The 71,912-nt window shown below is 39.2% G+C and overlaps 3 protein-coding genes across 4 annotated transcripts; 2 read left to right on the top strand and 1 right to left on the bottom strand.

Moving 5' to 3' along the window:
• The first annotated feature begins 370 nt into the window (after positions 1–370).
• ndc1 (NDC1 transmembrane nucleoporin) lies at positions 371–8,885 on the top strand. The gene is made up of 18 exons (XM_022757925.1): positions 371–510; positions 1,734–1,854; positions 1,931–2,032; positions 2,425–2,599; positions 2,689–2,815; positions 3,111–3,219; positions 3,424–3,475; positions 3,596–3,728; positions 4,200–4,292; positions 4,388–4,469; positions 4,638–4,799; positions 5,114–5,374; positions 5,689–5,801; positions 6,314–6,364; positions 6,957–7,020; positions 7,122–7,222; positions 7,724–7,884; positions 7,976–8,885. Exons 1-18 carry the CDS (start codon positions 451–453, stop codon positions 8,037–8,039), a joined length of 2,031 nt encoding a protein of 676 aa, XP_022613646.1. The 5' UTR covers positions 371–450; the 3' UTR covers positions 8,040–8,885.
• A 3,011-nt stretch (positions 8,886–11,896) lies between these two features.
• Positions 11,897–21,041, bottom strand: dcaf8 (DDB1 and CUL4 associated factor 8). Its single transcript, XM_022758230.1, has 14 exons — positions 21,021–21,041; positions 18,853–18,875; positions 18,609–18,682; positions 18,401–18,496; positions 17,098–17,741; positions 16,541–16,681; positions 16,298–16,392; positions 15,849–15,959; positions 15,547–15,677; positions 14,951–15,058; positions 14,638–14,768; positions 14,200–14,319; positions 13,874–13,990; positions 11,897–12,624 (listed from the first exon to the last, which is right to left on the bottom strand). Exons 1-14 carry the CDS (start codon positions 21,039–21,041, stop codon positions 12,517–12,519), a joined length of 1,920 nt encoding a protein of 639 aa, XP_022613951.1. The 3' UTR covers positions 11,897–12,516.
• Positions 21,042–23,735: 2,694 nt separating this feature from the next.
• On the top strand, positions 23,736–68,833 carry LOC111231041 (guanine nucleotide exchange factor VAV3-like). 2 transcript variants are annotated; one of them, XM_022757999.1, is made up of 27 exons: positions 23,736–23,939; positions 27,416–27,532; positions 33,330–33,388; positions 34,131–34,196; positions 34,738–34,855; positions 36,081–36,170; positions 36,570–36,638; positions 36,727–36,830; positions 37,539–37,638; positions 38,182–38,277; positions 40,641–40,709; positions 41,702–41,788; positions 43,249–43,334; positions 43,556–43,688; positions 46,645–46,754; positions 48,450–48,551; positions 49,071–49,162; positions 49,834–49,856; positions 50,785–50,809; positions 52,955–53,085; positions 56,206–56,271; positions 56,521–56,555; positions 56,706–56,822; positions 61,297–61,384; positions 61,826–61,955; positions 67,425–67,573; positions 68,143–68,833. In XM_022757999.1, exons 1-27 carry the CDS (start codon positions 23,736–23,738, stop codon positions 68,182–68,184), a joined length of 2,508 nt encoding a protein of 835 aa, XP_022613720.1. In that variant the 3' UTR covers positions 68,185–68,833. The 2 variants fall into 2 exon arrangements, with proteins under 2 accessions (XP_022613720.1, XP_022613719.1); XM_022757998.1 differs by having other exon boundaries at positions 36,078–36,170.
• The last annotated feature ends 3,079 nt before the right edge of the window (positions 68,834–71,912 follow it).

The following is a 71,912-nucleotide window of genomic DNA, read 5'->3' as shown; positions in this document are numbered from 1 at the left end:
ATCATTGGACTAATGTTGTACTTGACAAATAAATGAGTAAAAGGAGATATAATATAAACAATGAGTATGGCTTATCCTGGTGCCTTGTGTAAATTAATCTTGTGACAATGTTGTTATACCAGCATTTGTATCATTTGAAGCGTTGCTTCACTTTTTAGTTATGTTTAAATCAACCTTTAACCAAAACATTTTAATTGTAATTATTGTTTATGACCTTATGCAATTTAATCATGGGTTAAAATTTACTGTACATGTATAATTTTTGTTCAACAAGCAGATTTAAAGTAAATCCATATGGATCATGTGAAACGCTGGCAGCAGGCAGGAAGATGGACAACTATTAACCTGGGTCCTTCAAAGGTCTTTTGAGTGCATGTGGCGCGATATGGGAAACTGAGTGGAGATTAGTTTGACAGCAGGACAGCCGGGGAGAGTTTAGTCACCGTGTGGATGTCTATTTATCCAAACAACATGTTTTCTACAAAGCAAACTTGTTGGTTTATCCGCAAGGTGAGTATTTTGTCTTTTGAAATCCGTTCTTCATTCATAACAGAAAGTGTTTCGCTTGTGCTAGCTTGCTAACTGCTAACTTTGTGTTTATGCTAGTTTATGTGAATGTAGCTAACAGGCGCTCTTTCAGCTTTCAAAAATACAGTTTGAATTATCGAAAACAAAATAGCAAAATGTCCGTTTGTACATACGTTATAAACACGAGACAATTAAAAACTGATATTTAGACATGTTGGTACACACCTTTCGTTTTAATCCGCATACCGTTTTCTTTGAACCTACTTTGGAAAAAAGTCAACCAAACCTCCCAGGATTAAATTAAACAAAGTTGATCATTGTACTGGATAAATCGCATTCACCTACTAGACTGAACACAAAAATAAAATTATGTAGTCCCATGTAAACTGTATCATATATTATAGGTACAATTCCTGTTATCCCTGTTAGCTGCTGTATATTAATGCTGTATATTAATGCTGAACCGATTGAACATTCATTTATGTCACCTTGCTTTGCTAAAATGAGAAAAAATAACCTGATGATAATAATAATCTTGTTGGATCAAATTATGAAGTCCTGTGTAAACTGTATTATAACTAAATTAAAAGAGGTACAATGATCAAATTAGCAAAATCCAGCAAGAGAGCTCAATCATATTAGAAAAAGACTTAGAATATGTAAATGCATTCTCAATTTTTAAGGACACCAGTTTGTTTATATTTTCGAAAATGTGTTTACCCTGGAAGAACAGATGCTTCATTGTTCTTATTGCAGATGAACAGAAAATTCAAGTGTCATTCAGTGCATACATCAAGTCAGTTGTTTGTAACCCAAAAATATACCTGAAATGGCCTTAAAATCTGTACAGCATGAGACACCCTATAGATAAGGAAAACTCTCCAAAAAGCGCTTTAACATGCTAAACAAGGAACAATGGAGGAGGGATCCCTCCTCCATGAATACTACATAAACCCACAAAATCATTCAGTGGGGGTCCTTAACATTTAGAGCAACAAGGGATATTTATATTATAATAGGTCTGTGGAAAGAAGTGAGAAAATGGTTCTGAATAAACCACTGTAAGACAATTTAGAATTAGCCTAATACTTTTGAATATACTCTCAATTAAATGTCACAGTTGTGACAGTTACTATAAAGGTGAGTTAATAGTTAATGCTTGTGTATTTGTGACATATATTATAATGATTGACTTCTCTGTTCAGGTGATTTGCTGGAGAGCAGTGGCCAGTATTGCTTGGGCTGTCCTGTTGTTGCCACCCATCACAGCAGTTTTTGTAATCCTCAGCAGGTTCAATCTTCTCCACCCCATCCACACAATAACAGGTCAATCACCATGTTCCTTTTGAGATTTGAGCTGTGTGAAGTTGTGTGTGAAGCTTACACTTGTCTTTACCCACAGAATGTTTCTCCCTGTTAACGAGTGCAAGTGCCATCTTCTCCTTCATCCTGCTGGGTGGAGTGATTCTCATGGTGGGGTTCTTAAACCTGGAGTATTATACAGGTGAGTTGCAGGCTTTGAAGAAGATATGATCTTGAGGATATTATATTTGTTGTTATTTACAGTTGACTTTGTTTTGAAAGCTGTCTTGTAATCAACAGGTTATTTGGATGACAATATTTATTTCACTTTAACAAAGTGACATAAATGAATGCTCATCAGTTCAGTATTATATACAGCAGACAAACAGAATAGCTAACAGGGATAGGATATGTCTCAACAGTACTCAGGACTACATAATTTGATCCAAAATGGTTATTATTATCAGTTTTTGTGTAAGGAATGATATATACATTGCAGTCTAATATATCCCAGTATATTCCTCTGATACAATGTTGGGAACAGTCTCTTAAAAATGGTTGATGTAACTTTATTGTTCTTGTGTTTCTCTTTAGTCATCCCAGCTATTGCATGCTCAAAAATCGCCCTGTTGGGTCAGCTGCTCCACCCTCGTCAGTTTGTCAACTCCCTTGTCCACTGCATCATGGGATTAATTGTGGCTTGGTGTTGTGCCGTCTTCATTGGGGGCAGCTATGAGACGCTCAGCTACCCATGCATGCAGAGTGATGGGTAGGCAGTTGCCACATAAAACTACAACATTGAGCTTTACGTGCTTCAGCCATTGTCTAACTGCCTCAATTTGTTTTCCACACTTACAGTTCCTCTCAGATGTGTCTGAATGAATATCACCTCGTCCTTATGCTGGCTGGAGCCTTTGTTGGATTTTCTCACAGTCTATTGGGTGTGATCCACAACATGAACTATGTCTCCTTCCACACTGTCCAGGTGTGTGATATGAGGTTACTCATTTATCTGACGGAGAATTTTCTTTTCCTGAATGGCTTGGTCTCATATGTAATGACTGTGACAGTGTGAATATACCTCTACTGCCAGTCTAGATGAATACATGCATATTTCCTGAACCCTGGTGTCTCTAACTACAGACTGTGCACCCAATACCACCTTAAATAACCTATTGAGCCCAAACAATTAACCCAAACTTTAGAAAACAAAAATACCAGCTATCTATGTTGAGTTCCATGTAGTTATTGTTATTCATGCTTACCTGTTATTTCCCCAGCAATACAAATACCTTCGCTTCAAGGGATCCCTGCCTTTGGTGGTGAAGTGCAGTGCCACTCAAGCACTTTACTCTATCAGGAACTTCATTGCTTTGTATTTCTTTTTGGGTAAGTGACCTCTGTTAATGATGATAACTCCACTAACTCAAAGCTCCTACATCTGAAAACAAACTGCGCGAGAAGTTTAAGCTTTCAGGGTCTTTTTAAAAGTCACTTTTATTTATTGTACAGTTATTGTTCTTGAACGCTGCTTTTATTCTACACAAAGTTACTAGAAGTAATAAATAAAATATTTTCATCGAATATTAACAGGATACATTCCAAGAGCATGGATCTGTAAGACTCTGAATCTTCACTTGAACAGGTCAGTATAGTTTCTTTGATTATTTACAATTAAACAAAAATACTTGTTAATGTTTTGGCCATGGCCAGACTCTGGACCAATGTAAAGCATTGCATGTTTGTGTGCAATCTCCACCTCCAGCTCCATCCACACTCTTGACAGCATAGCTGGACTGCTGGACCTGTCCTTGCTCTACCAGCTGTGGATGAGTGCCACCTTCCTCCTCTTCACATGGTACATCACTCTGCTGCTCTTCAGGATATTTGTCACAGAGGTATGTTTTTTCTTTCTTTTCTTTTTTTTTGTCTTTGTTTTATTTTTGTGTAACAATTTTTGCTTTGATTAACTTTTTTTTTTTTTTTTTACTTTTACTGATCTGCTGGTTAGCTGTTACTAATTAACCTTACACACTACATGATCAACATATCTCCTGACCATTGTGACCACCATAAAGTAGCACACTCTGCAGTTTCCGTTGGCCAGTTCATGAATGACTTAAAAGTAAGGTGTAGTGTCGCAAGGCAAAGACAACTCCTGTTTGCCTTTAATTATTTAGAGACACTAGGGGGCAGCGTTGTCATTGCTTTGATTGTTAAGGTTTTTGGAAAAACACCAGTCTTAACAGGGTTGTGTGAATATCATTGGTAAATGTCTCACTGTTATCTTACATGATCAGTCAAAAATAATAATTAAGAAGCCTGACTTAATGAGTTAATATGTTATCGAACATGTTTCTCACTTTCAGGTGTGCAGTTTTCCTGTGCAGTCATCATTTAATGAAGATGTCCACCAGTGTCTTCCCAAAGTTCTTACAGGCAAGCAGCCAATGATATTAAAGGTAAGTAAAACAGATGTAGCTTCTTTCACATTAACTCTTTCTTGTGTGCCTGCTGATTCCCAAATTTTGATTGTGATTCCCTCCCCAAATTTTAGTTCCTAGCTCTGCAGGACTTGGCTCTGCTGTCTCAACGTTCCCCATCACGGCGCTGTGAGGTCTTCAGTCTGAGTCAGCCAGGTCTGTTATGTAATCCATGCAAAAAACAGGTTCTTGCTTACGCTGTTTTTGATTATTTTTTTGTCCTGAGTAAAATAAATCTCAACACACTTCAGATTGTATTTTAAGCTTAGAACAAAAGCAAAATGTGTTTAGTGTACTGTATGTTTTCATTCTTCTCTTCCTCAGGTGGCCATCCTCATAACTGGAACGCCATCAGTAGGGAGTGTCTGTCTCTGCTGGCTGATCTGACCCAGAGACTTGTAGCCTATCATGACACTGTAGCAACCAATGGCAGGGCCAAATCACTGTCTACTGGAAGTGAAAGGAAGACTTCATCTGAGACATCAGGTATGTTGTTGTAAACCAATGGTTGATATTAGTGAAGACCTAGTCATTTATGGAAACGTTTATTTGATAAATTCTGTTTGGAAAAGTTATAAAAGCCCTGATATATTATATAATTACATATTTTATGTAGTTGTGGACACATGTTGTAATAGCTTTTATTGTGAATAGTAATTAGAAGGCTAATGCCTAGGAAATTGACACAGTCTATCAACTATCATAAAGATCTTTTTTTAATCTGAAAACTGGGTGAAAATGTTAAAGAAATTTAATTGTTTATGACCTTAACCCTCTGTCCTTTTTATTTTTCTTTCAAGTAATCTCAGGTACAGAAGATATGATGTCCCCGAGGCCCACTATGTTGATGAAAACTCCAGCTTCAGTCTTTTCCCGCTCTATTATTGGAGGTGCACAGAGCCCTCTGACAGTACCATTCACTCCTGACCTGGACAGCCCATTTGCTTCTCCAGCCCTGCGGCGCCTCACTGCTCCAGCAGAACAATGCTCTCCGTGGTACGGCACGGTGCAGAGCCCTCACATCATGAGGAGAGCACCAAAACTCTGGTCCACCTCCACAGGTGAGAGGAGGCTCATGAAAGATGACAGGTCACTCAGATCTGTTATATGTAGATCTGAAACTGATCATATGTTTAGTCATTTTTGAGGTGTAATTTTCATCTTTCTGTATATTTTTTCACCTGAAATGATTGAACTAATCAGCTAATTTCAGCTATTGCTACAGGTTTCGAACTTCTTGCGTGGCAGTATGCCAACTTGTCAGTGGCTCAGGGGATCATTACATAAGTTTACTAGTGGATAGATGATTGATTAGATATCTGAGAGTCCAGCTTTCTTGTTTCAATTTGTGACGTTGTCCTCTATCTGTCTGTAGATTCACAGGCCAACAGCAGTCTCCCACCATCCCCTGCCTCGGTTCCCAGTCCCAAGCAGGAAGCCTCCAAACCAAGTCTCCTGGCTCAGTTCCTCCAGAACAGAAAAGAGCAGGTACATCAGCCTTGTTACAGAACAGAATTATAATGTTAGTCAGTCTGTCTAGCATTGTGCTTCTGACAAGGCTTTTCACACTTAGCATTTAATACTTTTGGATAGTATCATAAGAGTCAAACGCAATGGTCAACTTTCCAAAACTGACAATCAGCTGTTCACAGGTGTGAAAATGGACAATTCTCCATTTGCTCAGTATAATTTATGAGGGAGCTTCAGAGATGAATTGTGACTGAAATAAGGATCAAGTTCTCAACAACTTCTGCAACATGTATCTAATGTGGAGCCTGGTTACTGATGTACTAATGATAACTTCTGCTTTATATAGTAAAGGTCACATCATCTGCCTTCTATTCTGGTGGGAGTGTATATCCACTTCAAATGAGGAGATATCTCAAATATTTTTTTTTTTTTGCAAGGGTCTCAGCGCAGGGTTAAGTGCTTTTATTTGTGCTCATTATCTTGCCTTGTTTCCTTACCAAAACAACTTTACACTTAATTGTCCCATTCAGGTTAAAAATTTCTTGGCAAAGCGGGTGCTGATAATGTATTTGTTTAACAAGGTAAGGATGTGTGGCATGTGCATGCTAATCTCCCTTTAGGCTTCTGACCACCGAGGGTCTTCCTGTATGCTCTTGTTTGACACAGTAGATTTTCCTTTGGTTTCAACAAATCTAACAACCTCACCCTGCAGGCATTACTAATTCATCTCCTGGTTGGGCCTAGTTGTTCAGCCATTACTAATGTAGCTCTTTTCCACCCATCTAGCTGTTACAATGAGCCTTACTAATTACCTTAAAAGCTTGAATTAAGGAGTTGTATGACATGTCGCTAATGTTAGTTGAGTACTATAAAACAGGTGTTAATCGGTGTTTAGAAATCTTGTTTTTGTGATTGTATCAAAAGTGTGATGTACTGAAGGGTTAATCAGAGCTAAATATCGTACTTGCATTACACCTCTTCCTTTATGTAGAAACTAGTTTGGTAAGCCTGCTTTGCTTTCTGAGGTTTATGCATCTTCCTTTAAGCACGCATGCATGCTGTAGTGTAGTCTCACTAAACCGTGTCCAAGTAACAAATTCCTTATTAATCGGCCTGAACCTGTTATTGTCATTTGAAGAGAGAACTCCTACTAGCTAACACTGTGTCTTGCAGCTTCCAGAAGCCTCGAGTCAGGCCCTCTTTGCTGACAGCCAGGCTCACATCTGGGCTTTAGAAGGTAGGAAGAGATGGTGGACCCAATAAATCATTTTTCATTTGATATGGATGCATCCTCTTAACCCCAACATGTTCATTATTTGCTCTAATATCTGTCCGCAGGACTGTCTTATCTTGTTCAAGCCTCCTTCTCAGAAGACCAGTTTGGGGTTGTACAGACTACATTACCCAGCATTCTCAGCTGCATGCTGGTCTTGCAAGAGGTAAGCTGGTTTACTGTACTTGTAAATTAAAATAAAATAAAAATGCGACCTTGCTAAAATAAGACTGTTCATCCAAATCACAAAAAAATGTTCACATTATCAACCTGGTAAATTTTTACATGATGCTTAAGCATGTAGTCTAGACACTTATGGTTTTATTTGACAAGGTTTTGAGTTGTCCACTGCTGAGATTTTATCAGTTTGATCAATTTGTCGGGCAAGAAGCAGTTCTGTGTCTTTGCAGCGTTCAGTCACTGTTCAGTTTAACTGCTATTACTGTCCTTGTGTTGTGCGAGGAAAAGAAGCTGAGACTGAGATTTCAGTCACTACATAGAGGATTACATCAACAATGTAGTGACACGATGACATGGTTACACAGACACGCCATGCACACACAACAGAGCCTCATTACACTGCAGGGTAGATGCAGGGAAAACAAATGGCTGCTGTTACTTTGAATTGTATGCACACTGACAACAGTCATGTCCTCCTCGTCTCCAGGCTGTAGATCGTCACTTCAAGCTGCCTCATGCCTCCAGTAAGCCCGTCAGGTCGACAAGCAGCATGGGAGACTCGACTTACAAAACACTGCGCTTTGCTCTCAGGGCCACACTCAAGACTGCCATCTACAGGATAACAACCACTTTTGGTGATCACTTAAAGTAAGGCCTGTCATTAAAAATTCACTTTTTTTATCCAATGGAAAAAAGATGATTATACTGAGTATATACATTTTTTTTTTTATATCCTCAGTGCTGTTCAGATGTCTGCAGAGCACCGGAAAAGACTGCAGCAGTTTCTGGAATACAAGGAATAACACACCTGACACTTGGCTCCTGTGCCTTTGGATTCCTGTCAGTTTGATGTGACTCTGTGTGTGTGTGTGTGTGTGTGTGAGAGAGAGAGAACACATCAGCTTAAGTGAGGCAACAAGTGAAAGCCCATGATAGTGCCTCTTTTAATATCTACGTCTGCACTATGTCGTGGAGGATTGTTTGATAGTCTAGACATCTCCTACATGTGTGAGGTGGGGGAAGGACTCCAGCTGATAGACTGCACCAAGTTTGCAGGGGCTGCGACAGACTATCACCTCCTGTGTTTGGGAAATTTAAACCAGCTGACTGCATGGATTAGCAACTCATTCCAAAAGAGGTTTGTTTCATAAAATAATATCACAATATTATATTTGATTTTTTGTCGATTGGGATGGGTTGTGAAGGGCTATTTTTACTGCATTATGTACAAGCTTGGTTTTGGTCTCATATTTCATCTCCTGTCCTCTTGAATTATATCCTTGTGATTTTCAAATCATTTTGTGTCAAGTGAGATGAGTGAAAGAAATGGCCCAAATTGTTAAAGTAGCCAACAGGAATGTGCTCTGTGTTATGAGAGCCTCAGTTCACAGTTGTTGAAATGTGTGTTCCTGGATCTGGTTTTGTTGTAGACACCACCCAGAGAACTGGTTTTCAGCTGTGCACATCAGTCTCGGTTCTCTAACTAGAAAACACAACATAATTAGATTTACAAATCAGACGTCACTGTTTCTAAATGTAACCATCTTGTTTTTGTCAGTTTTGTTCATGTGAAATAAGGCTGTCCATTATGTCACGAGTTTGAGTTTTCACTCAGAGAACTGTTGAATAAAACCATGATATAACGATCATTTTTCAGATCATTTCTCAGGCGAAATAACAGTTTTAGTTCTGTTCATCATAAATTATGGTTACTTGGGTGGCTTTTTACATAATGGAGAAAAAGTGTAAATACAAGAGGTCATGGGAATATGACAAGAGGCAGACATTGACTAAACAAAAGGTAGCTCTTGTACACCAATGTTATGCAAGTGTGAGGTGCTTCAGATGTGGACAGTTGAAGTATAATGCAAACTGATTTAAAAAACCACAGAGTAATGAATCCTCAAACTGGCAACTCTAAAACACCGAATTATCAGACAGCAAACCTTTTGGACAAAGACGTGCCTCTGCTCAAAACATCATTTACTACAATAGGCATTTTCACAGTAGACATTTTGACTTGTCATTGTAGGAACAGCATAGCTTTTATTGATGGATTTAACAATGACATTTGGGCTCCAGGAGTCCCACTGTGTTCAGGCTCAGTGTGACACTGAAGCAGCTAAACAGAATTCAGCCACCATTAATTTCATTATTTAAACGTGTGCTTTTCCTACTGCGACATGTCAAAATGTCCTCTCATTGAAAAAAATTCTGGCACCCATAGTTTTAAGTTTTTTGAAGTAAGACATAATATCCTTGAGAACAATTAATTGTTAAGTACCATTTTGGTCATTTATCATAACACCATTTCTTAATTAGTTAGCATCCACTCTTGATGATGGCATATGACAGTGGCGGGCCATACTATTTTTCAGTATTCACTGGTGATTAATGGAATTGATGCTGCCATCTTGGGCATCAAGAGCATGACTTTAATAGTATTTGGTCAAAACTTGTCTTTTGGCATTCAAACACATTGGGCACTTTTTTTGTGTGGAGCTTTCCAAAGTCTGAAAAAGTAACCCTGTTGTCATCAGTTATTTCAGTTTGGGCACTATAGTTTTTAACCGAAAGACTGTATTAAAAAAAAAAACTTGGAGTGAAGTTTAAAAGACATGAGCATTTACTATAAAGGGCTGGTCTAACAAAAATACACTACTGACTTGCATTATGGGAAATGTGGGATTTAGTGCTTTTGGGGCTTCACCTAAACTTGAGGTCAAGTCAGGACATCTCAGAATCCACTTTTTTTTTTTTTGAAGTTCACCCCAAACTTTATGGAAGTGCCTCTTTTTAAAAAATGAACAAATATTGGCACAGAATATATTTCACTTGCAACAGTCTAAATCAGTACTAGTGTGAACTTTATCAAACACATATTGATCAAACCCTGCAAGGGATATTTGAAAACTGTTGACAGAATTAAGTCTCTGCAGATAAAGAACAGGACCTCTTGTGGCCACTTATGTCAATCAATAAACAAATCAATACACAGTATGTTAGAGCAGTACAGCAATACAACAAAGGATCAAAACATAAAATAATGACAACATCAAGAGCACTGTCTTTTAGTTTATTGCACGAATCGTACATATTTCCAACTGAACTGGTAGAATGCAATATTAGGCAGTGGTGGAGAAAAATTGTCCATCAAAAGCCTTATGTATACAAGATGCCAAAAATAGCCAGTGGGAAAATTCTGAATATAACTGTCTGAAATGATGGAGTAAGATACAGAAAGGAAATACTGTTTTTTTGTTGTTTTTTTTAACAAGAAAGAGAATCAAAACTTTTAATACTTGAAATGACAGTGATTCTGTTCATAACAGAGGGATGTCATTCATAAAAGGAAAAATGGTGCTTCAAGACTTTTTTTTCTGGAATTTAAAAGTACTTTGTCCTCATATAGAATATAAACCTCTGCATCAATACCAATCAAATGTTTCAACATCTTTTTTTTCTGAAGTCAAACAGCATTTGCTAAAGTTTTTTCTTTTTTTTTTCTTTTTTTTTTTTACAGTTTTAATATATATTTATATATGTACATATAAATTCAACTAACTAGAGTTCTCATAGAAAATGAGAAAAGCTGGACTTTATCGCTCTCACACAACAAATGACTGGCAAGCATATTGACCCTGCCGACCCCCGTCCTCCTCTTTGAGCCAATGTTAATACAGCACAGACAGAAGTTTCCTCCCAAGTGGTGTGCTGGCTGCTAACACCCGACCTGGTTCAAATGTTTGTCTGAAAAACGTCACTCAGCAATTGATTGGAGACGTTTAGAATAACTGAAAGATTTTAAAAGAACCACATGAACAAGTGTAGTCCTTTATTACTCCAGTCTGAACTGGCTCATCGGCAGTGTTTCAATTGCGATTGATCCAGGTCGGTTCTCGTTCTTTAAACAACAACAGAGCCCAAAATCGGTCCTTATCTCCTAAGCACATGCTGAACACCATCTACTTCTCCACTGTAATGTTCAGTGAGAGAGGTGAACTGAAGATTTCCTGTCAAAGATGGGTGTGTCAGGATGGAGACTGAGGGGGGCGAGAAGAGGAAAGAGGAGGAGGAAAGGCTGGTGGAAGCAAAAGGAAACCTCCTCTTCCTCTGTCAAGAAATATCTAAGTGCAAAATATCCCCCTCCACTTGAAAAAAAAAAAAAAAACAAAGGAAAGAAACTTAACTTCACTGTGGATATTTTCCAATGAGATACACGACAAGACAACAGCTCTTCCCCCAAAAAATTCCACACTCAGTGCACATTTTGTCTGTGTCTCAAACTAAAGCATCCCTGATTCAAAGTGCACTCAGTAGTGAGGGGGAGGGTGATGGACAGAGGAGGGGAGGGAGCAGCTGAGGGCAGCATGTAGGGTGATGCAGCATGTAGAGATTTAGTAGTCCTCTGGGAGCAAACGTGTGATTAAACGCAACTAACTGCTCAAGCTCAGGGCCAGAAATCAGTATGAGGCTGGGGTGATGCAGTGACGGGAACTGGGGTTTCCCTCAAAGTTCAAATGTTAAAGGAAGTCACATTTAGGGGATGGTTTCAGGGTTTGAGTTCACGCCCTTCCTCCCTGCTGAACCCCTCTACATCAGCAAAGAAAGCTTGAGAGCAAGAGATGTGTTACTAAGAGAGGGGGGGGCGGCGGGGGGGGGGGGTTTGTCTGCTGGTGATGTATAGCTTACTACAGGGTGCCTAAAGTTGGAGGTGCTTGTTGCCATACACGCACAGTACATAGTTCTGGGGCTAGGCAGAGCATATAGATAATGTATGGACAAGCAGGGGCCTCCAAGTGGTTTATAGGGATGTAAGCACTCACTAAACCTCTTCGTACAGTTCTCAAAAATCAGGATTTTGGAAGTGTATATGCAGACTGTAGCCGCCATGTGCACATTTGTAACTGCTGGGAAACCAGGCGTTAACAAATCTGTCACTCTGCTTCAACAGCATATTTAAGTAAATGTATGATGTGTTTGTCTGTGTGAGATTGTATGTGTGAAAGAAAAACCCCAAGTCTGTGGCTCGTCAGTGTTTGAGTATGCCAGTGTGTCAATAGTGCTTGCCTATGTGCATCAATTCAAGGGCAATAAAGTGTGTATATATGTATGTAAAGTGGGGTCCAAAAGTATGAGACCACTTTCTTATTCAAGGGAGAGTGGTCTCAGATTTTGCACCCCACTGTGTGTGCGTGTACGTGCGTGCGTGTGTGTGTGTGTGTGTGTGTGTGTGTGTGTGCGTGCGTGCGTGTGTGTGTGTGTGTGTGTGTGTGTGGCTCAGGAGGACATGCACTGGACATGGTCTGGACCTCCTTCCTCTTCATCAGAGGAATCTGGAGAGCTCCAGGACTCATCTGTGTCGGGGTCTGTACCCTCACGGCGTGCCTGGATCAAGACAAAGAGCAAGAGAACAGAAAAAAGTGAAAGTAAGACCATTTGGGCTTTAACAGTATGCACTGGTAATGACACCCCTCCTATATAACTATCCTATCATTACAACTATCCTACTAACATCCATACAAAGTTCAAGTAGTCAACCCAAGTCCAATAATGTACATTTATTAATAGAAAATGGGCCTTTGTCAGGGATTAAGATAATGGTTATCTAACAGCTTTCCTGCAGCAATGGAATACAATGAAGCCTTGAAAGTTAATGCAAACATTTCCTACACGTGCCCCAACTTTTGTCTGTACAAAGGCAGAGTTGGAACAAACTGTGTTACTGCACCGTCTGATGCATCATTATGGCAATACTGCACTGCAGGAAGTATTACTGTACATTGTTATAAGAGTGGTGAGAAAAAGGCAAGTAAAAAAGGACAGGCTGGCAGGTCAGGGGTTCATCCTACAGAAAGACAATGACCCAAAACAATAGAAGAAAAAAACAGATGATGGCTTCACATGATGAAGACCAGCACAGTCTCGAGACTAAAACCCCATGGAGCTGGTTTGGGATGAACTGGAGAGAAGGTGAAAGCAAAGCAAACTGCAAACGCAACACATTTGTGGGAACCAACATGTCGGGACAAACTTTCTGAACAAAGTTTAATTTCCTCTGTAGAAAGAACATCACGAATGTGTTCAGCAGCTGAATGAGTCAAAATTTAGAGTAAATACATATTACAGATTAAACTGATCATTGATTAAAAGAATACTGATTAAAAAATAATTATTATTAATTTTCTGTTCTATGCTTTAATTTCAGAAACACTGAGACATTATATTATGTAAATTTCAGTAACAACTGGCAAAGTTGAGGTGTTCTAAAACTTTTTAAGTGCCTAATAAATGCATGAGTCATAAATATTTCACATGTACCCCCTTAATTTTAATGATGGCAGCTCTAACGAGTAACAGATTCCTTGTGAGTTTGTCTTTAATTGGAGAGTGGCTCAATACATAGTGAGGGACTGACAAGAAAAACATTAGAAAAAAAATGGTCATAAATAAAGCAATTAAGGGAGAAATATCCTGACCTTTAGTGTGTAAAACAGGCCAAGCTCATGACGCTAGATCCTACATTTCCCAATATGCAACCAATATGAACCTTTTGTTGTGACGTGCATCTTTTCATTCCCACACCTCAAAACATAATTGATGTTTCCTAGGTTTGTTGTAGTGTTTGAGCGCTCACCCTTGGGGGCCGTCTGTTCCTCATATGTCTCATCAGAAACCACAGCAGCTGGGTGTCATACTGGTCGCCGTGGCGCACGCTGTCTTCATCACGCTCCCGCTTGTTTTTTTTCATCACCTTCATCACACAAAGCATCCTTGATTAGAGTTGTGAATGTCGTAAAGAAGACTATGCACATGCAACAGACATCTCAACCAATGTCATGATATCATGTGTTGCGAGAAAGAAATGGGTAAAATGTTACTGTAACCAATAGAATGACGACCAAAACTATATATAAAAAAAAAAAAAAACAGAATAGAATAAAACAGAACAGAGTAGAATACCTCCTTTAGACCCTTGAGTCCTGTGGGGCTTTCAGCAGTGGGAGCCCATAGTTTGATATCATGGTCCAGCCCACTGGTGGCCATACCAGGCAGATGGGGATGAGGCTCCAGACAGTTCACCTGTGATGATTAAGAGAAGGGAGAAGAACTGAGATTTAAGTATAAAGGTGATGGGAAGTTTTACACATATTATTCTTGGGGGGGATTTATGCAGCAGCAAATAGCTATGTAAAACCAAATAGACCTAATGTATTTTATCACAGTAAAGATATCAAAAATATTATGTAGCTGCAGCAAGGCAAATCAAAAACTGTAGGAATCACTGAAACAAAAAGATTACTGTAGAAATGTGTTTGCATAGCTTTTCCCAAGTCATATTTGAGTCCACCAAATACATATTTCTATATTATATATGATATACTTCTCTCTCTGACTCACCACTCCTCCTCTGTCTCCCTCCATAAACTGGACGATACGAGCTGAATACTTGTCCCACAGGTAGATGTGTCCACAGTCACTGCCACTGACCACAAACTCACTGCTTGGCCCATAGAAGTTCACCCCCTTCACTGTGAGGAAGAGGCGATGATGGGAGAGGATTGTAATGTGCATCTGACTGCCAAATGCTTGAGAAGTTGGGCTACACCTGATAAGTCTGACTTTTAAAAGTATGGCTGGGTACAAAGGTCACCGATTTATTACTGTAATGCTCTAACAGGGGGTGGGGGGGTGGGGGGACTGAATTTAATACCTGTGGCATTATTGCGGTGTCCCTTGTATCTCCTGCGATAGTCAGCCCCATCACTGTGGTTGGAGTCAAATAGGTAGATGTCCTCGTCATTGTAACTGGCCAGGAGTTCTAGACAGACAAAGAGGATCAATCAGTTATTAACGTAAATTCTTTTAATGCCATCATGACAGACTGGCCTAAAGTAGTGCTCAACCCAACTTTACTAGTGTTCAAAGATGAGAGCAAAGAGAGGAAATCTGATCCTATTTCAGTGTCATTGATCGTTGCACTGATGTTGCATCAGGGTTAAGAGGAGCATTTTAAGATAATTATTCAAGCAAGCATCAAGTCCAGGCCTCATTATTTTCAATAAATATTTCTAAAATATATTCATAACAATGAGAAAGTACATAAGCATTATCAAATTGAATTCAAATATAAATTTGAAACAGTTTTTTCTGGAAATTGCAAGGAAATTAAATTGTGCCATCAGGAAGTTATTTTTGCAAACACTGAATGCAACCTGTTCCAGTTCTCTCTTTCTCTTTTCTCTCTTGACTTTGATACTTTAGATACACATTTTTTCTAAAAATGTTTTCATTGTGCAGGTGATTTACCTGTGCCATCATGACTGTACACAAGGCAGGTTATGTTGGTTTTGGACTCACTGGATACCAGATGTGAAGGACAAAACTTTTTCAGTACACCATTGTTATCATTCTCATTAATCTTCCTCTGGTCGTAGATCCTACAGAGTGTGAGTAGAAGAGAAAGTGAAAAAAAGAATCAAAAAAGTAACATCTAAGAGACAGTAAGTAATAACACATCAAATATTTAACCTTATTTAAGCTATTTCCGTTGCCTCCCATTTGCAATATTAGTAAAATAAGTAGCATTAAAACTAGAAGCTGGTTCCTACCTGACATACTGGTCTCTCCCGCCCACAGCAAAGTGGTGTGTCTTTGCTGGGTTGACAAAGATGGTGTACAGCCCAACTTTTTTATCACCCTCCTTTACAACCACCAGTTTACTGCCACACAAATGGAAGGAGACACAAAAAAACAGGTAAGAGTTAAATAAACAGAAAAGTCTCAAAAATGAAGACGACACACACATAGCAAATACAGGAAAACTGACAAAGAGGAACGTGTTTAGAAGTGGACGTTGACCAACACTGACTGACAGACAGGATATTGGCATAATAACACTACATAAATAATAACTTCTCTAAAGTGTTATTTACCTCAGGTCTACTGTATGATTGCAACTTAATTATGCTCAACAAGAAATACAGTTTTGACAGTAGTTTTCACTTCCCAGTGTTGACTAAATTTAAACTTGGATAACTGTAATGATGGTATTGCTCACTTGGCGGGACGGTCTAGACGCAGGTCAATACCAAACACCACGGCGTCCTCTCCAGCAGACAGAAAAGAGCAGGGTGAATCTGGCTCGAGGGCCAGCTGAAATTAAAACATGCAGATAAACACACATGGATGAGAGACTGCACTCAATTAATAGGCTATCAGAATCTTAAATATATCTACCACAGTTGCTATTTATGGCACAAACTCCTTGAAACTTTCATTCACACACAATACAAGCACTCACCTTGTGTGCTGCCCCTTTATGTTGTGCTACCCGCTTGGTGTTCTTGCAGCGCTGTGTGGCAGAGAGCTCAGCCACTCTGATCTGACCATCTCGAGCACACATGGCCAAGGTGGAGTCTCCGCTGTGAGGCAGGAACTTAGCCTATGTACATCAAGGACAGGGAGAATTTTCTGACAACAATACACTCTGATTAGTCACTCACTCAGTCACCCTGCCTTTATGCTCTCTAGTGCTGAAACCATTTGTCCATTAATGAATTACTCTATTGCCAGAACATTAAATTAGTTATTCAAGAATTATAATCCATAAATTGTTCATTCAATTTATCAAGGAAAAGTGCTACACATTAACTGATCACAGCTTCACAAATACAAGGATTTCCTGCTCTTCTCTCTTATATAATGTGTAAATTGATATATCTTTAGCATGCAACATAAAAACAACACTGGACTCTGGGATATTGTGATGACACATTTTTACTTTTCTGACATTTGATTGACTGACAACTGATGGAAGATTAATTGATAATGAAAATAATCATCAGTTGCAGCCCTTACCTGAAAGACATTGCTCTTGTGGCCGCTATCAAACTCCAGCTCAGCATGGCGGATGGCCCAGTCCCAGATGACAACTCGCAGGTCATCACTTCCTGATGCCAGGCGTGTGCCTGAGGGGTTGAAGTGCAATGTGTTGACACAGCCTGTGTGCTTCTCCAGGCGGCCTTGGAGCTCCAGCCTCTGCACAAGACCTCGGGCTCCACACACACGCCTCACAAACTGGTGCGAGTCCCTGCCAATCTCCCGGGAGCGCAGTGAGGGTATCGCCCGCCATATAGGCCCACGGAGGTCACGGAGCTCTGCTCCGAGCCATGCCTCCATAGCTTCATCATCGTCTTCGTCATCTTTCTGTTCTTCTTCTTCTTCATCATCATCATCATCCTCATCTGAGCTGGAGGAGTGGTTGGTGCCACCGCCAGGTCTATTTCTCTTTCTAGCTGCCCTTTTCCCACCGTCTTTATCCTTTGCTCTCTCTTGTCTGCCTCCCTCACTTTCTCTTTCACCATCCTCAGTCAGAGAGTACAGACCACTGCCATCCATGCTGTCTGTGTCTTCTTCCTCCTCTCCCTCTCTGTTTGTGCCCGTCTCTCCTTCCACATCTGGCATAGGCTTCTCTCCAGATACCTCTCCTGTTTCTTTGGGAGCTACAGAAATAGGAAATCCAGAGCCAAGGAGAGTAAGGTTAAGACAACACCGTCTCATTGGGAGATTCAACAAAAGGTGCACAACTGCTGTCCAAATTCTACTACAAAGTGCATCAATAATAAGTCATATCAGGATGCAAAAAACTAGAGAAAATTCAACTGCAGCAATGTTAGGAATACCAGGGTATCCTGAAGTAAATACAGACAGGTGACTAATTAAACACTGAGTGTCCTATTAAGATGTTGAGCAACCACGTGCCACCAGAACAGCTTCAGTGCTCCTTGGCATTGACTCTACAAATCTCTAAACTCTACTGAGGGGATGAACAACATTCTTCAAAAAGATATTCCCTCATTAGGTGTTTTGATGATGGTGATGGAGAGCGCTGTCTAACACATCGGTCCAATATCTCCCAATAGGTGTTCAACTAGGTTGAGATCTGGTGATTGTGAAGGCCATAGCATTTGATTCACATAATTTTCATAATCATCAAAACATTCAGTGATGAGGATTTTTGCTTTAATTTGCCACCCATCTGCAAATGCATTTAAAAATGTATGAAATTAAAAATATAATTAAGCAAAGTTTCTACCCCACCAAACCGTGTTAGCAGCATGAATCTTCGTAAGGAGTTGTTAAGTTAGAAGAGTGGCTTTACCATCTTGAGAGGAAGACTGTGTTTGTCCTTCTTTGCTTCCAGAGGCATCCCCCTCCTTGTGTTGATCTTCTCCAGGTTCCTTTTCTTCAGAGCCACCTAGTAAAACCAAATATGTCCCGTGATTACCTGTCTGTGGAAGGAGCATGACAACTCGCACAGTTATGGCCTATATAAATGAGCAAGTTATTTTCTAGCACTGATCCTTTACCGTTAAGCGCAGTGGATTTGCCGTCAGCCTCAGCCATTCTGTCTCCTTTGTCCTGCGTCGACCCGAGGGAGAACCTGAGTGTCACACAAAAACAAAATATTAAGGTTGGTTATTAACCAAATTGGCAAGTTCTGAAATTAAGACCAGACAACTTGTACGCATGAGTAAGCCGACATTACTGCTTGCACTCGCTGAACTGTTGTCAACAACGACGCCACACTGTGTGCTGTTGTGCACAAGTTACCTGTTAGCTCTGTAGCTTCCAAACTAACAGCCAGGCTAATGTTACTACCAATCTACCGCTGCACTTCACGACTTTAACAAACTAACTCGCTTGCTAGCTGGATCACAGGCCCGTCTAATGTCCTTTTTTGCTTTGTGATGTTTAATTGTGCATGGTCCTCTGCGGAACAACGAGTACTCGATTACCTGGCACTGTTATTGCGTGAGCTAATGCTAACTAGCATTTCCGTGGCTAACAAATATCGAAACTAAATACTGCTGTCAGTTCTGCTTGACAAGCAAACAGCTGGTTGTCCAAAAGCAGCTAGCAAACAGCCAGCACTGCTTGTACTGGCTAACTAGCACAGCTAGCGTTACCTCTACTCGAAGGCCCGACGAGGCGTACTTCTTAGTTTAGTCCTAATCTTTACTGCAGATTTATTTTCTCCACCTCACTACTTAGCAATTGAGCCAAGTGTCCCAACTAGGATTTCTTTGACGGAAAACACACGACATTAGGAATGCGTGCATAAAGGTTTTGGTAAAAGACAGTTCATAAAGCAAGCTGGCTGCGTTCACACTAGGTTGACTGCTCTGTTTATGTTTTGACGGTTCAGCTTCTTTTTTTTATGGTTCCATTTCCGGTGTCGTGCTTGCTTTGTTTTTTTTTTCTCCGGAAGTTTACAATAATAATAAAAAATATAATGATAACAATGATGATAATAATAATTAGAATAAGAAGTAGTAGAAGGCACCTATCTGTTAAAATGTAGCCATCTTGTGTGGAGGTTAAAGCGTGACTTATTTTGAAAAACCGACCAAATTCCACATAAATTCAGCTTTTAATGTCACTTTAAAACTTGTTTTCTTATTGATTTATTTTTCTTAATGGCTTGGCAGCCTAAAGGTGTAAAAATGTGCTGGACCCTTATGGGAAACTTAATGCACTTAATGTTTTAATGTTTTGCACTTAATATTTTAAAAATAGATTTTGACCAGTGCAGTTTCTGTACTTTCTACCCTTGAACAGACGTCCGCCGGTCCCCCGAAGAGGTCCGATTTTCCCTGGCAGCAGGCTAATTCCACTGCTTGGTGATGTTAGAAATTAGTTGAAAAAAGCTTGAAATTGTAATATAACGTGTATTTAGCTAAGAAACTAAGATTAATATTTTGTCCAGATACACGGAACAAGATGACATTATCCACTATGCAAAAACCAAACCATTACAATAAAAAAATGGTTCAATAGGTATCACCCAGAGATAGAAAACCTTTAAGTTAACATAATACATATATCTCAAATAAAACCACCCAATGTAATATTACAGACAGCAAAAAGTAGAAAAACTACAAAAAACTATTTTCAAAAAGGAGTAGTATAACATCTTTATGTATTTATGTATGCCATGAAAATTAGCACATTCCCACAAAAAAGTAAATAAAAATAAGTTATTGGGAAAATATACAGTCAAAATATCTTAAAGTGGGGGTTTCAGCTCCAAACCTAATAATTAGCAAGATCTGTGGCACTTCTATATGTGATATATTAATATACAGAATCAAGCTTTTTTTGCAAGAAATTGAAAAATAGTGGAGATATTAAAATTTGAAAATTAAAGATTGTTTGTTGAGGCAAAAACATTACACAACAACATTTACATAAATAGGCTACATGTTGCAAATTATCCTTACGGTTTAGGATTTCGGTACACACAAACACATGTAAACACATTGTCAATAATGCTGGTTCATAATTCTGGGTTGTTTGGGGTACTATGAACACACTATTGGACTCATGTTGGGTGTCAGGGTCTCCCTAAACAAACAACTGGCTCAAATGGAGATCGGAATGGACACCAAGACTTTGAGTTGTCAAGAAAGGAGAAACAGCTTTATTTTAAACATAATTAACTATACTAAAAGTACTAAACAAAAAGGGTGGAGATCATAGCCAACAAAAGTTGGTTAGGTCACTAAGCCAGCCATGCCATGGGCCATTGCACCCCGGTACTCCCCATAAGCTGCCCAAACTCTCCAAAACTTAACTACACTAAACCAAAAGAAAAACCAATAACTGGGCTATTCATGATCTCCAACCCAAAAGTAAAAGAATAAACTCAAAAACAAAAACCCAACACTATGGTTCAAAATGGGGGAAAAAGGGCAATCTGAAGAGAAGAGTATCCTTACCCCTAAAATGTCTGGCTCCATCTTAGGTTAAGGGATTCCCAAGACACATGGTGGTCAGGATTTTATGGTAGGTTAATATGTGACAGTTAAGTGTTAAATGACAGTAACATTAGCTGCTAGCCATCACAACTTTAGTATTGATCTGAAATGAAACAGTGATTCACTGTGGAACAGTTATGAATGACCAGTTATCGTCTAGTGTTGCCCACTGAAGAGTTAATATTAAGGTAAAATTAAAAGAAGTTACAGTATAATAAATCTAAAATGAATGCAATGTGAAAAATGTTATTAACCTTAGCTGCTAAATTGGCTATTAATCATCATATCTAGATAAAATATATTATTTTCAATAACATTAGCTGCTAACCTTGGCCACCGCAAACCTAATGTTTAGATAAAATAAAAGAAAGTCATTAACATTAGCAAACAATTTGGTCATCATGGTTCTAATGAGAAGATCAGATGAATAACTCCATGTTAGCTGCTACTCCATTAGCTGCTAAGTTTAGCCATTATAACTAATGATCTGCATCAAATATTTTAGCACTTCATAATTTCAACAATATGAAGTACAATTTTGAAAGTTCATTAAATATATTTTTAACATATTTAGTGTAAAATCAAATTAGGGTAAAATTAAATGAAAGTTATAAGGATGTGAATATTTTCTTGTTGTTGAGCCATTCATGTAAATCAAATAATGGCAAAATATTTTTTACAATTGTTCCTCATTGTGGTTATTTTTGACAGTCTTGATGTTATACTATTCTTTTAACTTTAAATGTGACTTTTTCCTCTGCTGTGTATTGTAGGGATTTCTCCACAGACAGCTGGACACTTCATGGAATGGAAGGTGTTCTGAAGTTTGGAAATGTCCTCGCACTGATTATTGCGACATACTACTCTCTCAACATTGGTTGTCCATCAGAACAGAAAGACTTGAAGTGTTATTATTCACAGTCCTTTGTTTGGGCACGTTTTCTGACACACGGTAAGAGCTGATTTTCTTCAAGCATCACTTATTTTCATGAGTGTAACTTTTCCGCCTTCATTTCTAAATTTTTCCCACCTTCTGATAGGCCAATAAAATCCAATCAACGAGTTCTTTAACTGCAGCTACAGGTCAATTCACAGCATGTCTAATTTCAGCAGTGCTATGCTGAAATTAGATCGGGTGCCAGTTTTGTATGATGTTTGTGTAAAGCGCACCATTGTGCATTTGACTGTTGAAGAGGACATCAACAATATGGGTTGTATATATATTTATAAATATATTTTATCTGATACTGTTGACAGCTTCATGGGTGCTATTGTTTGCATTATATGATATGATTTTCTGCATTTAAGTAAACAAGAGAGAGAATCTTCCTGCTTAATCCATTTACTCATATAAGTTGAAGCCTGATCGATGTCTAAGGAAACATCTGGCTCCCTCACTCAGGGTAAAACATGACGGGATCCCTCAGCTTCCTTCCTGTGTTTACATCATGGGCTTACTGACAGTGATCTACAGTAAATCCCATGGCAGGAGGATGTCCTTCTCTCTGCCTCTGTTAGATGCCTTGATTCTTTTCTATCTGGTTTTACTTATGGCTATACTGAAACATAGAGATCACAGCTCCCCAGCAAAGAACTCAGATTATAATCACCTGTCAAAGCTATTTATAATCCACATGGAATGTCAGCTGAGAGTGGCAGGCTGTGGGGGAGAAGGATTGTAGCCCATACAATTCCTCATTATAAGAAGTTTTAAAACAATAATAAAATAATAATAATAAAAAAACATTTTTAGTTGATTAATCCATTAGTTGACAGAGAGGACATTAATTGCTAACAACTTTAATAATCAATTGATCACCTAAATAATTTATCAAGCCAAAATATTAAATATTTCTACAACTTTTTTATATTATTATAAATAGAATACATTTAGAGTCTGGACTTGTTGGTCAGACAGACAAGTAGTTTGAAGATGATACATTGGCAAATTGAAAACATGTAATTTATACACAGTTTTCTGAGTTTTTAGACTAAACAATCAATAAAAATGTATTGAAATAATAATTCCACAGATGAGTTGATAACGTAATGTCTTGCATCATTTGTTGTAGCTCTATAGATAAAATAAAACCAACATTTCTATAAGTGAGACAGTTAAAGTAGGCTATGTGAAAACTATTTTAATCTTTAATCGGGTTAACATATGCATTTGTAGGGTAGCCTATAAATGGCGGTGGACATAAGAAACACCTGTTACCACAACTACAACCACAGTGTAGATTCAACACCTTTGTGTCACAGAAACATTAGAAGCTTCACATAGAGTGGGTTTTTGCAGGGATCGTTTCATCACATTCTGCAGGTATATTACACTGAGGACTCATTTCAGGCGTAGGCTGAGCGGAAACATAGATTTAAAACGATTCATGAGAGTTGCGACCACCTCTGAGGAAATCTCACAGAAGGAGGAAGGGGAAGTTTACGAAGACAGAGGGGGGTTTCAGTGTACAGCACTCATAAGCTGCAGCGGCTCTCTCTGTCCTCCAGAGGCGATGCTGGAGTTTCAAAAGACGAGCGCCCGGCGCTGAGCGCAGCTTTTACCATGCCGCTCACAGCTTTACAATAGGGACAAGAGTTTTTATTTTTTTTTATTTTATTTATTTATTTTTTTATACATCTGGAACTAACCAGCTGCTTTCACCACTCTCCGACATCATGGAGTACTGGAGGCAATGTGCGATGTGGCTGATCAGCTGCAACGTGCTGCCCGTGAACCACCGGGTAACTGCGGACACGGCGCAGGTGTTCGACTTGGCACAAACCCTGCGGGACGGGGTGCTGCTGTGCCAGCTGCTCAACAACCTGAGACCTCACACTATCAACCTGAAGGAGATTAATCTCCGGCCACAGATGTCACAGGTACATACGTCTTTTGTGCGCCGCTGTCAGCGCAAACTAACTTGTGGAACTGGAGAAATGCTGTGACTTAGCGGATGGCTGCCTGTAGCGAGCAACATGTACTGTCAGATGTCAACAGTGGGCGACGTCCGTTAGTCAAAGTGGATGTTTTCATAAACAGGCGCTCCAGAGTTAAATTACTTAGTCTGTGTCAACACCAAATCATTTTACTGTTGCTTATGACCGCTGCCTGTAAAATGTCTTACAGTATGCATGAATTAAGTCGACTTAAATCAACAAGTTTGCAACTGCTTTTCAAATTAAAAGACAGACAAAAAGGACGTCAGAGATGTCAGGTCCAAATAAGGTCTCCAAACACATGAAGCCATGTTAGCATATTGTTAAGTTTTCTGTTTTGTTACAGCACCTGCAGGGAACAACAATAAGCCCTATCCCAGAGTTCTTAAAAGTTTAATGCAGAGGTGTGGGAGTTTTTGTTACCCTCAGGTTATTCCATGATTTCAAACTAGAGCAGTAAATTGTCAGGATTTGCAGCTTGAGGCAGCTTTTCATCATGTTCCATCTGTCACACTCACCATTATATCCAACACCAGAATTTGGGAACGCAGAGCCATCTTCTTTTCTTTGGCACTCTTTCAAACTGATAAGTGTCACTGTAAACATTAAGGCCACAGAGTGACCTCTGTCAGACTCAGGCTGGGGATTATCTGATGTGAGGACCTGTCTTCACCAGGCTGTTTCTTCTAAAAATGATAATTAACCCAAACAGACTTGTTGTGCCCTGTTTTTGTGGCCTTACAGTTTCTACTCTTCAATAAGTGAGAGAGCGCTAAACATCCCTCAGCCTGTGAAAAGCAAATGAATGGTCCAAGACTGACTGAGCTCTCTTTACTCATCATTCCTCCTGCTGCCACTGGAGAGGCCTGATAAAATCCTGGCTTTGATCCACCCATTAGTCAGGGAACTGTTACTCTGTGCAGCAGCTTGTAGTCTGCTTACGACTGAATTTAAAGTCTTACAACATGTGTAGTTAACCATTAGGAGACTTTGTAATTTCTACACACACACACACATAGTACGCTTTTTTATTTAAGATATCTATTTTCTACTACAGATCACTGTCATGGACAAGATGCTCTTGAAGAAGTGGTTAAATTAAGGTTAAATGAATTAAAATAAAAATATAATAATGTTGTAAAAAGCATCTTTCTTGATATAACTGAGGCAGATGTCTCCTTGTTCTCGTCAACTCTACAAAAATAGTTGCGCTTATCAAAATACTCGCCTTAAATTTTCATGCCTTGTTCTACACGTCGCTACAAGATCAAGACTTCCTGTGCACTGACTTGTACTCACTTCATTCAGAAAGCAAAGTTGCAGATGATTAGATCTTTATCAGGCCTTGTTAAAAGTACGATGCATTTGACGAATGTATCATCGAGTCAGGAAATGTTTGATTCCAATACAGCACAACTTTGGCATTTTAATCTAAGGTTAAAGGATGCAGGAAGCGCCCACGCACAGAAGAGTTTTAACTGAAGTAGGTGTAATAACCTGTAACTGAATTTCACATGGTTTGATTTTGAGAGACGAGATTAAACGTTTTGTAGTTGTCAAAATTATTACCCTCCACACACTGCCATAAATAAATAAAGACATCAAGCCTTCAAAAATCTTTGCTGCAGTGATAAATAAACATCAATTTTCCAGCACTCTATCTTATAAATTTCAGTGGCCTGTATGTGCTCTGTCAGTGCACGTCCTCTTGCCTTTTATCTTCTTGACAGACAGTGAAAGAAAACACAGGGCATAAGAATGGATAGTCATAGCCTGGAGCTGTAGGCCATCTGAGAATAGCTGAGAAGAACATGTGTGCCAGATTTTAAATGGCCCTTTCATTGTGCCCTGCTGACCTACGATCTTGGAAGTGGAAACAAGGGCATGAAGGTAATGGACTGGAGGGTGAGGGTGCAGTGTACTGTGATGAAAATGTGCCCATAAGTACTATTTTTATCGTACTGTATGTTTGGCCTTGGCACAAATACAAAACATCCAAGGAAAATCTGTCAAGAGCGGCTTCCCCATCCTTAAATAAATGCTGCTCATCCATATATACCAGCAAAAAATAAGATAATAAATGATCCTTCACACAATCATTTAAAAAATACCAAGAAACATCCGTATGTTTTTTTTAACCGGTGAATCCAAACAAGCTCTGTTTCACTCTGAAGGTAGATGTGAACAAGAGAATGTGCACCAGAGCTGTGACTGCATTCAGGGGTATGAGGCTGGCGGTGGTGCAGAGCCATCATGTTTGTGCATTTCCTCCGCAGACAAACAGGGCCCCAGGGGGCGGTGGAGGGATTACAGGCGCCTCCATGATGAGCTGATAAAGTGGGGCCTATCTGTTCTCAAGAATCTTGTTAGCTCTTTTATGCTGTAAATGATCACATATTCAGTTTGGGGGTTAGTCATCACTTAATAATGTGCTACAAAGGGTAAATTATGGTCAGTGCATTTGTTTACTGGGTGTTTTAATACAACAGTATATGTGTAAGGTTGACTCAGACCTCAAACCTTTAACCATAACTCATAACCATAATCACATTGTCCGCACAGTATGAAAGTTGTTCGAGTGCACTCTTCCCACTGAGACACAGATCCTAATAGGAAGTGACACCAAAAGAGCACATGGTTAGTGGTTTCATTTCACACCGTGAAGCTTTCACTTTTCACTTTCAGTTTGCAGGGTGTAGGCTTCGCCTTCACTTTTTACCCTGATCTCTCCTTGTCATATAACTGTAGAGGGTTATTTACATTAAAACAGAATTAAGTGGTGGGTTCTCCTAAATGACGTGAAAAGATATTTTCTACTTATCTCTCATCTCTCTGATAAATGCTGATATTTTTGCAGGTTTTGAAATATTTGAGATTTCTGCTCAAATCCCAAATACAACAGAAGTGAATTGGATTTAATTTGTGTTGCTCAAAGCATTAAAAAAAAATTACATTTAAAAACATTAAGGAGCAGCATCAATGTCATTGTTGCTCTGCCAATAGTCTGCTGAATGGTTTAAAAGATCAGTTGGTAAAAAAAAGTATTTTCAGTAATGTCTAGTGACAGCGTATTCTGTGACGCTGTTTCTGTAGGAAGAAACTTTGATTTTTCATTTTTAAATTCAAATTTTTCAAAGATAAGAGCATTGAGAGATGGCACCTGGTCGACGGTGGTAGTCAAACATTACAGCAGAAAAGCAAAACGACATATTTATAGTGTGTGAAAACTAAAATTCTCTGCATGGCTAGAAACCACTAAAATGTGTTATTTTGTGTGAGTGTGTGTGATTTTTGGGTAAGTGTTTTTTTGTAGAACCAGCATGATTCTAGAAAATGAAAGAAAAGGCACAAATGACTGTAAGTGCTGTATGGAGGCAAGGGATGCTAAACTGATGAGTGCCATTTGTTGCTCTGTGCAGTTCCTGTGCTTGAAGAACATCCGCACCTTCCTGACGTCTTGCTGTGACGTGTTCGGGATGAAGAAAAGCGACTTATTTGAAGCCTTTGATCTCTTTGATGTTCGAGACTTTGGAAAGGTAACAAACCAGATCCACTGTTATGTTTTTTTGCCACTAAGCGAAGAAACTATCCCATGTTTTCATGTATGATGATATTTCACAACAGAGCTCAAATTTCTTCTGTTCTGCTGTGCCCTATTTTCTCCTTTTAGCTACCTTCTTCTTTAGTTGCAATGATTTATGAAATCTGTGAGCTCTTCTGGATCTATCACCTTAACAAGCAATTTTACAAGGAAATCAATTTAAGGGAACACTGCCTGTTGAATGCATCTGCTGCTCATGTACTACAGCTGAGAGATAATGAGGCTTGTGCTGGATGTCTCTAGTCAATAACTCAGTTTACAGATTTTTTGTATTAGTATTAGACACATTGTCAGGAACAACTGGACAACGTATTGAGAATGTGTGACCAAAACAGCTATAGTCAATCATCGGATGGAACAGCTGTAAAACTACGCAGTATTTCAAATTCTTGGTTTGTGATAGAAATTATGTAACAAAATACTTTTTTGCAGTGGTTTTAGAAAAAGGCTTGAGATTCATGTGAGCAGAAGACTCTCGGGTGAAATCTAAACTGAGTAGTACCTGTGCTTGTGTTAAAGGTTCTTGCAAACTGTGCAGCATGAAAAATGTAAAAAAGAAGTAAAGCTGTCCTCACTGCATGACCAAACTTGCCACAGTTGGCAGCAATGAATCTCAACATTGTAGAAAAATGAAGAAAAACTAAAATACTACACTATATAAACCATTTGATAGAGAGTGATTCCTCTGATGGAGGCATGGCATTCAGGTTTTGTTCACCCATTTCCTGTTCTTGCATTTTTCTGGTGTGTGTCTGAAGGGATCGGCCGACTTCTTTTTTTTTTTTTTTTATTGCTGTGTTGTTGTGGCAGCACCACAGAGTTACCAGGTCAGTGGGTTTGTAGTGCACTCCTCCTCAGGAGCCTGATTTAACTCAGCTGAAGAAAGCACACTCACTCTTTGCAGCCTTATTCCCACATTTCCTGAGTTCAGTGCATTTGGTGCTTAACTTTGCCTCGAAGCATTCAGAGTTGTCAGCGTATTTATGGGCCATCCATGGGGAAACACATTATTATTTATTTCTTAACTGCTGAGAGTATTTTCTTTGCATTAGTCTGTAATGAATATGTTTCATTTTATCTTTCAATATATCTAAAATAGAGAAGATTAAGCCTGTAAAAGCATTTTCCTCATGTGAAAAGGGCTTAATGTGAGTTAATTACTACCCTTTCTATAAAATATTTTATTTTTATAATATTTATAGTTTTTTTGTCAGAGCAGGTTTTCTGTTAGTTTTAAATCATTTATACAGTATCTCATGTGATTTGAGATTTTCAGGATACATTGTTAATGTGTAAGCAAATTTTAAAATAAAAGAAGTGATCTCCAGGCAGTGCACAGAGAGACGTATAACGGTCTTTTATTTAGGCATATTATACATGATTACAATGTTTAATTCACTTCCCTGCAGAGAATAGAGAGTGATCATACGTGTTAGAGAGCTATAAGTGAATGCATATTGAGCTTTGCGTGCAGCTTCCCACACAGACGCTCTTTTCTTTCAGTTCAGTGTGTTATGCTCTAAAGAAGCTTCCAGTTAATCTGGCCGCTGATAATCCCACAGGGGAGGTGCTGCCTGCAAATATGTACAGTACATCCAAGCCAGGCTGCATAATCTCAGTCATGTTCAAGAGTTGTCCATCAAACAAACAAGCTTCCGGAGGGGGAAGATTGCACTGCATCATTACTTTTTTTTTTTTCTTCATCATTAGGTAAAAATATGGGTGTCTGCAGGTTTAGCGACTGGGCTGGATTGTCTCCAGGAAGGGTTGTACAGCTGAAGAAGAAAAGCTCAATCTCTTCCTTATTTTCCAGAAAACATCCAAAAGAGAACATCTCAAATCTCAGCCAGTCTAATCCACTTGAGTTAAGTTGTGCCAGTTCAACCCGTAGAGCATTAGTCCACTGAATATCTAATGAGAGCTCTCTAACCTACATTCCTGTGCTGAGTTACTACAGGCTTCACCCCGGGCAGCCATGCTGACTGCATGCAGCAGCCTGGAGGTCTGAGGCAACGGGAAGAAACTAGAAATGTGTTTATTTCTTCCCTCAATTAAAATAATATCAACCTCTTGACTGTAAAAGTAAAACGTTTTCTTTCTAAATTCAAGTAAATAGAGAAGGGCATTTTATTTTGAAGGAATGTCTAAACACTCTCACTCTCTCTCTTGTTGAGAAGATTGATGCCAGTCTCAGATCTGTACATTAAATATGAAGCTACAGTCAGATTGTTTCATCTTAACATGAAGCTTGGAAACAGGTAGCCATGCTCTGTTCATAAGTAGAACAGAGTGATATATCAGGAACGACTTGATGGAATATCATTATATCTGGCACAAATGTCCACTTGGACTCAAAGAGGAACTGATTAGAATTTGGTGGTCAAAGGTCAAAGGTCAAGGTGACCTTACAAAACACGTTTTTTGGCCATAACACAGGAATTCATATGCTTATTTTGACAAAATACACTTAATACCTTCATAATCTTCTCCACATATACAGTGTTATATGAGTCTGGACAGTCAACTGCAACTTGACTGGTTGCAACCATGAGGCAGTAATTACCAGCCACAACAGTGGGGCTGTGTGTGTGTGTGTGTGTGTGTGTGTGTGTGTGTGTGTGTGTGTCATCATGGCAAAATATGGTTGTGGAGATGCCTTCTCTAGCCACAACTGCCACAGACACGGTTTTGAGGAATTTGGCAGAATGAATTTTACACTGATGATGACTTTATTTTTGTAAAAAAAATACCACAGAAATTGAATTATTCATGTAATTTTTTTTCTCTTAATATATAATGTTCTCAAAGCAAAACTAAATAGGGATTCTGACTGACAGAAATTTGAAGATTTTCTTGAAACGGCTGATACAGATTCACATGGTGAAAACAATACCAGCCGCACTGTCGCAGCTGGTAACGAGACAAACAGACAGACAGATAGACACAGACAGAGAGACACAGACAGAATGGTCATGCTCCCTCAAACTCTCACACTTTTGCATTAGACATTGTATAAATGCCTGTGCTGGTGTGTTGGTATGGTGGTGGGTGAGTGTGGGGTGTGTGTGAGATAAAAAAAAGGGAAACAGAAAAAAAAGTGAGAGAGGTCTGATGAACAGATCTGTGCATTAGTTGTACATTTATGTCTCTGAAGAAGACCGGAGAGCAAACCCGATGAAAATCAATTTCATCCACTCAGATAGAAGATCACAACTGAGTTAACAGATGTACCACAGGATGTTGTAAACAACTAGTTGACGTTGGGGCATACGATGTTGACAGCTCTCACAGTAAATAGATGCTATAGAAGAAACAGTGAGAAGAAATATAATGTGTGTTTTATAAGTATGACATGATGTTGGCTCAAGGTCCTTAGAAATCCTCCAAAGTAAAAGTCATAGTGTTTGTGTTAAATGGGTTTCATACATCATTATAAGCATAGGACATTGAATAATTTCATACTTTGATCTCCAAAAGAAATTCATTAAAAAAATTAAACTGCCAGTTAACTTGTTCACGTCACGATTTCTGGTATGAAGAAGTTTTTAGTTTCTAGTGGTTGATAAAGATAGTTAGATTGAACTGCCTTTCTATGTGCACTTTAGCTCCTCTTCCTGTGTGAATGAGTGTGGCGGCTTTGGCAGTAACCAGGTGTCTTGTGGCATGTAAGAACCCTGTTTGTAGTGTAAGAGGCCATCTGTAAAACTGCAAAAGGCCTCTGCATTCTCACAACTTATTTACGGCAGTCAAAATTCTGTCTTTCCTGAAACAAAAAGAAAATCTGCCTTTCAAGTGAGATGATTTCACATTTGCAATGTGGTTTTATGTAGCTGCGGCCGTAACATTTAGTTGTGTATCACTATTCCACTATTAGACATCTGAAACACGCTCTAATCTAAGGGTTGCACAGGAATGAGTTGATTCAAGAAAATCTTTGAATTGCTGTAAATTAGACTCCCTGTTACTTTTGCTTTGAGAACATTATGTATTATGATAAAAGATTACATGAATGATTTGATTTCTGTGGTATTCTTTTTGCAAAAACTTTGTCACCATCAGTGTACATTTCACTCTGCTGCACACATCACAACTGATTTAACACTAGTGATAGTTTAGGCCGGTCTGTGTGCAGGTCTGGTTTTTCTTTTCAAACAACTGTAGTGCAAAAGGAGAATAACTGAAGAAGAAAAAGTAGAATATCAGTTCTCTAAGGGAGAAGGAAAAAAATCAAACATTTGTTTACTCTGTGTAATGAAATACAAATCCTTTTAGGCTGTCTTGAAAAGAAGTTGTTCTCATACCTTGTCTGATGATCCGAGACTCAGTTTAAACCACATGTGAGCTGAGAAGCAAACCCACAAGATGAGCTGAAGTCCAACTGCCGTGGTTAGTGTGGCCTACTTACAAAGTGTATTTTGAATCCCCAGAGCACCATAAAAAAAGTATAACGAGAGTTCTTACACCATGTTATAAATTGAATGTTCATATCTGTCATTCTGCAGAGGCCAAAATAGTAATTCTGCTGTTTAAAAAGTTAAACCTTATAATCTAATTTTAACACCAAACACGCAAGAATTCTTCCAAATGTCTTTTTTAGGTCCCCAAAACATTGTAAAAAAAAAAAAATATATATAGCCGTGTTGTTTTTCAATGAGTATGTACACACCCTACAATAGCAAGCAGGTCCTTCTACCAAAGCACAGCCAATGAGGAAAAAATGTTATAAATGATGTGATTAACACAGAGTTGTGATCAAGAATACATTATTAGCTACATAGCAATTATGATGCAAAACTTGATGGATTTTTAATGCTTTTTGCAGCTGCGGGAGGTTAATGAATCTGTTGTTGCTAGCTTGTTTTTAACACACACTTTTCTTTAATTACTTTTTGGGCATTTTATATCATTATAAGATAGCAATAGAAATGAGAGAGAGAGAGAGAGAGCGAGAGAGAGATAGAAATCAAAAGTCCCAGGTCAGTTTAGACTTGAAGGTGTTGCAGTTCATGGTCAGTATCTTAACCACTTAGCTAGCAAGGCTTCCCAACTCAGTATTATCATGGTTGTAGCTAATGTGTTTCTACCTGCTGGGACACTGCTAAGCATATGTATGCTGAATAGCTGTTACGGTGTTATGAAGGTCTTGTATTAACTAGTTGGTTGCTAAGTCATTGCTAATAGGTTGTATCTAGTGTGTTTATTGGTGGTTGCTATGTTGCTTTCAAATAGTGGCTGCTAAATGGTTGCTTAAGGGTAGCTATTGGTTGCTTTGTGTTTATTAAGGTGTTACTTGGTGATATACGGTTTTAAGTGTATTTTCTAAAATAGTTGTTGCTGTGGCATTTTCAAGTGATTTCTATGGCTTCTGCAGATTCCCATGGTTATAATTTGTGAGCATCAAAAAACACAATAATACTGAGCAGTGAAAATACAATACAATGTCCATTAAAACCTTAAACAGTGGACTTTGGCTTACATGAGGCATTCATTTTTGTTTGGGTTTCTGGCAGTCTTGTATTACTGAGAGTTAGATACTATATATCTGAGCTTTGAGAAAAATCTGATATTCCCAGCTGTAATTATGATTTGAATGTTGATGTGAAGTCAGACCCTGGTAATTACAATAACTATTGCATTAGCACAGCAAATCTGTTTTTCTGTCTCTGTCTCTCTCACACTCCGTCTCTCTGTCGAGCCATTCGTGAACATGATTTGACACTTTGTTTCTCCAGGTTATGGACATGCTGTCCAAGCTCTCTTACACAACGACTGCACAGCAAGCAGGATTCAAGTAAGTCACACAATGTTAAAAACATTTAACATTTGATTTAAAGTTATCGAAGGCATGCAATTTTTTGTTTTTACCATACACCTACGCTTCACCTCCATCTCCTCCTCCCCTTACCGACATTATAGCCACACTTAGCCACACCTCACACAGTAATTTCCAGTTTTACTAGGTGTTGTGCCTTATTACAAGAAATGAAAATGCCCAATTCCCAAACACTATAAACAACGAACAATCAGTTTATTTAAGTTTTTAAAAACAGCAGTAAGCCATGGGAATAAGAAATATATAATATAATATAATATAATTCTATAATAATAATTTTATAATAACAAAATTTCTATTACTATTAATTTGAACTACTTTACATTTGCATTATGTAAAATTTTCCTCTGTTTTTGAACTTAGCAATGTGGGAATTGCAAATCCATCTTAATAAAATTAGGCATATGGCCCCACTTGCTGTTTTTTTAAAGCTGCACTAGTAAATCTGTAAATTATTCCACTCTAGTTGTAACCAGTCCATGTCCTTTTAATATAAGGGATAATATAGTCCCTTATTAGTCCTGCGGTGGGGAAATTTGCAACAGCTTTTCTGTTTTAACAAAGAATTTTTGGCTGCTGCACAAATTATAATAGATTTTTGATACATCAAAAGTTAGTTTCCTGCCCTAAGTCACTCATCAATAGTTTTTTCATAGTGATTTTTCTGTTGAACACTGAACCTCTTTGCTGTCATTTCTAGGCCATTTCCAACAGAGGAGAGCCTAAAAGACGAGGACATTTGCAATAATCTGGAGGATTTGATTGAGTATGTATGAAGCTCCTCTCTGTGGGCCCATTAATGGTGTTGATAGAACATGATTATTTTGCTCAGTAGCAGAACCAACTCTGCTCATCATCCATGCTCTCCAGGGGTCTGGACACCCACATGTTTTGGTAAAAGGCTTGGCTCCGTTTCTCTGTTACTGTCAGAGGAAATGAATGAGTAATTCTGCATGTTTTTGCTGAGTGCTTGCATACCACCCACATCAAGGTTCTGGATGGGTGCTGTTGACAGCTTGATTGATTGTTAAGAGGAATACTGGTAATAATATATGTATAGCACAAATGTAGTATTTGTATTATTTTCATGTCACATCAGAATTTCATATCATGATTTCTTTGAATTGTGCATTATGCCTCTCTGAAGTTTTTCATTCATTTCATTCAATTCCATTACTACTACTAGAGTATGAAAGAAAGAGCAGCCAAGTCTTGATTTTCGATGTATTACATTGTAATTTGTGACTGATAATCAACACATTTTAGAGATGTTAATATGCGTGTCTGTATACGCACGTGTGTTACAGTGAGAATGTCCTTGAGGACGAGGATGACTTGTACGCAGCGGTCTATGGGCTGGAGGAAGACTACGCAGGGGGAGAGATCTATGAAGATCTCATGAGAACCGAGCAGCCTCCCCCACTGGTACCACTATGAGCCAGCCGCACACACATGCACACACACACACACACACACACATGAACACGTTTAATATTCCAGCTTCAGGGGGGTGGGATGTTGTTGGATTATAACCCACAATATTTTAATTTGTGTATACAGTCCTCTTCTGTAACTCAGCATCAGGATGTATTTAAGTACTGAGAGTTTTTACATAAATATAAGTAGCAATACAACAATGTAAAAATACTCCATCACAAGTAAAAGTCCTGCATTAAAAGTATTACCAACAAAATGTACTTTAAGTGTCCAAAGTGAAATTACTCATAATGCAAAATGACCCTTCTCACAGTGCTATATCATTATATTGATGCATGTACATGTAAGCAGCATTTTAATATTGTAGCTAGTAAAGGTGTAGCTAATGTTGACCATTTTATTTATATGGTTGTGTTGCTTAATCTGTAACAATGTGTCATATTTATGATGTAATACATTTCGATATAATATGAGCAACTAATAACTATAGATGTCATATGAATGTGGTAGATATAAAACTTTCTTCACTGAAATGTAGAGGAGTACGTGTGTTAGGTAGGATTAAATGGAGATACTCAAATACCCAATTACAAGGACGTTAAAATAGTACTTCAGTAAATGTATTTAGCTACTTTTCTGTAGAGTACCACAGGGGTCTATTTTAGGGCAGTTATTACTTACAGTTACCTACCCTTCATGTTACCTGTCAAGTGTATGCCAATGATGCAATTGTACTTGTAAAAATATACAATAACATTTTTTGTTTGCGTTTAACTGTTAACATGAATGTTTTCAGGGGATGTAAATGAAACCAGCCATAAACCAACTGAGACAAAATCACTGAAGATTTGGTTATATATTCCTGATTGACCAAAATCATATCAGATAATAAAAGATACAAAATTAGTACAATACTCCTAAAATATACTATAAATGATAGTATTATCAAAAGTAAAGCAAATATTTACAGGTCATATGTAATAATACTACTTTTTTTGAAAACACTGTAGCTTGTAAATAGTTTATTTTAAAAAAGAAGTTCCAGAGGAAGAGTTCCATCATTTGTGATTTCGTCTGAATACACTGAATATACACCTTCTTTCCTCACTCTTCTTTCTTGTTTGCAGCTAAACATACAAAAGCAAATCACATGTTTCTCCATCAGATAGTAATATAAAAGGAACATTTGCTAACTTGTATGTCTTTCTAGAAGCAGGCAGAGGTAGATGTGAGGAGCTGCTGCCTTACGGAGATCAAACAGACGGAGGAGAAATACACAGAGACCCTGGAGTCCATCGAGAAGGTACTGAACCTCGTTTAATAGTCTCTGCATTGAAATTGCATATTGTTAAATGGCTAATGGTAGGTTTCTATCTTAATCTGATTTAAGCAATTCAATGATATTATTTTAACAGCATTTGTACAGCACAGTAGGCATGACAGGTGTTTTAGGGGCATTTGAGGGAAATTCACAGTTATCAATTCCCTATCAGCTTGCTATCTGACATCTGATATGAAGTCTGTTATTGCTTTCAATATGAGTACACCAAAGCTGTTGCAGTTATGTCACTGATTATTACGAATTACCTTTCACATTGTTTATAGCTTCCAGCTAAATAATCAGTAAGTGAAAGAATACGAGGAGTGATGTTAAGAGGTTTCATTTGGGGTTTTTTTTTTTTTAAATTGTTTCTTTCCCCAGTATTTCCTGAATCCTCTGAAGAAGTTCTTCTCTGCAGCTGAAATTGATAAAGTTTTTGTCAACATTCCAGTAAGTCCCACAAGTTTCCCTTCTTGTCACATGACATGAAAATAACATGTCCTTGCCTAGATGCTGATGGCTTCCCTCTCTCACCCAGGACCTGGTTAAAGTTCACAAGAGCCTGATGGTTGATGTGCAGGACTCCATCTTGAACAAAAATGCCTTAAATCTCTACCAGATTTTTATCAGCTACAAAGAGAGGTAATCATGAACAACACTCATTTATATTTATTGTTAGTTTGCAGGAGAAAGTATGAAAGTGCACTTTTGATGCTGCTTCTCCTCACAAGATTCTTGTACGTGAGGCCCATGAGGTGTGTTGATATGTAAGTCAAAAGGCAGTTATGCCTCAGTAATCGGCTTTACGTGCGCAGAAGGTTTCATTTTAGGTTCACCGGACCACTGTACTTTCCCTTACAATTTGCTATTGACACACTGGCAGAAAAGTTGTGATATATTGTCTATACTCCTTTTACATCTGACATTTTAACTGTGCAGCTGTTCTGCACGCAGGCTGTTAGCCATTCACCAGTTTTACATTTGAATTATGTGACAAGCTTGTTGCTATCTGTGTTAAAAAATTGTATGTGTATAAAATTCATGGTGAACATCATTCACACAATGTATTTGATAGTTTTTTATTGTTTGAGAAATTACCCTCTTATATTAGAGGGAAGATGTCCTTGTCAGTTATATAAGTATCATGATGTAGTGTAGATGACTGTCCTGTAACACATTCTGTATCAGAGAATCTCTGGAGTCTATCTTTACCATGAGCAACTTGATTGCAACATGACATATATAATATCATATCTAATATTTTCTGTAAGCACCATATCACTTTTGAACTCACTCACTTGGTGTAAATTAGTTGTCATGGCCTCACTAACCCTTTCCTCTGGATCGTAGACTGCTCATTTACGGAATATACTGCAGCCGAGTGGAGATCGCCATCGCTGTTTTAGACCTCATTTGCAAAGAGAAAGAGGATGTCCGCCTGAAGCTGGAGGTTAGACACCTGAAGAAGTTGGCCTGTCAATAACACACATTTACACACAACCCCTCATATGCATAGATTTAGTTTTCCAGTGGCCCCTAGTGTATATTTTGTGCGCTACACATACACTATGACTATTTTTATTGCATTGTGTCTTGTTCAATCCAGCCTTGACAAAATTGTAAAATGAAAAAAGATACTATGCTATTTTAGTAACAATTGATTTCATGTGATGGATTTTTAATAAAAATAAATGTTAGAAAAAAGAAATAGCTACATTATAGCTTATAACAAAAGCTCTGAGCTCTGTGTAGGCTCTTATAGTGTATATATAAAGTAGAATATACTCGATTGTAGAAAAGAATACAAAACTAGGCCACACTCAACTTTATAGATCGGCTTTCTGACAACTGTGGGCCCTAAAATAAAAACGTGAACAGACACAAGCTGTGAACAAATGCATTGTTTTGTCCCTTGGTTGACCCATCCTTGTGAAAAATCTCAGTAACACAAAATAAAATGACACAAATGTGTTGTGTGTTGTATTTATTCCAGGAGTGTTCCAAAAGGGCCAACAATGGGAAGTTTACACTGAGGGACCTGCTGGTTGTCCCGATGCAGAGAGTCCTCAAGTATCATCTCCTTCTTCAGGTATGATTCTGTTGATTGAGGCAGGAGCGTCAGACTGAGACTTTCTCAACAGTCTTTTTAAGAAACACCACCAGCTCATGTTAAAGTTAGCTCCTTCTGACTGGTTTGTTAATCACTAATATGATTCTGGAGATTTGACTTGACCTTTGGCAATATACTTTTATTTTGACAGAATTATTACTTTATACATCCAATGGAAAATTTAGGGCTCTCGTGCCTTTCTCACATCACACATCACAGTAGTTGCTGGGGCAGAAATGAGTATCCATATTGCCCAGATATTACCTGCTGTTGGAGGAGTTCAAACTTTGTCATTTTGTCAGCGTTTATTACAGCTGATTCAACATGCAGGATATTGCTCATGTAGTATAAAAGTGTCCACTTGGTGGCGACATTCTCCACATATTTGCCGCCCTTCACAACCTCTGAGCAGATCCACACTGCAAAAAAGCATGTCTTTTGACAAGTCTCATTGACATTGACGAGTCGAGCATTTTCTTCTTCTTTCTCTAATTTCACTTTGCCAGTTTGGCTCTAGACATTTCAGCTTGCAGAATTTCTACAATGTTCCTCAAACAAATATTTTTAAAGAGTGTCTGTCATCTGATGAAAAAATTATGTACAATTGAAATCATAACTAGATTTCATATTTATTTGATGTCTGATTATAGTTCTTAGACATGTTTTGTACCCTTTTGCTTCCTGTAAAAACAGAAATGCAGCTTTTCAAAGTTCCCCAATTTAATTTCCCGATAACTGTGTGACACTCCCCTGGTTAGTATGAATCAGAGGTCAGACTATAACTGAGAGGACAGATCAGGACAATGACTAGAGAGCTGTTTTAAATTGTTGCAGAGGGTAAAGGCCTGCATGGTAAATGGTGGTGTTGTCAACCACCCCCTTGAGGAGAGGGGAATGGAGCAAAAAGGGAAGAAAGTGAAGAGCAAGTGGTGAAGCGGAAATTAAGTGAGAGTAGATACAGCAGCGCTGTAGCTTTCAGCACACGAAGGAAGAGTTAAGCTCTTCATTTTGTAATGTTATTAGAAAGGTAATGAAGGGTAAACACACCTTAAGTAATTCCACACATCTTTGATATTAAGCACCTGTAATGTACATAGCACTGTAACTATGATTAAATCTTGATGATATAATTTTCTAGTACACATAACACACACGTTACATATAGCAAATACAGTGTCGGCAGCATCTGTTATTAACAAGCAGCATCTGTCTAGAAATAAGCAAAAGTCCAATGTAAGCTGCAACAAAAAATGAAGCTCAGTGCTGTAATATGCTGTCCTGCTAAAATGGTGAGACTGGTGTCACATGGGAAAATTGAGTTTTATGTCATGATATGTAATTATATTTACATTGACATGACTGTCTGTCTGGACTAGTATGAGGTTATTTGTCGCCTTTGCTGTTTGACTGGTGTTTTGATGGTAATAAAACCAAAGTCTTCCCACAGGCGCCTCTGGACAAATGTTATCAACAGATTGGTTCCTCAGCGTAAAATATACTTCCATGTGTTGATTAATCAAATAGACGTGTGTGTGGGTGTTGGCAGGTGGTCAGAAAATCTTTTTTCCACTACTGTATTTGTGTTAAGCTGCACAGCTTCATGACTGTATTCATACATGTTTTGTTGATTGTATTTGAGAGAAAGAGAAATCCTATTTATCTATCAGTTTAGCTTTATTTTGCAGTTCATTAAAGTGAATGAGTAGATGGAGCCAGTGTTAACTATTTACAGTTTTATTGGGTAATTTATTAAAAAACACTGCATTATATTTTATTAACTGATTCCAGGTTTTGCAAGTTAAATCTTACCCTGCGAAGTAACTCGTAACTGTAAATGATGGAGTGCACTAAAAACAACATGATATTCCTCTGAAATGTAGCGGACAAGTAGCATAAAATGAAAATACTCAAATAAAGTACAAGTACCTCAAAATTGTACTTATGTACAGTGCTTGAGTAAATGTTCTTTGTTACATTCCATCCCTGCTTTTTGCTGTACACCTGAATGACATTGGTGTAGTCTTACAAAGTAGAACAAGTCAAAAGAAAAAAAAAAAACTTTCTATCTGTCTCTTTCTATTTACCTTTATTCTTAGTGTATGAAAATATAATTTGTATGTTATCACCTGAACCATACTTGTCAATCTTTTCCTAAATATCAGTTTTTACTGCTGACAAATCAGAATAAACTAAGAGTACAAAAAATACTTTTTTCCTATGAAAACAACATAAGCGTAACAGTTTTTCACACAAGTTACTTTAAAGTCATCTTCATTATCAAATCAATAATCCAGCTACTCATGCCAAATGTGTCCATGCAATTCTCTCTCCCCCTCTAACAGGAGCTAGTCAAACACACTCACGATGCTGCTGACAAGAGCAACTTGAGGATCGCTCTTGATGCCATGAAAGTAAGTGCAGTGCTTATGGTAAATGGTCTGTAATCGCTGTGATTTCAGCTTGTTACTAGCAGCAGGATGATTTAGTGGATAATTCCAAACAGACCACAAACAACAAACTATCAACTTTTATCAGATGGAAAAAAGTCATAAATCATTCATGCTGCACTACTTCAGATTGATGTGTATTGATAAGAATTTTAAATTTCCATCACATTAGTGACTGCTGAATGCCCTCTTCATTCTGCCAGTGCTGAAAGGACTATAATATTTAAATGGTGTTCATGCTTTGGTCACAGAAGCACACAAAACACTGCACAACATAGACATGCATGTTTGAAATTAAATGAATGGTTTTGGGATTTGGTGTATTTATTTTTTTTTGCCAAGAGAAGATTCATACCACTTCCATATCTGTGTGTTAATTATGAAGCTACAGGAAACAACTGATTAGCTTAGCTTAGCATAATGACTGGCAGTGGGAAAACAGCCAACTTGGCTCTGTCCAACGGTAAGCACCTCTAAACCTCACTTACTAACATGCTATTTTTTTTCTTTTTATCTGTACCAAAATAAAAGTGTAAAAACAATAAGGTCAATTTTCAGGTGGTCATGTGTCGGACTTGAAATCACAACTTATCATTTTTACACTGACACTTATTAGTTTTAACAGATTGTCTGATTGACTCTGTTTCCAGTGTTTATGCTAAACTAAGCTAACCTAACCATCTCCTGGTTCCAGCTTCCAGGAGTGGCATGGGATCCTATCATCCTCTCAGCAAGAAAGGGAATACATTTAATCTGTTTTTCCCAAAGTTTTCAAACTATTCCTTTAAATGTACAGTACAGAATATCAATATTTTTCATCTAGGCTTTACAAAATAGATACGTGCTGAATTTTCCGACATATTTCACTACCTCCAGACTGAACAAACCCAATAATCTGTGTGCATTTGTGCGTCTGTGTGTGTCCGTGTGTGTCTGTGTGTGTCTGTGCTGCCCAGGACCTGGCTCAGTATGTCAACGAGGTGAAGAGAGATAATGAGACTCTGAGGGAGATCGAACAGTACCAGAGGTCTATCGAAAACTTGGTAAACCAAAAATCTTTTTTCTACAACTATCATCACCTGTTAGTGTACAGTTTGTAAGGGTGCAAAAAAATCGGGAAGACATGTTTCCTTTTAGCAAGTGGTCAGCTTTTGCAAGTGGATTTGCCCAGTGAGTCTTCCCCGCTAAATCTGGAATAGTCTGAGGGAATTAGCCAAAGAAGAAAACAAAGGAAGCAAAAACCAATTGAGACACTTGCATTAAATATACAAGACACCTGGTCCTTACTGTAAACTTGCAGGGTTGATACGGATAAAAGTTAACTTTCTTAACTTCCAGGTTACTGTGCATTCCTGCAATACGCTTACTTTTTACTTTATCGTATTTCTTTTTTTTCAGAATTATCTTCGAAGGATAATAAAGATAAAGTTTAACTTGAGGTCTAAGAACTCGGAGGTCATATATGATAGTAATTTGAAACCTGTTTAGGTTTTAGACAGTTGGTTGGACAAAAACAAATGATAATTTTCTCTGTTTAGATGATTAGTTAGGGTAATAATCAGCAAATTAATCAACAATGAAAATAACATTTGCTTGCAGACTCAAAGATGTTATGCAGAGCAACTGTATCCTAATAAATGTATTATAACTGTGATTAAAACATCAAATGAAACTTTCATATGACACATGAGGCAGAGAATGTAGGTTTAATCTTGCCCCAGGGCCATACAGAACAGAACAGAGCCCAGCACATGCAAGCTGTAATGGTTCGTATACACATCGTACACAATGCAAGAGATGCCATCACAAAGTTTGGCAACAACAAAGTAGAGCAGGCTGAGATGAGGTGGTGAAGGAAGAAATCATTTAATAGAACCAGTAACAGATTGGGGGGGGGGGGAGGGGGGGGGGGGGGCATAACAGCCAGCAGAAGGCACAATGAGTAAGAGAGCAAGAGAGCTTGTCAGATTATAAAGACATTCCTCTTGTCTTGATTGAACAAGATTGGTGACCTAAGTGAATGTCATTGCTGATAACAAGATACAACAAGAGATGGTGTCAGAACTTACATGACAGTCTGGAGGAGTAATATGGGGATCTGGTAGATATGTCTGCTGAAATAAATGTTTATTTGGGTTACATCTACTAGATAAAGCTGTGACAAATCTGATGGAACACTGTGTGACATAAAGAAACTATAGAGACAGATTGCATTTAAAATGTATTGGAGCTTGCTATTCTCAGTTAAAACCCAAGCTCAAAAGCTCTTATTTCATGTCAATAAAGAAATACACAGATCTTCTTTTAAACGGTTTAAATGGGATAATTCAGGAAGGTCTGATAGATCCCATCTGCATCAAAAAGATTGACATGACCAAATATTTTGCACATCAGGCTTGAGTCAAATGAGACACTGATATTACAAAAGAGGCCCAAGTCTGAAAAGTGTGTCCTTTGTGTTGTGCATGTGGTGTTCACGCAACCCCCTTTAATTTGCTTTCAGAATCAGCCTCTCATCACCTTTGGTCGGCCAAAAGGAGACGGAGAGGTGCGCATGATCTCCAGTGTTGACAAGAGGAAACAAGACAGGTTGTTCTAATTCAGTTTCAGTGTCATTAAAGAGAAATTAGGATTGCAGTTAGAAGAAAATACAAAAAATATTATAGTCCATAAAAACCAAATAAGGCGGATACATTCACAGTCATAAGATGCATCATTTCCTTTCTAATCTATTACTTTTAATTGGTCACAGTGATAGTATAATGATATAAAATTGTAGCTCTATAACTATCTGTCTTCTTATTGTACAGACACATCTTTTTATTTGATGTGGCTGTCATTGTTTGCAAGAGACGAGGAGACAACTATGAGATGAAGGACATACTCGACCTCAACTACTTCAAGATCACCAACAACCCCACCTCTGACAGAGAGGGCAAAAAGGTCAGTTGGGAAGAAAAACACAATACATGTTTGTATTTTTGAATTTAATATTTACTGTTCGTACTATGAAATAAGACTGGGTGTTTCTATGAAGCATCTGTTTGGCTGCAGATTTTATTGCTAAAATAAATGTAGGATACCTAATAAGAGTAATTCAGAATGACATCCTCTCATTAGCTGTTGCAGGGTAAGTTGCGTTTTATCTTTTCAGGTAAATCCTGATTTAGAAAGCTGCAAGGCTCTGTTTTGTCACCTCACACAGTTTATACAGAGTGCTATTTTTCGCCTTGTGGGAAGGTTTGCGGGCCGTATTGTAGTGAGGGGGACTTGTTGATGTCTTGTTGATGTATGCTCACAGATGGTGTCTTCTCACTCCGGTGCTGATTGCTAACGTGAAACTGACAGCTTGCCAGAGTGGGATGGTTCTGTGGTTTTTATCAAAGGGACTCCATTATCATCCTCATTTACTCTATTGTTCAGTCGTGATGTGTGTGTTTGTATGTGTGTGTCTGGGTTTTGAGTGTTTGTGTGGGACAATGTCATTGCAAAGACTGGTATTGTATATGCACGGTCATGGTCTGGATGTATTTTGTCTGTGTGTGTTTGTCATTATTCATGGTTGTGTCTGACACGGTTTCTAAATTAACAATCTTGTACTAAACATGGAATGACACAAACAGTGTCATATTGCTGACTGTGTCTGGATATGTCATTAACCCTTATTTTTATCCCATCCACCTCCCAACATAAAGCTCCATCGATCATGTGCTGCACAGAGAGACACAGACGCATGTATAAGAATTCATTTGTAGTGAGGGAGAGAGAAAGAAAAGAGCACGGAAAAGACAAATATTCTCAGACATAGGCAACTGCATCTGCCTCAATACACACCCGCAAACACACACACACGCACACCGCAGGACAGAGATGCTAATATCAGGTGATGAATGTGTGCAGTCCTCCAAGGCTGCTTATAGCTATATATCATTTTCTGCTAAATGAAACTTCAGAGTGTGAATGTGGTGCCACTGAGCACCCACACAGTCATCAATGATTTAACACTTCAGCAGAGCTCTAAAACACTCAGGACTTTGCAGGGCTGGCCAATCACTGACGGGTAAACCCTACCACTTTTCCTGTTATTAGATATGACACAACAAGCTGGAACGGATTAGGGTGGCAAAAGCCGAGAGGTTTGGGAATTGATTGAAAAATGCTCTTAAATATGTCCATGGGCAGGGCATTTAACCTGTAAGTGCTGCAGTGGAGCTACTTTGTGGCCAGTGGCTGAAAACTATGGCTTGTTTTTGGATAGCTGCCAAGCTGAATGTTTTGCTGAAGAGAAAACAAGTAAGCAGTCGTTCTGTTTTACACACGTTTTTTTTCATACAATAGATGTCTATAAGAAACGTGGCAGCTATAGTTGAAGTATTTGGCAGGTTTTTACTTTAGAAGTTTTGGTAATGCTCCTAAACGTAGGACTTTTGAACTTTCTTTTGAGCTTTGGTTCCTCTGAGGCGGATTAGGAGACTCTGCCTCAGCTTAAGTTGTCTTTGGGTAGAGTTCTGGTTAAACACACACTGCTGCAGATCCAGCAGCCAACACACTGTGGTTGGTCTGTGAGACTGGTGGCACCAGTCTTGGCACCACGACACAAAAACTAAAGCCAGTGAGGACTGATGACAGCATTACTAGCTGCACATCTGATTGAAATCATATTTGCCTTTCTTATCCTATCTGGTGTGATAGGACATAACACATTTTTGACAATATGTCAGACAGTGATGAAGAAAGGGTGAAGAGGAGGCTAATTTCGAGGAGATGACAGGTTTATGGAATTTCAAACAAAGGCAAACAACACCCCTTAAAATTCTGAAATCAGCCTGTTTTTTGTGCTTCAGACATGAGTAAAAGACTCATTCATTTCATTGCACGGTTACATGAGAAGATCAATACCAGTGTACTTTAAAGCTACATGCTAGCACCTGGTTAGTTTAGCACAAAGATTGGAAACAGTGGGGAACAGTTAGCCTGGCTCTGTCGAAATGTAACGAAATATGCTTAGCTAGTACCTCTAAAGCTCTGTAATTAACATGTCATATCTTGTTAACTCTTTAGAGAAACAAAAGTGTAATGTGCCCAACTGTGTGTTAGCCATGTGGAGTCTGGCCATCACAGTGAGGTTGCCCTCAACCCAGTCTTCATGTTAAGCTATGCTAAGCAGCTGCTGACTGCAGCTTTAAATTAGTTTTTCAGACATGATAATGGTATCAATCTTTTCATCTAACTCTCTGCCAAGAAGTGAATAACTAAGTTAGGAATAATTCTTTAGCATTAGATGTGTCATGGGGAACAGAGCTTTATTTTCCATTGGACAGATTAAACCTTGTGGGGATCCATATTTCTTCTCTCCAAGGTAACAACTTTCAGATTATAAATTTCTGACTTTGAGTTAAAAACTGCAATATTAGCTTGCCAGACTCGTCACCTTTACTTATAAAACATTGGAATTAACCTGCAATAACACAAGGGATTCTTGGGTATATTTTATTCTTTCCAGTTTTAACAGCCATACCACAAATAGAATTTATCTCGGCAGCTATCCTCCGGTATTTGAAACCATGCATCTTTTTATGTAACCGCCAGATCCAGAGGATCATGCTCTGTTTACGCTTAAACCGACAAATACACCATAACAATCTGCTGAGGGTTTTGCAGATTTATGACGGAAATGAAAACAAAAACATGCAAACCGGAAAAAGATGGAACTCAGACTGCTGTGTAACATTGCTAACAACTGACCTGCTGCGCCACCCGCCACCGAAAGTGTATATTCTGTGAGATAAGCATTACAGTATAAATTTAGCCATGGTATTTATAAATATGCAAATGTTCCAGCACTTGCATGAAAAAAATACATTTGGTTTGATTGTTGTCTTCTCCCTGACCTCCACAGTGGTGCTACGGCTTCTACGTGACTCACCAGCAGGGGTACACAGGCTTTGAACTCTTTTTTAAGACCAGGGAGCTGAAGAAGAAGTGGCTGGATCAGTTTGAAATGGCTATGTGAGTACACAGAGACACATGAACACCACAGTTCAGGCAGGTTGCAATCAACACAGAAGACCGCCGTGTGTATCATAGGAAAAAAACTCACTGTGTATGCATGTGTGTGTGTGTGTGTGTGTGTGTGTGTGTGTGTGTGTGTGTGTGTGTGTGTGTGTGTGTGTGTATGGTGTTTATTTGTCTTTGTTTGCATGCATGTTATTCCAAGGTCAAGAGAGGTGTTGACTCTTTCATGTGCACTGTTTGATCAGGTCTTAGCTGCAATCAAGCACACACTCCTGACAACAGTACGATAACACACGCACACACACATACAAACACACACACACACACATACAAACACACACACACACACATACAAACACACACACACACACATACAAACACACACACACACACGCGTGCACACACAAATACCCACACATACACACAAACCCACACATTAAACATAAACTGTTCCAAAGAGCTGCAAAACTACAAAGAAGCCACTCTGCCCCGATGGTTCTTCAAATCAGTGCTTTATGGAAGTATATATTTCTTTTGTATTATTTTGTAACTTTAAGTAGGAGGTTTGTGCAAGCAGATATCCTGCCTAAATCCTTTTGTATGTTGATTTGAGAGAATACAGTGTTGTTTTGACATTACACTCTGATTGACTGAACAAATGCTTTTGTGTTTGCGGTGGATATGTATAAAAAACAATATCCCCGTTCTGCACGCTGACTGCTGTCTGCTGTCTGCCATGGCCCTTCTAAATACGTTTTCACTTCTAATAGTGTGCTCAATTATTCTTTTATATTTGCATTGTAGAAAAACAACGTCGTGTGCAGGGGTGTACATTACACAATGCACATTTTTAATCTTCTTTTGTAGTCATGTATGAGTTCATACACTTCTTTGACCACGAGGCGCTTGACACCTGCTCAAAACCTGATGTGTAATTTCCAAAATTCAAAGACGAAATAACCATTTTCACAGTTGTCTTGAAATTTTTTATTTTTTTCACAGATATGGGGTGTGTGTCTGAAAACAGCTTTGTGCCACTGTGCATTGACACCAGAAGGGGCCCATTCAGAAAGTGAAAATTGTACCTGTAAAAAGGATGTGGGCTCCTGATGAAGGACTCACTTAGGGGAGCACTCAGTTTAAGTGGCTTCTGGATGGTGTGTTCAATACAAAAAAAAGACATTTTTGTGTCAGTCGTGTTTGTTCATGTTCCAGGGGGGGCTGCTTATGTCTGCTGTGCATGTTTCCCCTCTCATATTTGAACACATGCAGCTCAAAATTGGATTTGTCTGGGCTGATTCAAGTCCTCTTCATTTACACGTGCACATGTGCTTGGGGTGAAATTGCTTTTATGTCAGTGGAGGTGGAGGAAGAAACTGCAGATTGTTTGTGTCTCAACAAACTTATTTTATTTACTTGATAAAGAAATGATCAAGAATGTTTTGTAGATTGAGATAACTGAAAGAAAATTGCTCCCACAACTGAGACACACTCGCAAATGTAATTACCACACGCTAACAGCTTGGTTCTAAGGGTCTGCCTGTTGATCAATCAGTGCACAACTTTGGTCCAGACTGAAATGTCTCAACAACTATTGGATAGATTGCCAAGACATTTTGTACAGGCACCTATGGATCCCAGAGGATGAATCTTACTAACTTTTTTTTCCCCTCTTATTCTATGTTTCAGATCAAATATCCGGCCAGAAAAAGCCAGCCACAACTCCCACCAGTTCAAGATGCACACATTTGAAAGGATCACTTCCTGTAGCTTCTGTCACCTCTTGCTCAGGTACGATTCAGGCATTGTGAAGAACCCCTTCTATTTTGGATAATTATCTAGAACTGATGAAGTTGAGGGAGAGTAATAAAGTTGCCATGTGGTACTCAAGCCCACAACTGAGACCGGCTGAAGATAGAAACTGTAACTACACATGTTGTTCTAGGAGGGCGAACCACCATGTCTTATTGCACTGATGGTGTTTTTCTGTTCTTCGGAAAATCAGTCTTCAGCCAGTTTTCCTTTTCCTTAAATTTTCTTTATTTAGATTTAGTCCTTAAGTGAAAATAGCTTCTTATCGCTGGGTTTTAATTGAAATAAATAGTTGGTATACTGTTGTATAGACAGTTAAGTATGTCCGTTTTCAGTGGACAGTATCAGTTTTATGGTTCTGGAAAGCTGAAGGACATTTCCTGTGTCATTTTTCTTTTCTTGAGAGTGTGACAGAAGCCTGAAAATCCAAAATGTCAAGGTATTTCTCTTGAGGAGGCCGTTATAAATGAAATATATCCTGTGTTTTATTGTCTGCAGGGGCATCTTTAACCAGGGTTATCTCTGTCTCAAATGTGGGCTGGGGGCTCATAAGGAGTGTCTAGGTCGACTGGGAGTGTGTGGGAGAACAGGTGAGATGGAGCCTTACCAAACTCTTTTTCACTTTTTTGGCCCATCACAAGTTATCTTGAAAACTACTTGCATTTCTAAGATATTCACTCTGCATACTCGTGTCCCCTAAATCCACATTTTTTGGTGACCTTTACTCTAGCGCCATCATCAGGGCAATATTTCCACTTATCCACACAAAATATCAAAATCTAAAATGCAGATCGCCATGAAATTTACTGAGCACATTCATGCTCCCTAGAGGAGCACCTCGTTACATTTTGAGCACTCCACGAGCGTTCCTCTTGTACCGCCTTCATGTGAATCCTGTATTAGAAAAATGGCAAGTTACACTCTGACTCTTTTAAATTTTCAGCAGTTGGTTAATTGAAAGCTAATATACTGTGTTATATAGATATTTAGCAGTTGTTGCATCTTACTCCTGTGTCAAGCCGTAGCTCTTTGTCACCAGCCTGGTGCTTGAGCTCAGGTACATTACCTTCCCTGCATACACAGACAGCTAAAGGCAGCTCTGGCCTTTGACAAGCCTTCTTAGCCGAGGCACTGCGGTCTTTATGCATTCTGAGGCGTGATGAGGGCCAGCCGAGGTTGACAGTTGAGGTTGTATGTCAGGAAGCCACCACACACTCATATTGTATTCCCCTGTCTGTGTCTGTCTCTCACCTGACTGCAGATTCTGCCAAGCCGAGACCCAAGGTGAGACCTGGACTGTTACTGCTCTTTGACTTAGACACCAAAGCTAACATAATTAGTGAGGCACAACACAGCAGATAATATAATATACACCCACACATGTCCGCATGCACCGGAGTGTGCCACCACAATAGTACAGACTCTTTGCAATTATAATCAGTTAATACAATGGGATGTTTTAAAAGCTATTCTAGCTAATATAGCTAAATGATTATTTACATTTGGATTTAAATGGTGCATTAAAAACATTACAATCAAATACATGATAATCAAAGCATATTAAAATGCCCTCACCCCTCCTGCAACATTTCTTGATTGTGTTAATTTGAAGATTGCTTTATTTAATTGTAAGCCCTGCGCCGCATCAAAATTTAATGAAGTCCATCCCACAGAGTGAGAGCAGGAGCTCTGATTGGCCAGACTCCTATCAGCACATAACAGCTGGCCAGTCATAGTTCTTCCTATAGTTTTTATCACGATTTAACCATAAAATATAATTACACTATAAGAGTCGATATATTCTTATTCCAGTGGCACACTCAAAGCTCCATATCAATCACCTGTCATGTGTTTAGAAAATGATCACTGTATGATACCCTGGTGGGTGAAGGACAAAATGTAGATAAAAAGATCCAGTGTGTATGTATTAAAGTTTAAAGAGAACTGCTCAGAAACAGAATTCCTATATTTCACTCTTGATGTCTATCTTTCACTTTTAAAATGCTCAGACCATACATCGAAAGATTATACCACTCACAGATGATAGTTTTAAGAGTGGGCTATGACTGACTCCTCAGGTCAGGCTGATCCAGTACAGGGATTAAGAATGACCTCTCTTTATTTATCAGTCCCTTCATTTCTTCTTCTTCTTCTTCTTCTCTTCTTTTCCCTTTCCTCTGTCTTGCTTCATGCTTTCTCTCTCTGTTCACAGGAAAACACAGCACCACCGGACCCAGGTCAGTATGCCTTGACCACTTGAATGCTTTTGTTAACCTGCTGAGGGCTTTACGTGGTACCTCTTAAGCTCCTTTTATCTTGGTTTCTGTAGCAAAACAGAAACACAGACAGGATGAAAAGGAGACGGTTAGTCAGAGGCCAAAGTGAGACCTGGAGCAGATAGATGGTGCTTTAAAGCTAACCCTCAGATGTTATCACACCCTACCCATGTCTCTGATCAAATATTACTCAGCTCCCTCTTTTTGCCACAAAAACCCTGAAGATGTCTCTTAGAAATGCTCCCTGACATGAATTTATCCACGGGGTTCAAAGGAGGAAATGAGCAACTGCAGTTTCCTCTTGACAAATATATTTGAGTTAGAATAACCAATGAATAACAGGTTGCAAAAGGAATCCTTAACCAAAGCACAAAAAAAGCCCTTTTCTCACCGCATGCCGTGATTCCTAAACCCTAGACGGCATTGAGATGAATTGGAGTAGGTGGAATCATTATGAGAACCGCGGCAGGAGAAATACTGGCAGAAAAGCACTTCCAGCAGTCTATATGCCTCGGCCTCAACCGCTGAGCTGTGCCTTCGTGATAAATCAATTTCCATAAGGGGCTTTATGAGAAAGACAGCCGTGCTTATTGTTCTTATTAAAAACATGAATGTGAGATATTCCATTAATCTGAGGTCACCGTAATAGTTTCCTCGGGCTGGTTTGCTACGGAGCCGTGGCTGGAAGGGAGATGTGTCTGAGGGGGCTAGATGTGTGAGTCAGAGGAGAGTAAGTGGCTGTGTCTTTTAAGTTGGCAAGGGTGTTTAGTCTTAGCTTTAGCCGGATGCTTGTGGCTGTATTTTGTCTGCCACGCCGAGGAAAGATTGGTGCTGCGCCGTTCAGGAATCAAAGACATGAATTTTTCTCTATAGTAAATTGCTGCTTTTTAGGGACGGTGCCATTTCGGTGGTTTAAACCTCAATCAAAAGAAGTCCCACATTCATCAATTGTGAATTTGCTTTACGCACATGATTAGTGCAAATAATTACTAAATGGCTGGCACTACAAACTGCATATTTTCTCACTTGCCTTTATTATTATCTCGACCTTTTGGTTTTCTTAGTTCGGGTTTTGAGATTTCTGCTGTCACCTCAGTACAATGGAGTTCTGATTGAAAGTTTTCTCGTGTGGTGCTCGTAGCAGTGAGAATTACATTTAAAGAACACCTTTACAGCAGCCAAAAAAATCTTGCGTTCACCTACCCCCAGTGGTTAAATTTATCACCCTCCTGCAGAGATGTAAAAGTGAACTGCAGGGTGAGTACACTGTGACATTACTGGACCATATAGTTACAGGTGGACCAGAGCAAGCTTCTGACCACAGGTGAAAAATAAAAATAATCATCAAAATTAAAATCATAAAGACATCTTCCAGAAACAATGTCCATGTTCTCTGCATTACCAATAGAACACTAAATTTACAGTTTTCATTGATACCTCTCCATTTTCACCCCCCCACACCAGCATTACTGAACCTGTGACAGTCATATAAATCAGCCTATAAATCAAACAAATCAACTGATTTTTTTAAATTTAATCAATTAGGGTAAAAGGGGTTCATCATAATGCCCATGTGATATTTTACCGGGTAGGAATTTAATGAAAAAAATGTTCTCAGTGAGAAAAGGTCAGAAAGAGCAAAACAAGAAAAACAGAAAGTACATCAAAATATAAATTCGAAATTACTGGTAAAATGTGTACATGGTCCAGGTTGTAGTTGGGTCTGATGAGACTAACAGTAACCTGTGGACTTTAAGCATTAGAATCATTTCAGTCTGTTGTAGTATTTGTTTTTTTTTATTGATTTGTTGGTTTTAAATGCAGTGTTAACTCTACACATCTAGCAGAATACTTACAGTATCTGAACTTCCATTTTAATCATAGTCTGAGAAACACAACACTCTATCTTCATTATCTTACTTATGCATTTTCAGAAAGTCTCTCCGTCATACGTGGTTACGGTATTTCTAATGTATTACCCAGAGCTAATGCTGATGAACCATTCCGACTATACAAGACATTACCGCTGTTGCACTGCTGTATATATGACTCTGATAAATGTACAAAAGTCAGAGTGTAAATGTGTTTGTGTTCCCTGTCTGCTAGGTTTACCCAGGATGGTTGTGATCAGAGACTACAGTGGCCTCCCCTATCCCCAGTATGGGCCCCCACTAAGCATTCATGCGGGGGATGTCATTGAACTGATGTTTGCCGACCTACACAGCTCCTGGTGGCAGGTGCGTGTCACTCAGCTCATCCTCGTTTTATCTCAACATCTGTGGCTCTATGAAAAAATAACATGTTATGGCTCACCGGGTTGGCTCGGTGCACGCGATGTCTTTGCAGTGTCATGGGTTTGAATCCACGCTGCATGTCATCTCTTCTCTCTAATACTGGATTTCCCACTATGTTATAAAGGAGAAAAAAAAAAAGCTTTCAAAAAAATATTAATGCAGTGAGATCATTAATTTCCCTCCCTTTTGGCCATTGTTTTTTATAAATCACTAATTGTATTGTGGTTGTTTGTCACATTCTGTGTCCCGACAGCCATAAATGTGACATTATGATGAGGTCAGCCTCAATTAGAAATATCAGACGAAGATCGATATGAACTTCACTGAACCCCAGTTACATTACAAATGGGGTGTTTGTCTTTTTTTTTTTCTCATCAGATTGAATCACAGCCTCCATCTGATGATCTAACCAATTAGTGGCTTCAGTTGATTAATTGAGTGCCACACTGAGACAATAAAACAGCCGACACTTCAGCCTCTGGAAGATGTTTTAATGGTGGTGCACAACCTCATGTACAGGCACATTTAGCAACCACCTCACGAGGTCAGCCAAACGGTTGAGAGTGTTTGACCTTATCTATTTTTGAAAGGATGGCCGATTTATCTGGGGTCTTCCGGCAGCCTCCCTAGCTGCTTTTCACTGCTGCTTTACGGCGGCATTAAAGCCTCATCCTCCTTCTGGTGCTGCTCCAATCAGACTGCAGTCTTTGCCAACGGCACGGCTGGGAGTAGGCAGTTAGCCCGATTTCCTGTGCTCCATGTTTCTCTCTGTTGTGACAGAGCACAAGGTGGAGGGTGAGGACATGAATGCCAGGAGACTTCTTGTAAGCCGGTAGAACAGCTAGCAGAATGTCATGCCACAGACCTGATGGCACTGCACTGATTGCTGCCATGGTTACCATGCATGGTGAGAGGGGATAATCAAAGGATTTAAATGACAATATGCATTTGAGTATTCTTGTTCTGTGCATAATGATACTGTAATAAGGCAACCTGAGGCTGCCCTGTGGTGGTTTTAACCACTAGTGGTGCTGCAGAGCAATATTCTGATCAACAGGCTCACACAGGAACACACTGTTGATATTATGTTTTCTGTCAGAGCCCATATTAGAGCAGAGAGCAGAAACTACAGAGGCAGTGAAGTTGAGAAAAGGAACTAGTTTAGCTGTGGTTTTCTCTCTCATGACTGGACATAGCTACTGTCTCATCAAGTTATGAGGAATAACAAATTGCATACTAAGATGATGGTCGATATAAAGTTGATATTTTAGGTAATAGCTTGAGAAAAATAAGTGATCAAAATATTTTTAGCTTTAGTGAGTAGCCATGGCTAATTCACTCAGCAGAGCTCTTCTGTTGGAACTGTCTAGTTGTGTAGTGTTAGTGCGGTTTGGCTTGATATTTAGCTATTTAGCCATGTATTTATCTTTTTAGTTACTGCACATTTTACATATTGTTTTCACAGAAATTATAGCATAATAATTTGTTATATGGTAAAACAAAAAGTCAAATTCCAGTTAGCTTACTGTGTTTGCCTTTGTCGGGCAGTGCAGTTTTACTCGCATCACAGGTGCAACACTGTTGGACAGCAATGTTAATAAAAAAAGTAACACCTGCACATGGCCTCTAAACTAGAAATTTATTTATTTTGACATTGTATCAATCATGATTGAAGCATTGTTTATTTAATTGAATGCAATTGGGATCCCACTTGGAACTGGGATCAACATGTTGTCGCAGGAGGCAGTGATGCATATCAATAGCTGGTGGTGGAAATGAGCTGCAAAATGCAAGATGTGGTAATAAAAAGAGAAGAAGATTAAGAAAACCACAATCTGATAGACACAATGCAAGATACAATACAAGTTTCAAAACAAACAAAAGAAGGCTTTGCAAGTGTTTTCAACAAGTTTGTTAGGTCTTATGGTCACACACAATGCGTTTTGGTGAGAAACACTGAATCCAAACAAAACTGTGTTTGTTTACAATGAAAGCTCCACAGGGTACCTTTAATCTTCAGCGTCCCCAGTGGCGCCAGAGGATGGAATTACAGAACATTGAGAATTCATATCCCCTGTTACCCAGAAGGCAATTATCCCCCATCCCACTGGCAGAACAATACAATCAATCACTATAATTTCATTTGATCCTTTGACTACTGCCTGTTTATGCCAACAGAGTAATAAGTTTAATCTTTATCATACGCTTATTGAAGGCATAACAAATAGAGAGGGGCTCTCAAAAAACCTTTGATGAAATGTTATTACACAGAATGAATCATAGAGATGGGTAAAGATTCGCTTTCCAATCTAGTTACTGCCAGAGCTTGCACGGTCCCAAAAAGCATTTCTTACTCTAATAAAGAGGAGTGAGGAGGAAAGCATAAACAGGGCAGGAAGCTGAATGAAGAGCTCCACGTGCCCTCAACACTCACTGTCTTCTCAGATTGACTCAATGGACTTCAAATTGACCTCGAGCTCAGAGCTGGATACTTAAATTATCTTGAGCCTAATGTTGATATATATGTTTATCACTGCCTACAAGATAATGGACACGATAGAGATTTAAGGTTATAATCAGTAAACCGAACCAACCGAATGTATGAGCGAGTCCATATAAAAATTAAGTAATTCGTTTTACCAAATTGGTTTATTTAGCTGGGGAAAAAAAAGTCTGTCTACACTATGTTTGTTGAAAGAATTAATGATTTTCATATAAAGCTTGTGTTTGCTTGAGGCGGGTTCACTAAAATGCAATTGGTAGGCTTTAGCGTGAGCCAAAGAGCTCATGCTGTTTGGATATTCAAAGACCAGAATAAGATCCATTATTTAGTGTTAAACGAGGCTCTTGTTTTGATGCAGCACAAATCTAACTGCCGGCAGAGTTTGAACCATAATTAACTTGGGCTGCAAATTAGATGCACTGCTTGTTGTGTGCTAATTGCTGAGGATTTATTGAAGCGAGTGTGGGAGGGGAAGAGGAAAGGAACAGAGAAAGAGAGAGAGGGATGTGTAGTTGCTCCCAGACAAATATAACGCGATTAACAGCCAGTTGCCGTTGCAGGGCAAAATCCTGGCGACAAGCAAGATTGGCTTCTTTCCAAGTGACGCTGTGAGGCCTTGCCCGTGTGTAAGTGTGCATATTTTTTGTAATCAATAAGACACATTGAGTGTGATTACAATGCATTCAGTGGATAATGGCTAGTAGCGATGTCTTAGCAAAGGAATGTAGTGCTTTTCAATTGCACTTTTTTTCTCTGTAGAAGACTGATTTTAGCCATTAGATGTGGCTTGAATATCATATTACCACAAATGACCTCCACCCCCCTGTATCGACTCCATTAAAGCACAAAATAACCACAATTCTTTTCTATGTCAGGTTCCAAAACCTGTCGATTACTCTGCCCAGCTCTGGTAAGTGACGAAAACAAATGACTGTAGATTGCTAACAATAACCACAAGTCATTCTTACTCTATTTTATTGATTGTATTGACTGTTCTCATCCTCATGTTCAGAATGATTGATTGCAGTGTAAGTGCAGTAGTTGTTCATGGGTGGTTCAGGTTTGCAGGGCCCATGGAGAGATACCAGGCTGAGGTGGAGCTCCTGGACCGAGGAAACAGCACCTATCTGGTTCGACACAGAAGTAAAGAATGCACTGAGTACGCCATCAGTATAAAGTAAGTGATGCGAGAGCTTGTTTTCAATTTATTTCCACACTAGATCTCCTACAACTTTCACTCACCACAGTTTACCAATAATAGAGGAATAAACAAAACACATGCAGTCAGCAGCAGTCTTGTGGGCACAAAACATCTTATTGTGAGAGACGAGAGAATGAGTGGCAAGAATCATTCGAGCAAACAAAATGCCCACATGCAAACAACAGCTCAGGACGACGATGGTGCAGAATCTGAAAACAAACAGCTCGTCAAATGTTGAAGTGGACGGGCTACAGCGGAGGGGGATCATGCCGTGTTCCACTCATGACGGCGAGGAACTAAAAGTTACAGTGACTATATAATCATCAACAGTCTGTAAGGGAAGAATGGAAAAAGTTTCCTCTGTCTGAAGAATCACAGTTGATGCTGGTAATGAAATCAGAAAGGGTTGTTTCTACCAAATTTCAAAACATAATATCTGCTGGTATCAAGCCATGCGAACAGTCTCCAGTTTTAAAGATATCTGTCTCAGACATTTCTGCATCGACACGATTCTATAAGTCTTTAACAGCTGTTACACTGATGAGCAGAAAACCCACTATTCCCAGTCCTGCTCTCTTTTAAATACATTAATACTGATCACTGTGGTAGCTTATTTTACATGAGATAATCCTATCAAAGAAAGTTTACATTATGCCAATCCATGTCACATTGTCAAAGAAACTGCACAAAGCACAGAGAAAGTAACAGGTCCAGTTTTCATTTTCATCAGATTTCTTTAAATAGACTTCACAGAGATTGAATGAGATGTGATATTTTAAAAGTGTTGTGGTGAAAACAAAGACTACAGAAAAAGGCATCACTGTTGTTGGTTAAGCTTGGGGCCCAAGGTGTTCACAAAGCTTTGTGGTGATTGTGTTATGACTTTCATATTTTTTAAAAGTTAACCACAGCCCTTTTGAAAGAAAAGAAAAACAGGAAAAAACTGGAGTATGTCTTTGCTTTGCCAAACAGGAAAAGCTGTTTTTTTCCCCCCTAAATTACTTTCATTGAACAAAGGTGCTCTTTGATGTTCAGGGCCTTGGCAATTGCAAACAAATGGGGAAAAAAAAAAAAAAAAAATTAACCAACGTGTTTCAGGTGAAAGCCTTCAACAGGGTATTGAGGTAAAACACAGACCCTTAAGTACTACAAGGCATGAGCCAAATGAGTTACAGGTGCGTGGATGGAAGCTGAGAGGAACCCAAAGACAGGAAATCAAAGAGGAGGAGGCTCTGTGCAAACCTGTCCAATACAGGCTGTCTATCTGTCCTCACAGTGAAATGTATATGGCGCAAATCATAACTGCTCAGAAAAAGCTACACCACAAATTCAGATTACCCACATGGAGCACTTAATATCAGTATGGACAAGTGAGTGGACACATCGGCAGCCGCTTGTTATATTTATGAAGTCCTCGGCAGTGTACTGTAAGCACTAGGTTGCTGACATCATGCCTCAGCTGTCACTGAAGTTTAGCTGGGGTTGCATGCAAATACATGCTACAATTTCTAGGCGTGTAAACAACTGAAAAGAGACAGCACAAACATCACATTAGTGTATTTCAGTTGTTTTACCACTGTACGTGAGACGGGTGGTCACAATCGTTTTGAGTTATTATTTACCCTGGATAACTCCCAGACCTCACTGTGAATAGATTTAATCGAAAAAACTAACAGGGAGTAACAGGGTCACTGTTTCTGGAGAGAGATGTTGCTGTTGAATCTTTGTTTTTTTTAATCTTTTTTTTTATGCTCTGAGCATCAAAGCATGAAATTTTTTCTTGATTATACTTGATTATAAGTTGAAAAGATCAATTTACTTTAACCAGAGCAAAGAAAATCTGAACTTTCTGCATGGCTAGACATTAGAGGTAGGTGAGAAAATATGTTTTGAGTGAACGCGAAGGGTGAAGTAACCAACCTTCCTGTGACTTTGTTTGAATCTTACGTCATACCTAAACACTGTTGCAGTTCATTTTTATTTCTTCTGATGGTCAACTCAGTCCATACATCTCAACTGAACGCAGCACGGGGGAGAGGTGGAATTGGATGATCTGTTTTACTATCCATCTATTGTCTTAGTCGTCCGCTCAGACATGTGTTCAAGAAGTGGCTGATAGCTTTCATCATACTATTTGCCGCTCTTTGGCTATCAATCTTAGAAATGGATTTCAAAAGAAGGCGAGCAACGCTCTTGAATTGTAGATAAAACATTCATTCCTTTAGGCCCCAGTAAATGTCTGCTTTATCTGCAAGCTGAGAGCCTCGGTATCCCTCTTCTGAAATGCAACGCTGTCCATTTAACTTGAGAATATCTTTCAGGCTACATCAAAGCATGTTCAGTCTTTAAAAAAAAAAAAGAAAGGACTATCGAGTCCTCCTGACCTGCCGTGACGGCTCCAAGAGATTATAATGATTAAAGGTGCACTCTGAAATAGTGTTTGGACGTTAGGACTATTTAGCCAGTGACACACCATTCCAGCCCATTTGGTTTTTGTGGACTCATACGGTCCCCTCATTCAAAGCTTTGATGTACAGGCCCAGTTTCTGAACACTCCAATCCTAATTGCCTGTCTCACTGCTTAAGATCATTATCAGGATGGCCGTTTGAGATAATGGAGCTTTATACGGAGAGCTCCTGCTAATCAAGTGGAGCTGTCTAATGTCAAACGCTACAAGTGGTCATTTTGTAAGTGTGTGTGCTGAATGATGATTTATGTGTTTGTTTGTTTGTTTGTGTGTGTGTGTGTGTGTGTGTGTGTGTGTGTGTGTGTGTGTGTGTGTGTGGCGCGCAGCCTCGGGAGCCTATAGGAGAAAAGAAAAACTGAGCCTTTGCCAAACAGGGCTCATCTGCCTCCATGTGTTATGCACCATAATACTCAACACCAATCAATAATGTATTACTCCCCATATATTCATAATGTATCAGTGAATTTGCAACACAACTATGTTTTTCTCATTGGTTATATTCTGCATTGGGAGATTTATGATGCGGATCTCCAGTGTAACTTGTACATCATCATGTGGCAGACATGCACTACACAGCGCTGTGCTTGGAATTGGCTTGACAGCTAATCCCCGCTTGTCTGCACACTATATATATACGCACCGTGTTTATGTATATGTATAAGGTTGGCCTGCACTACGTTTCCAACAAAGTACTTAACCTTAGCTGTCATATGATTATTTAATTTAATAATCTAATCAGGCCTGTAGCATACAGTCTAAACCGTACAATACTTTACAGTTGTGATATATTTCCCTGTGTTGGGTTAAGTGAGCACACTAAATGGTATCTTCCAGTACAGAGTGGCTTTTTGACATAAAACAATTAACACAGAAAGGGAAATCCCCACAATCAACTGCAGTGATTCTGTAAAACCTCTTCCAAAATATACAATTATTTTGAAAAAACAAGGTTAATGTGTTTTCTGCTTTTTTAGTATCTTTGTCAAAATCCTGATTAATATAGACACAGCGGTACTTAAGCTCTTTCTATTATTTCTCAAACACTGCATCCTCCAATATGACCATACAGTTGAATCAGCACCTCTCTAAAATAGTTTCAATAAAAACTGAACAACTGAACTGAACAAGACTTTTGTGTTAGACAGCATTAGTTTTTGCTATTTGTACACAACAAACTGCCAAGTGAATGTAGTGTGGGAGTTGGTCTGTGCGGTAATCCACACCTGATGCTAATCAGCCAATCACCTCCTGGCAGAACAAAAGCTGTTTGTCCATGCTTCTCAAATGTTTGGCACAGAACCCATGAAACTTTGATCTCAATAAAAAATGAATTATTTTACCTAGAAAAGTTGGTGCTGCTGATTTTGGGGACAAAAAAAAGTTTTGCTTTAAACTGCTTGATTTAAAAGTTGAAAGTGGTGTTGTTACCATAGAAGACATTACATTATATTATCAGATTTTGCACACAGCAGTGGTTCAGATGATTAAAGGGGAAAAAAGAAAGAAAGAATTTCTGTTTTTTTTTTGTTTTTTTTTTAATATTTAATGTTTTACTTTCAGCTCTCAGTTATTTCAAATGAAACAGTCTGAGAAGGAAAAGCCCTGTTGGGTATAATTGCTCACACCTCATGTCCACAGTCATTTCTTGTGATGAAGGGTCACGTACTGTGGATATTGCTTAATTTTAAGGGTTGACAAGCCAGAAAGGTTGGAAATAATTGGTATACAGTATAAATTGATAAAATGGGAAACCTATGATACTATGATACTATTATTATTAATATCTGATGTGAAGTGACTTGGATCTGATTTCCACAGCAGGGAAAAACCCATGGTGTTCTTGTTAAACAACGTTGCATGGCTCAGCATGGTAACCGACAGCCAGCGCAGACAGACCTTCGTGACTGTTCACCATAGAGACCGGATTGATGTGGAACCATGTATAGTTGATTAGCCGCCCATGTCTTATTCATCCTCCACAGGTTCAACGATAAAATCAAGCACATTAAGATTCTGACCAAGGATGGCTGCTTTTACATCGCTGAGAGCCGACTGTTCAAGACTGTCCTGGTAACTCTGAATGGATTTCTGCTTTAGCATTAATGAATAAAATCATTTTGACATTATACTTTTACAGTACTCTCTTGAGATTAACCACAGCATGCAAGTGAACATTTTTCTTATGCTTTGTACAATAATGAAAACATGTTTACAAGTAGTTTATTTTTACATTTGCGTATATACCCACAAAGCCACAAGGGCATGCTTTAAGCAACTGCTGTGGTATTGTATAGCAGCAGCTTTCATTAGGCTGTTTCCAGTACTTATACTCGAAATGGGCAGATTGAAAGATATATTGTGGTCAAGAACACTTCCTCAGTACAAGCAGCTGTCCAGCCTCCACATGTCTTTGTTTTCATTTCTATACATTTGTACACAATGCCATCCAGATTTACCCCAACTTACTAATGTTAAGAGTGTGTTTTGTACTATTGTGCTTGTTTTACACAGGACTTAGTGGAGTACTACAAGCAGCATTCTTTGAAGGAGGGTTTCAGCAGTCTTGACACCACTCTGCAGGTCCCCTATAGGGAACCATCCAATGGAAACATGCCCAGGGCCATTACTATGGCTGGCAGTGGTGAGTCTTCACAAACATTCAGGTTCCTGCCCTGAGACTGTGTGACAGGTGAAAATGCTACCAGTTCAGATCGGATCTTGATCTGGTTATAGTTGAAAGCAGTTCTGAGTATGTTTGGAGGGCCGGAGATGTGTGTTTTTGCTTCTGTAGTTCAGTTCAGGCCAAACAAGGTGAGTTGTTTTTTCCTGGGAAAGTTAGACCTTTCTTTTAAAGCCTGTCTATATTATCAATGGAAACGTATATTTCCCAGGTCATCACATAGAAACAATGAAACAAGCTGAGGGCAGAAGCTATTGCTGGAATCAGTATCTCATTTTCAATATTTTGTTACAGTGGGCCAGCTAATGCACTGTGTCCTCACCTCAAAGGACTATACAAAAATGTCTTAGCTTACATTACAAAATCTTGCTGACAGAGCATTTGCTTGGTTATTAGACACTCAAGTTAAAACTGTGTCTTAATACCTGAGGCTGTCTCTATCTTTGACGTGTGAGGCATGCTAGAAATATTTAGCACAGCATAATGAACTAACACAATTCCCTGTGGAAGAGCACGGGGTGAGAGACAGCAGCAATTCTCTTTGGGAGAGATTTCTCGTCAGTTTTGCTTGGTTGATCCTCTTTTGTCATTTACATAATAAAGTTAAATACAACATTCCCAGCACATGTATAATGTCATTCACATTCATACACAAGATTTTATTGCTTTATAACATTGGGTCTAGACCTTGGTCAGACTGTGTATATATATATATGATATATATATGCAAATGCAGTAGTACTACTGCAGTTTAATTCAATTATATTAAATTAAGATTTGCGATAAATTCGCCTTACATAATTTAATGACTATGATAATTTACTGTCCTATGTTCCACATATATATATATATATATATATATGTATATACATATACACATATATACATATGTGTGTGTATATAACTATTTCTTGGCCAGGCCTGGAGATTCCAGGAAGCTGCTGTTCCCGAAGAACCCTTGTAAAACAACACACTTCTGTTTTCATATTAAACAAACGTAATTTCTGTTAGTTGGGCTAGCTGTTTCCTCCTTGTCCTAGTCTCTATGCTAAACTAAGCTAACAGCCTCTTACCTCTAGTGACATGTCTAGACATATCAAAAGATTTTTCCAAAAACCTAGTCAATCAGATCACTTTTAAGACTGCAGTGCAGTCGGTATGCATTTTCACCTTCCACCTTCCATACCCAGATATGCATTTTCAGATAGCATGGTAATATCAGCTGTAAATGAGCTAAAAGAGAGATGCAGAGTATAAAGGGAGAGTATGGGGTAAAAGAGATAAAGGGAGAGCAAGCTACAAAGGAGAAAGCGAGAGAGACTGAGTGAAAGAAATAGAAAGGAGCCTCGGCATCTCACCAGGCTTGGCAGAGAGGTCCCAGTTAGGGCCCAATGCCCCAGGCAAGCACCAGGAGCCTGCTACTCCAAACGTCACACTCCACACGCTGCTCGCCTCTGAGATGGCTTCACAATTTTCCTGACAGGACATGACATTTCACTTGAGCTGGCAGCGAAGAAAACTGTGTGACAGCCGCCTGCTGACACACACCTGGGGGATACCCCTGGTCCAACTGAGGGACTGTGGCTGCTTCCACAAAACTGGGAAAAGTTTGCAAATATGATCTGATGCAAAAGAGCAGGAAGCAGCTGGAGGTAAACTGTCTTAACTTAAAGAGAGCTGTACGTGTAAACAACCACAGCCGCTGCAGCAGCAGCCGAGGTAAGCAGAGGAACGCTGGAACAAAGTCAAAGTTAGCCCTTTGTGTCTGTTCGGATGTAAAATTCTGCTACATCCTTGTCCCCCTGCCTCTTTTGGCAGCGTCGGTCTCACAGCGCATCAGGCTTCAAAGCTCTGCAAGAGGTGTTTTTGTGCATCACTGCCATTCACTGTGCTTCCTTCTGTGAGAAAGCCTTGACAGACCCGCCGTTGCCTCAGTGCATTCTGGGATAGATTATTATTGCCTTAAGTCGTCCACCCCCATAGACAGACTTAGTGTGGGCACCGCGTTCTCTTTCTGGTAAACAGCCTCTGCGGAAAGACAGATGTCATACCAAAACAAAAAAAACACACACAAAATGGTTTGAATCTCAAAACAGACACCTCTAGCAAAGAAAACAGAATGCAAGACTGAGCAAACAATCACAAGATGCAGAACTACTGAAAAGCCATCAAAACTCTGGAGTAATTTGTTTGGAAAAGCCCCAGCCAGCATCTTTAATTAAGTCTGACTGAGAAGTTTTTGTCTGTGTTTTTGTGTGAATGTTAGAGTCGGGAAATAATTTAAAAAACCATTAACCAAATACCAAGTCATTCAAAATCTCTGTCAAAATATAAGAGAATTTAATAGACAAGTTGAAAACTTTATTGGCTAGTTCACAGTAGTTTAATTATACTAAAATGCATCACCTTTTAGTATCAAATTCATCTATGGCCGTATGTCCAGTACTTTTGTATAGTATGTGTATAGTTGTTTGTGTGCACTCTGGTCAGACAAACAGTCGACACAACAGTCGACACGTATTGACCTGTATTTACTTATCCCTTTAGGGGAGAGGAAGAAGGCATGGAACCATATTGTTGTGTTGACAGGAGGTGGTTTTCTCAGTGTGAGGGTCTGCTGGCTCAGATGGGATTTTATATGGGAACAGATGTCCCTGGCTCTGCGGTGTGGAATCCCAGCCGATGCCTTGTTACGGCACCGTGCTGTGCCCAGACGTATACTTACCCCCATGCTGCTGCTTTGGCTCACCTGGTCTGAAGCTCAAAAGGTTGTTATCGCAAATTATTATGCAGTATGACCTGGAGAAGGTTGTAGAAGTTTCACTAACTGGCCAAAAGTATTTGGACGTTGCAAATTGTTCACCCATGTGAGCTTATCTCATGGGTATCATTATACTTCTATAGCATCCTCCACTCTTCTTGGAATTCTTACTACAAGATTTTGCAATTCAGCCAGAAGAGCATTTGTGAGGATGGCAATTGATGTTGGGTGATAAGGTCTGCCATTCCAGTTCGTCCCAAAGGTGTTAAATGGGGTTGAGGTGCGGCGCTGGAAATGGCAGCTGAGGGATTGAAGAAGAAAGCAGCTGAATGAAGGAAATCAGATGAGATTTTGAATGTGAAACCTGTAATTTCTTGGCAGGGCTATGTTGCTGTAATCTATGCTGGGGCTATAGCCCCATCTAGCCCCACCCTAGTGCCATCTAGGTGATTAATGCATGGGTGTGTACTTCCAGAAAGTTGGAAGTACACTATTGTCTAAAATATCATTGTATGCGGTATAATTAAAATTTCACTGAATTGAAACTAAAGGACTGAGCTCAAACCATGAAGAACAGAACAGAGTAAAAGTACATAAAGTACACAAAGTACAACACACTATGGACTTTCAGACATCCACTTCCCAAAACATGTTATCAGCTACTCAATTAAAGCATCCTTTCCAGGTCATTGCTAAGTAAAATGACAAATTATCAGATACTTTTACAGTTTTTCCCACACGTCCTTGCTTTTCGCTTTTTCTTTGACTTTGACAACTTTTCCCCTCTCTCTCCCTCTCTCTCTCCTTTACCCTCTCTCACACTGCCTTTCTGTCAAACTTGTGTTTACTTTGCTTATGTTCTCTCTTTGCTCCCACTACGGCCTGAACCCCTCATCACTCGCTTCGTTTCTCTGTAGTTCTTCCTGGCAGCTGCAGCTTTGTTCCTCCCTCCTCCTCGCCTTTCTGGTCAGGTACAGGTACAGCTTTTCTACTCTCTTTGTGTCTCCCTTGCTGTATGCCCACATTTCCAGGTTTTCAAAGACAAAGTGTTTTGTTTTTCCTGCCTCTGTTAAATAATGTAGTCTAATGGAGCTGCTTTTACGTAATATTGCGCGAACCATGCACATTTTTTTTGGAGTGGGGGGGGGATAAAAACATCCACATCAGCCTCCTGTAATTCCAAAACGGAGACGTTGTGAATTTCTGACTGCTTTGATATATCCCACCTGGAAAAGGTGCAGCAGAATTGAACAACAAACCTGTGAAGCCACCACTGCTGACACTTTTATTTGACTAAAATCCAACAACAACGTTATTGCCTCTGTTAATTAAAAGGGGAGACACACTTGTATGGTTTCATTTGTTAATGAACTATAAAAAATGTGCAGCACAATAAAAACAGGAAATTTAGGCTTGTATCCATTTATAAGTTATGACTAAAAGTCCAGCAATAGCAGTAACCATAATGAGGAATAATGACTAGATGCTTCTGAGTCGGAGTAACGGGGGGGAGGTTTTAACATTTCTCTCATTCTGCTGACATAGATTCACAGCAGCATGATAGTCTATGACTTTGATTGTGCATTTCTCTGTGTGCATGAACATAGGTATACATGCATGTATGTGTGGGCTTCCGCATCTGTGTTGGTAGGATATGTGCCTGGGTGTGCGTATGAGGGAGTAGATGAACTCCTTTTATCCAACATATCTTCCCACTTGTGTCATCTGAAATTTTCCACAGATACGGTAAACAAACCTATGCACACCTCTGTTCACGTGTTATATGAGCCCTGCCTTGCATGTGTAAGAATAACCTTGCATAACCTGGTAGGTGCTGATGCAGTGCGTGAGCCAAGTTGAACATTAACTTTTAATAAGATCAACACATGACCACGATAACCCATGACCTCTCATCTCTACTTTGTGCTTGGAACTGCCAAGCTGGGCAGCCATATATAGCCCTCCTCTGAGAATCTGCTCTATTCTCTCATCTCTGTTGTCTTGCTTTTATACTTAGTATGACTCAGACCCATGAGTCAAGGCCTCTTCATCCTTACAAGATAACAATAGTCATTTTATTATGGATAATGCCTCTGGGAAATGTTTTGCATCATCGTAAACACAAGGTTTACAAAAGAGAAAGACCCACATTAAATATGATAAAATAATAAACCACTGTACATTAAAGGTATATAAACGGAGTTCAGTTGAGCTGACTTGATCTGAGTTGAGCTCTGATCATCCTTGGAGTCCCAAAAGCTTCTGGGTAAATTTAAATGTTTATCACCCAAACATCCTTGCTCTTACAAGGATGTTTGGGTGATAAACATAAGAGTTAAGAGGACAACTTTTAGAAATTGTGGGATTTCTGAATGCAGAGAGAAAGTGGCTGCAAAAGTGCGAGTGGTCCTGCAAACACTGAATGACAGGGTGTCACATATAGATCATACAGAAAGGGCAAGCTGGAGGGAACATCTGTAAACCATACTCTCAGATTAGATCCTGATTAAGTAAAGAGGGTGACTGTGATTTTTTAGGTGTGATTGTTCTTGGTGAGTTAAGAGCTCTAACAGCCTTACTAAATCACTGAATCCTGTTGAGAGTATACTTAGAATAATTGTGAAATTTAGTGTAGATGGTGCACTCAATAAAAGAGCTCTCTGTCTCAGTGTTTTCTCCCAGGGTGGTGGGTATTGCAGTGGCACGCTACGACTTCAGCTCCAGAGACACACGGGAGCTCTCACTGCTGCAGGGAGACATTATCAAGATCTACACCAAGATGTCGAGTGGGTGGTGGAAGGGAGAGGTCGACGGCAGGGTAGGTCTGCTGTAGGATCCCGTCGTTATGGCACATTTCTGTTACACCTGTCATCTGTGCTCTTATCATATACAGTGGTAGCTGCCGTTCATTTGTATGCATTCAAATTGCTATATTGTATAATATTCTGCTGTCAATTAATTTGAATAATTAATCAGTTTCTTCCCTCTCAGCGCTTAAAGGCAGTAAGACTTTTTATTTTTGGAAGAAGAAGTATTCTTGGGGGTTTACTTGTCTGCGCAGTAGAGTTTCAGCGTATGTATTGACCTTAACAGTCTAAGTATTTAAAGCTCAATCAGTAATTTTTTTTTTCAATATACAAATGCCTGATATTTGAGTTCCTGGGTGGTGTCGGGGGGAAAACAACTGTCAGACATAATTGAGACCGTTTGGTGGTGGGAAGCAGGTTGGGAAGGGGTAGCATACGCAACCTCAGTGAAGCTTGTCACTGTAAGCACTGTGCGTAGGCTGGGCTGGGTGGGAACTGTAATTTGAGGGCAATTTACCTTTCAAATTGAATAGAAAGATGGTCTTCTGTCTGAACTGTAATCTATTTTGCTGCTTCTCAGGTGGGCTGGTTTCCCTCTACCTATGTCGAAGAGGAGGACTGACTTTTGCCGGTCGAATGACGTCTTTTCAGCATCCATTAAAAGCTGACCACCTCCGCTGAGCGCCACGCCGCTCATCCACTCTCTGTGCCCTGCAAGTCAGATCTCTTTGATAAAACCCAGAGACTCGGACTGAAGAGGAAGCGGCAGCGCCCTCAAAAGCCTCCTGCCCTCTGACAGACTCTCACACGGAGCAGATGTCAAATCACAGATTCAAGGAGCGTCACGCTGTTTCTCGCCTCTCTGTGGTCCTGTCTGCCCCCGTGGCCCTATGGGAAGTGCATGAGCTGTACCCAGATAACCCTCCCCTCCCGTCTCCCTATCCACTCACCTTGTCTTATTATTGATGACTCCATTGGCTGGTGTAAGGCTTGCCTTCACTGTCATCATGTTTCGATACCAGGGAGGTTCAGTCACCCAGCTGGAACACAGATCCTGCTGACAGCGCATCGCCCAGGTGCTCCACCACATTGAAATGCAGGAGCTGAGGAGCTCTGACTGTTGTTGGAACCCTATGGCCGTCTTGGCTGTTCAGACGTTTGTGTTCAACTTTCTGTCGAAGACTCATTTTAATTTTAAAATTTTAAATTACTGGACTGATATTAACTGTGTGATATTTAAATGCAATCGCTCAAATGTGATTTTACACAAAAAAAAAAAAAAAGGATGGAAAGATTTCAGCACCACAGCGCGAAGGATTGAACTTTCATCCACATGTGATGTGTTTGCAGACTTAATGACTGTTGGACTTGTGGAGCTACAAGTGATTCTATCCTATCGTGACGGGAAATCATTCCTGGAGATAAAGCGGAAGCATGAGACGGGTGTCAAAAATTTCTTTACCCTTCAATTGTTCCCTCCTAAATTTAAAGCAATAGTTCGACATTTTGTGTAATACATAATACATACATAATAATGTATCCCCTGTTTCCACTCTTTATGCTAAGCTAAGCTAACAATCTTCTGGCTGTAGCTTCAGATATAGCAGACAGACATGTTGTACCAATCTTTTCATCAAATTTATACCAAGAAAGCAAATAAGCGTGTTTCTCAAATCATCAAAATGTTCTTTTAAGCTAAAATCAGCCGCAATTACAGCTGGTCCCACGAGAAGAAATGAACATGGTGATTCATCAAAAGGAGGGAGGAATACACAGTTTGATAATGTTTCAAGACGTTCCCATTTAATGTCTCTAAAAGGAAGGAAAAAAAAAAGCCCAGTTCTTATGTTAGGCTTCAGAAATGTGAAGTCATCAAAGAGAAAAAAAAAAAAAATGCACAAAAGGAATTACAAAGCCAAATAAGTTGTAACGGAGCACGTGTGGGGTAGACCGTGTAATTGGAGGTATATGTCTATACTTCACTGTGAGCCCCTTCATCTTTTCATCATTCACTGTGGAAACCAGAGAGCCCTTTTACATTCCACGGATTTTGTGTTTACCTCAACTCTTTTTGGTTTCAGAATGAATGATTCAAGGGTGATGTAACAGCTGTTCACTGTAGTGCAAGGTAGCACAAGGGCGTCAAGTGATACTGTTTTCCTTCAAACGTCCACACCCCCACTAACCATGTGTGTGACATCAATATCTAATAAAAGCATACTCTTTGAATTGTACTTTTGAAATTTGATAGGCTATTTTTTCCCCTTCTCAGACAAATGTTACATTGCAGGAACAAAGGCTTTGCAGTTTCATCACATATCACACCCGTGTCTGACACCGTCGTGGAGGTTCGGTGCAGAGCAGAATAACGGCCGAACAAACACAACAGAGAAAAGAGACGCACCTGAAAACAGCGGTGGTAGAAGAAGAAGGTCTTTGTCTTCTTTCTAAATTTACATGGCAGAACTAGGAAACAATCTTGGACCCCTCTCACCAAATTTTCAACATGTGAGCTGCTATTTGCAACATAGGATCATTCTTCTCACGTTAGTTTTGACACATTTGACTAATTAAAACAAAAACCATACCTGCGACCCATGCTTGAGCATGCGAGAGCCCTTTAGGACTCCCGCATTTATCTCCATTTTGCAGGCGGCAGTCATTTGTGAAACGTGACGCTGCCTTGTTTGTGAAACAAGTCCCTAGTCTTCAGCCTCGGTGATCCTCTAATCCGAACCCTATAAGAATGTGATTGTAAAAGTAAAAAATCTAGGTGTCTGCCAGATCCGTGTTTTTTTTTATGCATCTGTTGCATGCATTGTTCCAAAAAAGCTGTCTTATCTCATGCAGAGATAAAGAATAAAGGGCTGGAGGTATGGTGTGAGGGCAGATTTGAATTTCTACAATAGTGATTTGTCCTGTACTCTTGTGGTGTCCCAGAGTAAATACATTTTTAACACCACATAACAGGTCTGTCACTTTTTCAAAAAATCTGGTTAGAATAAATTAGAGCTGAAACACATTTCATTTGAATTAATGTGAACACATCCCATGCTCAAGCCCAAGTTGTAGAATTGACGTTGTATTGTTCATTTGTGGTGTGTGTGTGGTCGAGCTAATTTTACCGCCAGTCAGCTGCATTTCACAAAGTCAGCAAACTTATCCACAATTTTACCATCCAAAGTCTAGAATCCAAAGTGCTGCCTCACGTTCATTCTCAGGTGGTTTGGTGTCGTCAATATCAGTTTAACACAATTCACTAGTTTTCTCAAATTAGTGTTTAATACCTCATGGCACAGAGGTAAAAAAAAAAAAAAAAAAAAAAAAAAAAAAACAGACAGAGGGCACCCATAGGGAGATCACATATCATTACTTCCAGTAGTGGTGTTTTATTAAGATATTTCCAAAATGTTTGTTTGTTGGATTACAGCATTTGAATTTAAAAATATCCCAGTTTTCCTGAAAGCCCGTTTCCTTTCTTTTGACTGTGAGTCAAATTCTATTTGCAAATCAAATTGTATTGCTGGTATAGCTACAATAATATCTTCCACACAGCAGATTTAGGTGTTGCTTCTATTAATTCAATGTGAGTGCTTTGGAGTCTTAGCATGCACATATTTATCAAACTATCTCTATAACTATAATGTTTTCTCTGGTTTTTGGCATATTTTCCATTCTCTTCATTATTGTTTGACAATCTGTTTGTCAGTTGATATGCCCTTTCTATTGTTTGATACACTTTAATTAATTTACTTCCTTTTGTGCTGAATGGATTTTGAAATATACCATTCAACTGAAATGCGCTATCAAATATGAGAATGCATTTATTCACCAGAGCCTTCACAATATCAGTATTCCTGTAATGTAAACACTCCCTCAGGCTTACTTTTCCCCCACTGCTCTGCAGCCTCTCTAATGACCAAACTCAGCAGAGGGAGGGCTCTGCTGTGCTAACAGTAACCCTCCCGTCACAAAGAGGCAGAAAGAATGGCTCCCCTAATACTCTTCCTCTCCTTAATCTGCCTGTTCCTGTCTTAGCCAAAGAGATGAAAGGCGACGACAGAGAAGTTGGACAGCAGCCAGAGAGAGAGAAATGGGTGTACAAGGTTGCGTGGAGTAGATAAAGCACAGGGAAAAAGAGGATAGTGTGTGGGGGTATGTGTGTGCATGTGTGAGAGAGAGAGAGAGACAAAAGGCAGACAGACAGAGAGAGAGAGAGGGAGAAGGAAGCCATGCATCACCTTCATCTGTCTGAATGATCTCCTTAACCCCCGGTCTTTGCCAGTCAGCCCCTCTGGATCTCTGTATGGGGGTTAAACAGGGATTTAGCAAAAGCTGAAGCTGCCCTCA

The sequence above is a fragment of the Seriola dumerili genome, unplaced genomic scaffold, assembly GCF_002260705.1.
Source record: "Seriola dumerili isolate Sdu_G_001 unplaced genomic scaffold, Sdu_1.0 BDQW01000291.1, whole genome shotgun sequence".
Taxonomy (NCBI): Eukaryota; Metazoa; Chordata; class Actinopteri; order Carangiformes; family Carangidae; genus Seriola; species Seriola dumerili.
Note: the sequence above shows the minus strand (reverse complement) of the source record. Positions and strands in the feature narration are given on the sequence as shown.

Excerpts from the sequence above, each read along its gene's own strand:
- ndc1 (XM_022757925.1), top strand. The coding sequence starts at position 451 with ATGTCTATTTATCCAAACAACATGTTTTCTACAAAGCAAACTTGTTGG. Across the intron at positions 3,220-3,423 it reads TGCTTTGTATTTCTTTTTGG|GATACATTCCAAGAGCATGG; the intron begins GTAAGTGACCTC and ends GAATATTAACAG. Across the intron at positions 3,729-4,199 it reads TCAGGATATTTGTCACAGAG|GTGTGCAGTTTTCCTGTGCA; the intron begins GTATGTTTTTTC and ends TCTCACTTTCAG.
- dcaf8 (XM_022758230.1), bottom strand. The coding sequence starts at position 21,041 with ATGGAGCCAGACATTTTAGGG. Across the intron at positions 18,497-18,608 it reads CAAATCCACTGCGCTTAACG|GTGGCTCTGAAGAAAAGGAA; the intron begins GTAAAGGATCAG and ends TGGTTTTACTAG. Across the intron at positions 16,393-16,540 it reads ATAAAGGGGCAGCACACAAG|CTGGCCCTCGAGCCAGATTC; the intron begins GTGAGTGCTTGT and ends TTTTAATTTCAG.
- LOC111231041 (XM_022757998.1), top strand. The coding sequence starts at position 23,736 with ATGGAGTACTGGAGGCAATGTGCGATGTGGCTGATCAGCTGCAACGTG. Across the intron at positions 41,789-43,248 it reads AGAGGTCTATCGAAAACTTG|AATCAGCCTCTCATCACCTT; the intron begins GTAAACCAAAAA and ends ATTTGCTTTCAG. Across the intron at positions 56,272-56,520 it reads CTGTGAGGCCTTGCCCGTGT|GTTCCAAAACCTGTCGATTA; the intron begins GTAAGTGTGCAT and ends TTTCTATGTCAG.